Genomic DNA, 60,948 nt, shown 5'->3' with positions numbered 1-60,948 from the left:
CTTAAAACACAAACCAGCTATAAAGTGATTGCAGAGCATAGTAGTTCTTATTTAAAACTGTGCGCAATGTGTTCTATACTGGATATTTTTTAACGAAATTCATCTAATGAGATTACTTGCATTTGAATCGATAGTGCAGAAATTGTACAAAAACAGACCACAGTGGGCTACCTCTCACGACTTTGACGATAGACTCGAACACGTAACTTAGTACCCATTTACCAGGCGTCCTAAAACGTCTAGTGAGGAACATGAGTCTACCATGGATTAAAATTTGTCTTGAAACTTGAACAGAGTTCTAGAACGGTTTAAGTTCAGATCTTAAAATATCAGTGCACATCAAACAGTTGTAAAACGCGTTTCTAAGTATACGGTGTCTCACATAACACCGTGTGCGTCGGTTTTCTCCCACTTTCTTCATTCCACCATTTCATTAATTTCTCATCCTCACATTCTCCTTTAGCCTAGCCGGCATAATCGTGGGACGTAAAACTTAATTTCATTTAAATTGCTTGTGGTGAGACAACACTGTCTGGAAAGTTGGCTACACTGCATTTTATCGGAAAGTTGAGTGCAGCAGTGTGTTCGGGTGTCAGTTGTTGTGGGAAGTTCGTATTGTTGAGTTGTTACAATGTGTTGTGTGTTGAATTAGTGCTCGTGGTAACAAGGAACATTTGTGACAGAAATGGGACAGTTTGTATTAGAACAGAGAATTGATATTATGGAATTTTACATAAAAGTGTATGATGGCAATCCTTACACAATACACGATATGAAACGGAACATTATACTAGAGAAATTGACACCGCGCCTGCAGAATTATAGCGTGCTGCTGGTAACATCATCAAACGAGGTCAGTGATGTCTGGATGCCCATGGCCACCACTTGCAGCATCTCTTATAAACAGGTAACTGTTTAACGTTTCTATTATCTATTAATTGTTAGTTCATGGTTGCTGTTAAAGGATTATTTGAATCTCGTGAGTGAGTACCAGTTTTATATGGAACACCCTATAGTAACTTTCATAGTTTTTCTCGAGGAACGGTTCAACATTTTTATCCTATATTAATTTGGAATTGATATAGTTTTTCGATTTTATTTGAGGTATTGAACTTTCCACAGTGAGAGACTCATTCATCATGTCATTAATTTAGCAGCGTAGCGGAATAATACACAATGAGGAAGGCCAGAGGGGGTCCTGAAATCATGTTGAAAAAGAAAAAATAACACAAAGATGTTAAGCTAAGATATCTTTGTCTTTTAAAACATTTATTGTTATGAGATAAAGGTAGTTTCAAAAAACAAACGCCAAGCTGTTTCGTGTATTAAATTACTTTTGAAAATACATACACTTGGCATAGTGTTTTACTTTCGAGAATCATCAACTCTCATTAAAAATATAGCTCAATAGAAAATACATTGAATGCATTTGGATGTGTAGTGATTTTTTTTTTCTTTCTTTTCAAGAAAAAGTACCTTCCACGCTGAACACTTTATAAATGGAGTTGATTTACAACACAACATAAAAAAAAGACAACAAATATATAATAAACCATAAATTTATACAGTATGGCCTGAGATCAAATAAACAAATTGCACTTAACAAGAAAATTTTCAGTGTGTTCCACATTCCTTTCAGAAAAAAATATATAATAAGAAATCATTTCTGTAGATGTTGTACTTCCATTATATTATTTGTCTCATACGGCTATTAACAACTTGTATAAATGATGACGGTAATAATCAAACCGGCGCGAAGACATTGGGCCGTATTCAAAGTCATTTTTGCGTGTGATTAGCGTCATACTAAGGGCCTGACTACTGCATGAAACGTTAGTTCTTTAGTACGGCGCTAGTCATGCGTCAGAACGACTCTGAATACGACCGAAAGACTCTAACCTATATCTTGTCATTTATACTATATAATAGGAAAACAAACGACATAAATACGAACTGTACAATACCCAAAAATATCTATGAGCAAAAAAGAAATCAGGAATGTTAAAACGTAAAACAGAATATACTTGTATACACAACGTAGTGCATTTTCTGTGTATTACGTATAATGTTTTAACATTTACAAAATTGATATTATTACTTGTAAAACTGCCAAGCATACAAACTAAATTTCCTTTTATAAAGCATATTTTTGTTGACTTCAGAGTTCTACACTCGCTCGTACAATGGTTTAACACAAAATCACGTTCATTATACGAAGTTTAAATACGAATATATTTTTCCCAATGAATTATTTTTCTTTCTTTAAGTTGATATCCCACGATTATGCACCTAGGATACGCAAGACGGTTCTAATAATCAAGTCGACTTGAGACAATGGGCGTTATGCAGTCGTTTTGACTTATGATTAGCGTCACACTAAAGGTCTGACTACTGCAGGAAACGTTAGTCGAATTCTTTAGTATGGCACTAATCACGCATCAGAACGACTCTGCATAAGACCCGTGTTTTTCTCTCAGAATCAAATCCATCTAATAAAGAAACATTATATTTCTGAATTACGGAGGAAGAAATGTAAATAACGTTACGAATCTTGTACACTGATGTTCGGATAATCTTGAACACCCACTTTTTTTTTCCACACTTCGTAATGGCTGAGTACAAATTTTAAGTTTATGTTTAAAATAAACCAAGACGAGACGACATTAATTTATTCATTCCCTTTTAGGATAAAACTATCGAGATTTTCAAAGAAAAGTTAGTGACACGATTCTTTTTAAATCAATTATATTTAAAAAAAGATGATGTTTCAAGAGAAACAGTAAATATTTTGGCAAAAGGTAGTATCTATTATTTTAAATAAGAATACGTAGTAAGTAAACAGCGTTTGCACTATAATTACGAGGTCTAAATTTTAATGCCGCGGTTGATCGTCCCAACTCAGGATTTTTTTAGTTTCTCCCAGACCTGTTTTATATAATGCTGGAATGATTTTCTTAAATTGAAAAAGCCCTGTCTAACTTCCGCCCAATCATACCTGACTTGTTTTGGGTGTAAAATGGTCTGAAGAACAAGCTATCAAACCTACATCATTCAAACAAACATACATCGGTGTTTTAACATTCGTTACCACCGATTCCCGTCGAAATTACTGGGCAAGAGTCAGTCGGTTTATTAACTCCAACCATGGTAACAGTAAAGGTGTTAGTGAATAGAAAAATGAATAGAAATAGAAATTCTATAAAGTGAACTTTCACCAGTGTTATTGGCAATAATAGATCATATTTTTACTGAAGATTTGAATGTGAATAGCAGTGGGGGTTTGGGAGAGGTCTTTTTTTTTTCCCTACAAGCTCAGGAAAAAAACTTATGTACAGTTTGAACACAAGCAAAACAAATCTTTATCCTTTAAGGTCAGGACTTAATGCGTATCATTTTTTAAGGAAAAAGCAGATGGATATTCTTGTGCCTTTTGGTGACAATGACAAGAGGTTAACCTTTTGTACCAGTTCCAACAAAAGGTTATTGACTGACTTTCCACACGTGGCTCCAATGCTTTTGTGACAGTTGTACTGATAAGAAAAAGTTGGTTTAGTTTGTAATTCTACTATAGTGTTCTAATACTTGTATACAAAAATTAAATAATGTGACCCCTCTAGAACAGCCCCTTGTGAATACGAAATAAACAGAAATGAATAGGAAAGAATAGGTATGACATAAGCAGTCTACGAAGAAGAAAATTTCACATCCCACGTTTATGCCGTTTAGGCTACAGAAGAATAATATTAATGAAAATGAATGATAATGAACAAATTGGTGGAATATGAGTGAGAATGGAAACCGGAGACTCCCAAGAAAATTCACGAACATGACGCTGTCCCCTACAAACTTGCATAGCCTGAAATCGAACCAGGGAACCTTCGTATTAGAAGTGAGCACTTTACCACTGAGCCACCGTGCTTCCAAGAAGATGAAGCAACATTATTGTGACGTTGTTAAATAAAAAGTTACAAAATAATTCATGAAGTGTTTCAACTGTAATGTATAAAGCAGAAACGTTGATATTACGCAATAGCGACACATAATTAACGGAAGCTTTTGGAATGTGGGTGTAGAGGGGGAAAAAAAAGTAAACTTAGCTAAAGTTATGTGATAGAACATTATTTGAGAAACAACTGTTTTATTTGAGATGTGATACAACGTATGGTGAAAAGTGAAAAAAGAAGGAAACATGCAATTGATAGGCAATGTTAAAGAAGGTAATAACTCTTACACCAAACTGGAGAGGTAGGTTGCTTACCGTACTGCCTGATAATGAAGGGACATTGCTTGATAGGACTTTGTCATGTTGTTTGATAGTGCAATATTGACAATGATACTTTCTGCTCTACAAGAACACTTGCAAATTAATAAACCATTAGTACACACATCTAAATTTTTAGTCAAAAATTTAGATCATCTGGTACAGATTTTTGAGGCCCCAGGTTCAAAGGAATTATCTTCGAATCTACCAAGAAATGAATACTTATACGCAAACTCTTATGTATACAAAATATAAACACTACCACCTACCAAAATATTAACTATTCTTCTCAAAAATATCCAGTATATATATCAGTATATTTGGTACCTAATATATACGTATCTTCTTGCAGAAACGCACATAAAGCAACTGTTACGTATACAACTACAATTACGTCAATTTAGTCATTTCTAAAAAGTTGGTCCACAACCTACATTTCTTAACAAACAAAACGAAAAAAGCTTATTTGCTAACAACTGTCTATCAATAAAATGAAACATTATTCCCAGCCCAACAAAAACGAATTCTTTTTACGATTTTGATTTAGTATTTAAAAAAGTGCCTTTTACTGCATACCATGATAACATTGTCTGAGTGATCTGTTCGAAGACGGATTTCTAGCCCACTTACCCTAACGTAGTTAGGTGGCGCCAGTAGTTGTGCAAGAGTAGGGCGGCCAGTTTCTTTCTTGTAGCTCAAAAAGGATTATTGCAAAGTGTGGCAATTAACAACTTAAGTAGAGAAACAGGTTGAAAATTAGGATTAGAGGAACCACGTATGTAATAATGAATTAATTACCAGATAGTCACTTCCACATGTCAATTAATACATTTGGATCCGATACACGTACACTCCGATACAAAGCACTCTACTGACTCCCTACAGTGCCAAGAAGTAGTAAGATCAGAAATTTGGTGGTAGTAAAGCCAACCAATAAGTGTCAATATTTCGGTGTTCTAAATATTCAAAGTACTATTTTTTTTATTATTATTATTATTATTTTGCCTTACAGACTCACGTTTCGAAAAAAATAAAATAAAATAAATAAAACCAAGATGAAGAAAAAGAGCGTTATTGAGAAAATTACGGAATTTCTAAGCGAAAAAGCTCGTTCATAGTTAGTCAAAACAATACAATGACAAGTTCTATAGAGCAAACGTATTACTAATTACGTATTCAGAAATTCACAATAATGGTGTTGCTTTCTCCTTTAGCAAAATTATTAAAACAAGAATTTCATTTACAGCACAATCAGTTCCACAGTATTTGAGACATGACAAAATATACAGTCAGTGCTAAAAACAAAAGGAAGTGGATAAAGATTGGCCTTTTTCCGCCTATGATAGTCATAAAAAATTAAAAATTTTCATAAAAGCCAGTATATCGTATGAAGTTCAAGCATTAAACGTTACATTTATGTTAAGACGCATATGAAACATATTGTAGCAAGTTATATAAAGAACTTCGCAAACAAAAGCATGTTTGCTCATATTTTGCCAGTTTAGACTTTTTTTTTTTTTTTTTTTTTTTTTTTTTTTTTTTTTTAACTTGAAACAACAATTTTAGTATCAGGCTTCACGAACTTTTAATACTTCTTGTTTTCGTGAACACTACAGTTAATAAACTTATCAATAAGCATTTGTATAGTGTGATTCATGAAGCGCTTCATATTACAATCATTGTTGCAAGTTTGAAAAAACGTCTAAACTGGCAAAACCATTATGCATTTTTTACGGGGTTCTTTATACAATATGTTCATTTTCATCTTACATAAATGTAACCTTTAGTGCTTCAACTTCAGTCACACGATATACTGGCTTTATGAACACTTTCACTTTGTATGTCTATCAGAGGTGGACAAAACCGATCTTTACCCATCTCTTTTGGCACTTACATCCAGATATAAGACGGATAAATAACGAAGTCTCAATATAAACACAGGGTGTCTATCGGTCACGAGTCACGAAAGTCATGAAAAAGTCACGAAATCAGAAAACGGTCATGAAAGTCAAGAGAAAGTCACGAAATTTAGCTTTTGGATCAGGATTTTTTTAAAAAAATCTTTACAAATATAAGTACAGAATGAAAAATTTTGTTGTATAAAACGTCAAAATTCACCAACAACAATGTCTGTGGTCGGCTTTTGACTCTACCAAATTGCAAACAAAGCACGCTTTTATTGCGTGCATGAAAATTCGGCCTAATTCACACCCAAATTCGCTCTTGAGAACGTTACAAAACTGTTTGGTTTGGTAAAGAAAAGGTCACGAAAAACTCACGAAATTTCACTTTGGAATTTTAGTAGACACCCTGAAACAGAGCAGGTCATCCTGATGTGAAACCCTTCGAAATTCATAATCTCAGCCTTTTTTTTTTCTTTCTTTCTTTTTAACTCGGTACTGCAAGAAGACTATTAGATCCTCTATTTCTGCAGTTTTAGGATCAGAGTTCATCTATTAATTTAAATAACTCCTCGATTGCCTTATGAAGCTGTCCACTTCAGTTTCAAAGCCACAAAATATTCCCTCTTTAAAGATCTCTTCAGAAAATGACTGTACTTTTTTTTTAATTCAAGCTTTTAGTTCTAAAATAACTAAATTTAAATTTTAGCGACATCTGTTAAAGTAAGTTTGTATCATACCTCAGATTAATTTACACAGAACTAAAGAAACTAGTACGTTTGCGCCCAGTCCGTAGTTAGATCATCATCTTCAAAGTTATATTTCTCAAAGATCACTCGACCAAATTGCTTCAATACAAGCTAAATGTATTTTGAAGTAATAATATATATCAACTTTTGAATACGAATTCACTACCACACAAAAATCAGGTTTATTTTGTAATATAATTATATAAACTTATATAATTTAAAAACATGAATAAGCTTTAAAACTCTTTGCATAGACTATGTGGAATATATCCAGATAAACGTTGTGTACAAATTTGAACACTATTACGGAGTAGATTCGGAGATATGTCCTACCAAAGGTGACGTTTTTCGTCTTTCTTTTAAAAAGCTTGGCAACAATTTTCATTTTCAAAGTGAATCAAGTAAAATTAAATTTGAAAGACATGTTCAGAACAGTATCAAAAACAATATTTGAAAATTTAAGTAAAGATGAGCAGCCTTCGAGAATCTGGAAAATGAATGTACATGGGTGGGTACAAGCGTAGTATTTCTTTTCTAAGATTATATGTATCATTTTAATATATTTGTTTTTTCTTGACAACATAAAACTGAATTATTATGCTCATCAATCAATTACGTCTCCCTACACATAACACACATATGGATAAGAATCACAAGCAGGCAAAACAGAAAAAAAGCATAAAACTTTTTACACATAACGAAGAAAAGTTTCACACTAATCGTATCAGAAATATAATATATACAATCTTTGTAATTTAAATTTGACGACAAAAATTAAAGCTGGCTAAAAATCACAAAAATTAGCTCAAATTTATGCTTTTCTGATGTTCAACATTACGAATGTTCAATCTTTCTTTTCGTATCCTTAAAAAAATAAATGAAAAAAATATGAATCAAAGAGTTCAATTATAGATACCTAATCTTGTATCACAAATATACCATTAAACTTGTAACCACTCAACATCAATGAAAAAAAAATATATTTTTTGTACGTCTCACACGAGCGAAAAGTGTAATACTCTGTTATCATAAAGTGCCGAATAGTACTGACAAGGCTTCCATTGCTTCCCCCCCCCCCCCCACATTATTCCACGTTATAAATAATTATTCATCTACAATAATTGAACATAAGCAAACAATTGTCATTAAAATAGTCTATGCGTATATGTCTGCGTATGTATTTGTATGTGTATGTATGTATATATATATATATATGCGTGTGAATGTTATGTGCTTGTAACTAGATATGTTAGTGAACTGTTATTACCACATTGAGTTCTCCCCTTGATGTTCGAAACCACTATAATAAATATATATATTTTAATTATTTGTTCTTTTTCAATATACATAAATAGACGTATTTGTATATATATACCGTAGATTGAGATGAAATTACTGAGCTAATACATAGTGCACAAAGATTTAAATCCACAAAATTTCAGAAGTTATTACTATTATTATTATTATTATTACCAACCATGCACTCTGAAAAAAGTTTGATTTTTTTTTTGTAATTTCTATAACAAGATTATTATTATTATTATTATTATTATTATTATTATTATTATTGATCACCCAAAAAATACATTTTGTGCACTTCAAAACACTACACTAGGAGTTTACAAGTAACAATGACATCGGACAATACTTCATTTATAATGTATTAAAAAATTGGACTAGGTTTAGAATCTATTGTAATAACAGAAGAGAACATATTTTCGTTTAGGCTAAATATATAATATATATATATATATAATCTGTTTAGAATATTTTTATATATGACTTGTATATGTATTTGCTTCCAAAATATTACTATGCATTCGGTATCAAAGCAAGTTTGCATAATGAACAAGCCGCAGACTTCCAAAAGCCTACAAAAACTTTCACTCAAGTTGTTATGCATTTTAAATTATAATTTTATCTTTTTTTGTCAAATTCTCTAAGAGGCAAAAAAATGCTCTTAACAATTTTCCATCCAAAAACAACCCACACTTCGTTATACGCATTGCAATGACAAGTCAATACCTATTTATCACTTTTATTTTGATACAATATGTATATACTTATTTACTTATACTTAAAAGACATAACTATCAACAACACTTTACAGGAAGAATTCTTTTTTTTTAATACAATTCACTCGTAATCACAAGCACTCACACACGACTTCCTCTTTAATCTACTCGGTACCGACCAGATAATGACAGATCAGAAAAAAAAATCATTTACAACACTACTCCTTCTCCCATTTTTTTCAAAAAAAAAGTATATGCACAATTACTCATATTATATATATATGTACATATATATATTATTATTATTACCATAATTTTTCTTTTTTTTTTTTCATACATTAGATATAGTCCAGTATTTTTGCCGTGAAATGTGATATTTTATTGTTGATTCTGGATATCCATTCCATGACAAAACGGATTATAACGGAGTATGAAAAAGAACCTGTTTGGATGTCTGCACGGCCACACACAGCTGTTGTAAGACAATTCCTGATTTACGGGTTACACGGGCGGTACTAGTCGCTCAACGAAATCCTTCAAATCTCTCATTTCCTAAGAAAAACGATTAATATCATTATTGACTGGTAGATACTACAACAGGATACATATTTAATATTTAAGAAGATATAAACACCTTACATCCTAATAATGAATTATCATAAAGACTACTAGGAATTGTGGTAAATGACATATTTTGACATTTTATGGTCGTTTCTTAACTGTTGTCCACTTTTCTACCGGAAATACAAATCACATGTTCGCTATTATCGTGGAATGCACATCATTCGTGAGATATGGAATTTAGCACCCCTTACCGGAGATAATGTCATGGATCATTGTTGACCAACCAACTATTTAGCAATAAGGAAAGCACTGGGTACATCAAATATGCGTTGCTATATATCCCAAGGATGCGTCAAATATGTTCCCTTCACGCCCCAAATGCTCTTAACGGACACACGACATACTTATGTATAGACATCCAAGAAAATGCTTGTGATATCGTGCAATCAGAAGCATAGTAAGAATTGTACGGATTGAATGCTTTATCAATTACCAAGGCAGAGTTTACCTAACATTTTTCTTAACAAAGTTTTTGTTGGTATTCAATTAGCATATTTTCTCCGTAGTTTTATTTTTATGAATCGACATTTAACCTAAGTGCGATGTGGACATTCATTAATGTTCCCACCCACCTAGAGGTCAGCAAATCCCCACAATATGGTACAGTTACTAGACACCTCTAAATTGGGTTTTGCGCCATCTCCCGGGGAAAAGTTTATGGACCTTTCTCGGCTATCAATTCCAACAAGCGTCCTGGAAAATGGGTGTCGAGACACGTACGGACAGAACATGCAAAATAAGACAGAGTCCCATCTTGCATTAAGATTAGGTCATTGTAATTGTCCCACGTATATAAAATACCGTTTACATAATCTTTAAGCATAGCAAGGTACTGTTCTACATTCACTGTGTCCCGAATGATATATGAATTCACAACTTTTGTGGATATCATGCCGCACCACACTGACTTTTTTTTTTCTTTCTTCAAGTTTCAGAATTTTCCCATTCCCCCACCAAGTGTAAACATTGGCAAAATTTCGTTTGGTCAAATTTGATGCCTTATGAAATCATCACTATTCATTTCTACTATCCCCTATTTCGTCCAGCTGTACATTGTGTGGAGACAAAATAAGAAGTCCATACAGAACATTTTTGGCTCAACTGTTTCCCAGAATTTTCGGGGCTTCAAAATGTTCATTTGGTTGATGCTCACTTATAACTTTGTGGCATTATTTGATGCATTTGAAATTGGAGTGATACGTTTTTAGAATTGCGTTAAAGGTCACTTCATAATCTTTCTCATATCTATGCCCCTTTTCATTTCTGAGGTATTATATTTAGCGTGCATCCTAATTTGTCACACGCCATATTGGAAATATAGCCGTCGCGGACATACGGAGTTTACGAAACATGTGACAATATACGTGCAAACTATCAGAATTTTTAAAAATGGTCCTAGAACAAACTTACCGTAAATCGTGATTTTCGGTGGAATGACCCTAGGAAGATCCCAGTAATTGACGTGATTTTCTTATTCATGAGAGGGCAGACAGAAAGATGGTTATGGCATGCTTAGATAATACAAGAAGTAAATGGGAAGATCTAGAGGGAAAAAATGTGAAAGTAATATTACTCAATTGAAAACTCGTTAGATGTAGAGTCAACTAGGTTGATCTTTCCAATTTAAATGGAACTAGAAAACCCTGACTTTTGCCTAAATTTAAAGAATAGACGCAACCAGGGCCTCAGAAAACGAAATATAAGGCAGGGCCACATCACATCTCACATCTCACATGAGCATCAGATTACTTGCGTTTGCAAATGCATGCGACTTGACAGGAATATCATCCAAGGATGCAGCCAAAGTTGTAAGTTCTCTGATAATGTAAGTGGTGGGGTTACCAAACAAGATCTAGCGAAAGAGAATAACAGAAGTAAAGTGCAAGGTGAAGGACAGAGGTAACTTTGTATGGAAAAAAAAAAATTGTCAGCATAAAAGCTCTTTATTCCGATGGAAGAAGGGATATAATTATTAATCAAGTAAAGATTGGAAAAAAAATTCACAGGTAGACTGTAATTGAAGAACTTGTTTTCCTTGCAGAGCCATAGTCGAAATACATTAGCCACGTTACACTATCCATCGAAATCAAACCAAATATTGCACGCTATTAAAGAATTAATATGAAAATTGAAAATATAGTAGCTGTTTGCTATGATGGAACTGCGCTGATCACAGAATGAAGGAGTCATTCGGTTGATAAAGAAGGGATTGGAAAACCAGTACAGTGGTGTACGGAATGTCAAAAATATCGTGCAATCACCCTTAAGGAAACGAACTGCGAACTTCCTCGGATTAGGGCACTGCTGGGTCCGCCCGCTGTAATTGTAATCGTTCGCATGTCATATTTGTCATAAGTAACACAGGTACAAAAATCTACTAAGATTTGCCTACACACAGATAAATAATATTTTCCTAGAATATATCAATCTTGGTTTCTTTTTCGTCCGCAGGTATGCAGGATGATTCGCTAAGGTATATCCAAATTTCAGAATATGATTCTTCTAAGAACAGGGAAAAAAAAAGTATATCAAAATACACATAAACCCTCACGGTCTCGGAGATATACAGAATGTTTCAGAATATACTCACTAGACGGCAGGATGTTCATCGTGGAACACGACCAAGTTTTATGCTTGGGGACTATCTCAAAGCTCTGAACATACCTTAGCGCACCACCCTGTATATTAAGAATTTATTTCACACTTTTAGGAGAATCGGCAGGTCACCAAGTCTTAATGTCAAATCCGGGCTGTCCTGAGACTCGCTTCACATATCCTATCTGGAAGTTTGAAATAATAGCCGTGTGATGAGATCTGCATCGTTTCTGCTTAAATAAAATAACGCATTTTACCATGTGGTGTCTATAATATTTTGACGAAGAATTTCAGTTGCGGGGATGTTCCAAGCCCACAGAAATCGAATTCTTCTTCTCACTTTAGTCGACCATTTATCCCACCGAATACTCATTTTGACTTGTTAATACACATCAACGGCTGACACAAGGCACTTGGGGCATCTACACCAACTACACTCCAACCATGGAATTTTAGTACCTACAATTAAGTAATATTACGTCACACGTATAAATTATGATTTCTGACTTTTTTCCTAATCCATCCCATATTTACCATATACGAAGTTTACAGATTCATTAAAATATTAAAAATACGGTAAATTACAAAATTAATAAACATGATGACGAACTAATAAAGGTAACTTTTGCTTACTTCATCTGAGGATGTATGCATCATTCCTCTATATGTTCGGAACTCTGATTGCTTGACAAACTGTTTTAATAATGAAGCTGTCATTTGACCCCATCTGTATGGGACGATTGGATCACAATCTCCGTGGCATTGAAAGTACGGGATGTCTTTGTTGCCAACAGCAGCCTGGAAAGGAAAATATTATAGACACAGACTTTACAAACTCTACTACATTAGAATGCAATACACAAATCGTCTAGCACATCTTCCTTAACTGAACGATATGACTATCATTACAGTGCCAATGTGCTTATCCCAGTGAAAATCATTTCAAGAGCAGCTCCTGTTCTCATTTTTGGTTGCTCCAAGTAACAAAATCGATGAATTTACTGAACTCTCATTTTGACTAGTCCATAAATAAAGACACGATTTTGTGGTAAATAAAAATTCGTAATTTCGTTATAAAAATATGCGTAAAGCGGGATGAAATCGGTGAATAAAATTTCAATGTAAGAACACTCTTTTCCCTCGCAATTACAATTAGTTACCTTTTATTTCCAGACATCAAGCATTATGACATGAACTCATACAGTATTATATTAAACAATATTTGAGTTTTTAAATAAAAATACTAAGCTTCCTCATTGAATAAAAGTATCATTTAAAGAAAGAAAAGAAAAACACGCAGAGAACATTAATAGAATAAAATAACTTTATTGTTCACAGTTTACTTACGCAAATAACACGTAAGCATTGTTTCAAGGTTCTCTGGTGTTCTATTTGTTCTTTTATCGGTAAGTATGTCATTGTAAGAAGGGATAAGCCTCTCCACATCAACATTCGAAACTGATATGTACATTAGTTGGAAACACTTTCCAGCTATTTCTGAATCCTCATCTAACATTCCCCTCAACACTCCTTCCACATCATCCACTTCACCAGCAGATACCGTTTGGAGCTCATTTTGTAACCACATGTAAAATTTCAAAAAATTTATGGTGGTCTATTTTCTCAAAAATGAGAACTTTTATCACATTGCTAGTAATGGTAATGAATAAATCGTAAAAGCGTCGAAAAATTGTCATTTTTGCGTAAATTTCGTGGAATATCGAGACTTGTTGCAAATTTCGCTAATTCGACAGAATTTTGCATTTAATCGCGAGCGTTATATGGCCTAACAAATAATGAAAAATATATATATATATATATATACTTTTGGTACACAACATTTTCGTACAAAAGTGATATATTTCGCGTGTCACCAAAAAAATCATATCTCTATTCATAACTAACGTTACATAAAATTCAATACGCATGTTGGGACTTCTTTACCGATTCACCGAACTACGCACTGCTTCTTCATTAGCAACTTTTTATAAGACTTTAATAACTCCCAAGATCGAATACTGCTCTCCCATATGGGCCATGAAAGCACCTACACATCTCTCCAGACTTGATTCTTTTCTTAATTTCTTCATTGCTATAGTCCGTTTTCGTGTTCCTGCACTTCGAATATTATCTAAGAAGGAATTCTTGCGACATCTTAATATTCAGACTCCTGAAGTACGCAGAATTATCTCTGACCTGAAATATCTACATAAAATAGTTAGTGGAAACTTAAGATCGGAAATATTACTTCAGGAACTATCCTTACGTGTCCCTTCCCGCATCACCCGGAATACCCACCTATTCCATCTTGCCCGTCCTAGGTTGGCTGTTATACAGAGGTCTCTTTTTTATAGAATACCAAACTGTTATAATCAAGTAACAACTGATGTGGACATATTTTCGAGCTACCCAGTGTTTGAAAGAGCAATTAAACGAGCTTTGACGGAATAGTTTTGCTCTTACACTCTTTTTTCTATGTTGTTGTAATTGTTGTCTTGTTTTTCTTTCTTTCTTTTGTTAGCATGTCCTTGTGTAAACTGGCAAAGTTATGCTGTATCTGAGAATTTGTTCAATCAATAAACAAATAAAAATGTAAATACTGACATGTGGGCCATCTAACAATCTTCTCCCTCACATATACTGAAAAAATGCTGTTTCGGTTTATTTAGGTTCCGTAATATTTTTTGGTATATGTAAGTACAGTTCGTTTGATACAACTTTTCCTTTCTGACAGTTGCTTTCCTCTAATTTTTTCCTTTCTACTCGTAGTCATAATCAAGCAAGAACTGTTTCTATGGCAACAGCACGTTCAGCCAATGATAGGGGACTCATTTCTCTCGCTATGCAATGGTAAACATTCCACCTCTCCGCACGTTGCCAATTTGAATATAAACAAATGCAGATTGTTTTAGTCCAATATCACTTGAGTAGTGGACCTGCTGGTTACTGAGAGCATTCTTTTTAGTTCTCTTTTAGCTATCATTCAATTTTATAAAACTGAGATTTACTGGCAGTGAATAATGTCGTATCTCAATACCCGATGCGAAAGCTGACAACACAGCATTGAGCACCACGTGCGCGCAGCGAGCTGTCAGGAAGGACACGTAACGTTAGTATCAATTGCAGTATAATATAAAAAAAATAGTTGGACAACATCATGATTTACATTTTACTTAATGTTAGCTCTGAAGGTAAGAACAGGGTAGGCTCTGCAGTGATTTCTCGGGGATAAACCCATATTAGGCATATCATTTATTTCATAATACTACATTCAAGGCAACGATATTTGAAATGAAATGAAATCTTTAAGTTTAACGTCCCACGGTTATGCCAGTTAGGCTAAAGGAGACGGTGATAATGAGAAATGAGTGAAATGGTGGAATGAAGAGTGGGAGGAAACGGTAGAACCCCGAGAAAACCCATGAGCATGGTGTTTGTCCACCACAAAGTCCACACGGCGCGAGCTGGGATCGAACCAGGGACCCCAAGCACCGGAGGTGAACGCTTTACCACTGAGCCATCGCGCCCCCCTCAACGATATTTGAATCAAAGATTACTTCTTCAAATTTTGAAACTTTTTTTTCTCGAAAAACATGAACATGTAATAACTTATAACTTACAAAGAGTGAAAAAGTTATTTGACTGGACAGGGATTCGAACCCAAGATCTCCGGCATATCATGGCGATGCGTTAACTACTACGCCACCCAGTCCACTTTCCAGAACAGCCAAACACTCCCTCACTCCTGCAGGCGGTTTTCTCTACTCAGACCATATGAACTATGATACAGCCTAGCTGCTGTGCTCCAACAATCTACTGTCCATATATTAAGAACACCTTTTGACGGTTGTGATTTTATATATTAATGAAAGGGAGGAAACAACCGATTTAAACTTATTTTTACAAACCACAATCCTCTGTAGGTGCGAATTCAAAAACTTACAAAGAATAAAAACGTGATTTGACTGGTCGGGGACTCGAACCTGGGATCTCCGGCATACAGTGCCGATGCGTTAACCACTAATAAAGGTTAAATCGGTCGTTTCCTCCTTTCATTAATGCGCAAAAACTTATATTTGAACTATTTGAAGTTCATCGGTGAGAAAAACCGATAAATCCCAATCTTATCTGGCTACGCTTTCTGGCAAATATACAAGAAGAAACCTTAATGAAAGCCAAGAACAATACTTTATACTCTCCTAATCACTGCACAATTGGGCATACACAATTAATTATAATGTCACATTGAGAAGAGAGAAAACATACCATAAGTTACCAACGCAGATGACAGTGCTTCCCCAAATAGTATAGTACAATCACAGCAATTTAAACACAGTTAAGTATTTTTTATATCAACTTACATCACCCTAATTTGATACTTCACTTTGTGTGAAAACAGAATTTAGTTTACATTTGAAGGGTACGGGAAAAAAAGAAGGAATATCACAAAACTGCATATTCGAGAAAACTGCGATTTAATATTGAAAACCGCGTAAGAAGAATAGGGTTAGTTACAACTTTTGCCCCTTTTTACATCTACGTATGCATGGCATACAGTCAAATAGTACTAAGAGTCACCAACAGATAGGACAAAGCACCCGAAAAAGCACATACATGGACATTCCTTGTTTTTTCCCCTTACCCTTCATTTATATTTTCTATAGTAGTTTTAATAACAAATATATTGAAATGTTATCTATCTTCATTCAACTCCTTCGTAGCGCCAATTAAAAAAAAAAAAAAAAAACGAAAGAGAAATAAGAAAGAAAATATAAAATAATAGAGAAAGAAAACTTTGCCAAGATCAACTGACTGCTGTATACCGTATACTGTATATCGTATAATCTGGATGTTTCTATTACGTGTTATGTTTGGATTGTTAAATACAGTACCAGTATCCAAACGGAAGTATACAAGAACTTGCTTCATCAACTTACCCCGCATTCCACAGTGCATCGGAAATGAACAACTTAATATGCTGTTATGCAGCATTAACTTGTTTTACATTTCACTTTAACCTCCCTTTTAAAAAAAAAATCTCTACACAGTATTTCAAAAAGCTTATCAAGATATCACTATACGAAAATAGTTGGACAGATATATATATATATATATATATATATATATATATATATATATATATATATATCAAGAAATGAAGATCTCCAATATTTTATGTCTAACTCATAAGGTAGTTCTAAAATATTCAAGGCTTTAACGTCACAATTATAGCCATCTTCTGAATATTACTTTTTATTACGTAACTAATGCCTTACTGAACAAACAAGAAAGATCTTCATTTCTTTATACATATACAGTATATTATATCTATATCTATCTATCTACCTATATATATATATATACTGTATATGTATAAAGAAATGAAGATCTTTCTTATGTCCATAAAAACAAATCCTCGATTTTACTTGGTTATAAAATGAAAACCTTGCGGAATATTGTGTTAATTCTTTAGGTAGACGTGTAACAATCATAAAGTTTTATGTGATATGTGTTCATTACAAGCACTCAATATGTGCCCCACCTGTCACACGGCAAATATCTAGGCGATAATCGAGCTGCAGCTGGTGTGTGTTAGAATTCCACACAACGAAGAGTGTTGTGTCTGTTCAACGTGCGTTCAGGCACAAATTTGATGTGGAACCACCTTCGCACAAGTTAATTTTGAAGTGATACAATGATTTCGTCGAAGGGTGTATCTGTGACAAGCGAAAAGGGCATTCTGGCCGACCAACAGTCGACCAGCTTGATTATCGGCTAGATGTTTGCCGTTGACAGGTGGGGCACACACTTTGAGTGCCTGTAATGAACATACATCACATGAAACTTTATGAGTTGTTACACGTCTACGCAAAAAATGAACACAATACGAGGGCCACCATTTATATTTTGTCTAACAATTAAAAAAAAAACAGTAATTTGTCATTCAAAATTGATTTATTGTTTTTCGAAATATTATCCTTTATGATCAATACACTTTTGCATTCGTTCGAACCATTTGTCAAAGCTTTTTTTTTTTTTTTTTTTTAACCAAATCAGAACCGTACGGCGGATGACCCATCAATTCGATTTTTTGAGTGTTCAAATAGTAGGTTGTTAGACGAGATGTGTGAAAGCTCGCACTGTCTTGATGAAGAATGATCCGACGGCGCTTGTTTGTTTTCCGTATTTGACCGAAGACCTCCAGCAAACAAATTGTTGTGTACCATTCAGAGTTGACCATTCTACGTTTCTCTAAAGGCATATTTGCCACATGACCAGTTTTCCCGAAAAAACAGCCGAACATTTGTTTCGATGTGCTTTGAGCGCGAACAACTTATTGGATTTGGTTCATCGTGAAACACCCATACAGTCGACTGCTGTTTACATCCGGCTTATATGCATATATCCATAATTCGTCACCTTTTACAATCTTATATACGTCTTTTGAAACATCGCCATTGTATTTATTGAGCATTTGTGTGCACCAATCGACGGGAGCTTCTTCTTGAGTTTTTGTCAAATTATGTGGAATCCAACGAGAACAAACCTCCCTCACAGCTAAATGATCATGTAATATTTTATATATGCTGGTGGAACTAATGCCTAGGGTTGCCTCAATCTCACAGTATGACACATATGACACAGTATTAGGTTTTGCACAGCAACATTGTTTTCTTGAATAACAACTGATTTTGGACGACCTTCGCGAATTTCGTCAGTGAGTGAATGGCGGCCACGAGTGAAATCGTTATACCAGCGTTTCACAGTGGCAAAGGATGGAGCTTCATCGCCAAATGTGGAAGTAAGTTGATCGATGCACTCTTGTCATGATAATCCACGTCGAAAATCGTAATAAATCATCGCACGAAAATTTTCACGAGTTAATTCCATGTTTCTGTTGTCACGCAATCTTCAAGTCAACGTAAACAACACAAATAAAGCTACTGACAAAACATTCGAAGTACGTTATGGTCAACTATGTCAAACGTTTCTATGCAAACACAAAATAACGCCTAACTACAATCAGTGTTGCCAAGGCTCAAAATATAAGTAGAAGCCCCCGTGTGTGTATATATATATATATATATACTACTGTATTTCTTCTATTCAGCCACTTGCCGAAATAATCATTTATCGTCATGTTGCTTAAAATAAGCATCTCCTACCCAACAGAAACAAATGTTGTACAGCAGCGTTTCTCAAACTGCGGTCCGCGGACCATAAATGTTCCTTGAGGTATATCTTTGAGGTCCTCTTAGAATGAACATTAGTACCAAAAAAGACAAAAAAATAAAATTGAAATGAACTGCGTATCATACGCCATAGCTAAAAATCTCAAGCACGTATATATTATATAAATAATAGATTATATACGGTAAATATTATACGAATTCTAACAGCTTATGTAGATGAATTATTACAAAATATTTTGAATAGCCTTATTCAATTATTTAAAAAATTAATATGAATCTTCTATTAACATAAATATAATATGAAAGTAAATTTCAATAAATACTATTTTAAAAAAACATATGTATACTAGTATAGTGATAAATGCTCAAAACATTGAGAACAAAAATGATAAATTTGCTTTTGAAGGAGATAACAGTAGAGTGGTCAGCTGAATATTCTAACTAATGGAAAAGATCCCCCCTCTTTAAGGAAGTTCGAGAAACGCTACTGTAGAGAAAACAACATGTATTCTACGTTACTTAATAAGTTTGTGAGATCAGCACAATATTTGAAGACAACATATACTCACTCCTGGAAACTGCTTATGAAGTGGGAGCCAACAGGAAAGGGCTATGACTCCTGCCAGCTGCTTTGTAAAATTAAGGGCGGAGTACAGGGCGAGGGCGCCACCTTGAGAGAACCCTCCAAGTACAATTCGATGGGAAGGAATACCGCTTTTGATCTCCTGCTCGATCATTCCGTGGACAATGCCAGTGGCTCGCTTAATTCCTTCTTCGTCTTCGGGGCCATTCGGGTCAAGAGTTCGCAAATCAAACCTAAGCGGAACAAACAAGCAATATATTGTATGTGATCTTAATTACCTTATACATTAATTAACAGTATAAGATTAAACACTGACACTTACTATGAGGCAGTTATAATTAACAGAAATACAATTATAGTCACCTGCTAATGTGATAGAAGTAGTACACAATAACAATAAAATAGCTACATATAGAAATTACATTAAATCTGAGTTTTACGTCCCACGATTATGCCGGTTAGGCTAAAGGAGACGGTGATTATGAGAAATGAATGAAATGGTGGAATTAAGAAAGTGGGAGGAAACGGGAGATCCCCGAGAAAACCCACGAGCACGGTGTTTGTCCACCACAAAAGCTACATATAGAGACTCTAAATTAAAAATTAAACTAAACAAATTAAAGTATATTTAATATTCATCCTAATAATAAACGGCAAACAACTAAATCTATACGTCACGCTACCCCAATAATAAACACTCATGCTAATAGGTGCCCTTAGCTCCCTATTGTTTGCTATTCAATGAATTAAATCAATACAATACTGTATATAACAAAGTCCTTGAATGGAGGACATGCGTCAGCTTTTTGGAATTCGCATGGGATAATTTCCATTGATTATCTTCAAAACAGAAAAACAATCAACGGCGAGTATTATGCAAACTTATTGCAATGTTTGAGTGATGAAATTATGAAAAAAGGACAGATTTGGCAAAAAAAAAAAAAAAAAAAGTGTTATTTCATGAAGACAATGCACCAACCAGTTCACACATCCGTTATTGCGAAGGCCAAAATCAATGTTAAAGTTTGAATTGCTTCCTCATGCACCCTATTCGCCAGACGGATTATTTTATCTTTCCAAATTTGAAAAAAATGCTCGATGGTAAAAGATTCGTCAACAATGAAAAGGTAAGAGTTTGTGGTTGATGGCTACTTTGAGGAACTCGACGGTACAGGTATTGAACATCACTGGGAAAAGTGTATCGAACTAAAAGGAGACTATATTGAGAAATAAAGATAGTTTTCCCTTTTGTGTGTGTGTGTGTGTGTGTTTTCTTTGTTAGGTGGGCTACTTTTGGGGACCCTCTCGTACTTTACGGATTTTCAACAATCCAATGGGTTTACAAGTTACTTGCCATTATGAAAAATTGTGTACGTAGGTCAAACCATACGGAATAGCTGAACATGTTCAATTGTTCATGCTACCAGGATTTTCAATTCTCAACAATTATCTGCAACGTCTTAGGAAAGATAAACATAATATTGCTAATGTGCGCTTAATGGAAAATGGAAAAGCTATGCCTGAACACAAAATTAAGGGTCTTTTTTACATTCAAAAATTAAACCCTACACTCAACCTGAACAAAGGTGAAATTAATCCAATTTGGAGTGATCTTTTCCTCTCATACTGCCAGCAATTGAAAAGAAAGAAAGAAAATATTAACAGTGAATACTGAATAGTGACTAGCTTTTTAATAAGTTCTAACATTTCATTTGCCATAGGATTCTGTGACATGAAATGGTGCATTTACTTCTAAACATTTTTTTATCCTTTTTCACCTTCCGCATGTTTTTAACTTTTTAACCTTTATTCACACTTAAGAAAGCTGAAAAAAATCTGCTGATGATGAGTACAGTGATCCTCGAAAATTGTTTGGATTACAGTAGTGAGTATGAAACATTTTATTTTACTTGCTATAATAAATTCTGAATATATTTTAAGTACTTACCAAGACGGCATTCGAAAACCCGCATTTAAAGTTACAGGCATTGTTTGACTGAAACACAAAAAGAAATACAAATCATTAAAACTCAAAACTATCAACAATAAAATTACCAATAATCAACAATAAAATTATCAATAACAGACACTGATATGAAAGCTGAATTTAATATGAACAAAAATAACATCTAATGTTGATTGTCCTTGTGTCATAGAAACTGCTTAAAATTAATTGATATACAAAGTTGGTTGTGTATTAGCTACATTACACCTTTTAAGAAGATTGATTATCTCTATAATTTTTAATTTCAGAAATTACAGGATTCTCAATTTATAATCACAAGTCTCCCGTTGTCATTGGCACAAACAACATCTTTATACATACCCAACTGCTTATAGGTTGAAACGCCATCTCTGTAATAATCACGTTTCTGAAACAATATCACAAATTAAAAATAAGCACTGGCCTTGTATGCATTTTATTATTGTATCCTTGTATCCAATGCTTAATTTTAATCGATAATTATAGGTGCCTTCCATTTCAACTCAGGAAAAAAAAAAAAAAAAGTACCATCACCATCTCAGATATTGTTGAAACTTTTTAATAGCAACTAGACATGTTTTTAAGAGATCCATATTTTTTATTTTGTCGAAACAAATATTCCCGACAAGTAATGGGCCATCAAAGGCGGGGAGTACAATTTATGAATTGTAGAAGACATGGAAAATGGTCAACTTCGGAGCCCTACCATTCAGCTATGGAGACAGGTAGAGTTATAATTCTTGTGGTATGTACATAGGGATATAAATAAACTATATTTTATTATAGTTTGGTTTGCGCATGCGTTTCTTTTTGTACATAAATTAGTAAATGAACGTTAGTTTATCTGAGAAGTCGAAGTTTGCGAATTTTTTTCGAGCACTTCCGGTTCGAATTTTAAAATTCTGTTTTCACGGTTGATAAGACCTAGTTACCCGCTTTCCGAAAAAAAAAAAAAAAAAAAAAAAAAAAAAATTATCGCTTCTGTGTGCAGCTGTTCCATTGCAACAAAAATATCGAGAAATTGTCCAATTTTCAAAAATCGCCATTTTTGGACGCCATTTTCTCGAAAATACCTTTTTTTTTTTTTTAAATTCTGAAATTTTATCAGATAGTTAAACTTTACATGAATAATAAACACACCAAATACCATTCTCGACCAATGCGTCATGAACTAACTACAGCCTTTAGAAGTTAGCAAAATTTCGTTAACTTTGATGTCACAGTTGACAACACTGGAAACAATCAAAGTGCAATAATTTGATGATGTTTGTGATTCACATTCATTAAATAACGAACAAAAGTTGTTTCCTGACTGCTTTTTATTATTTTGATCAAAAATGCTCTCTGAAATAGTAAAATGAGCCTTCCCCCCCCCCCCCCTACTCATCCGTTTTCTTAAACCGAAGTAACCTGAGGTGGAAATTACGATTACGAAACACACAAATTTTAAGTTCACTTACTTAAAATGGTCTTCGGAAACAAAATTTCACTGTCCTTTTTTTTTTTCACATGAACCAATCATTTGCTTGCTTGGTGTCTTCGCTAATAGCGTGTAACCGTGCAGATGCTTCAATAGGTGTTGGTGCACTCACAACTCGTAGCACATTGCCGATAGTCACAAAATACTTATTTTCTTATGCTCTTTTGGAAACCTGTACCATGCTGAAGGTCCATGTGGAAAAATAAACAGCACTTCAACTTCACGTAATTTATGATTTATTCATATTTCTGCTACCCACCACTGGTTATCATATATACATGTAACAAAAGTTCCTTTTTGCAGACTTCCTAAAATCTACTCTTTGAATTGCAGAAGCTCGATTTTGGGGGAAGCATTAAGTTAGTTTATGGTGACCCGCTACTGACACAGAGTGTCTATCGGTCACGAAAGTCATGAAAAAGTCACGAAATCAGAAAACGGTCATGAAAGTCAAGAAATTTAACTTTTGGGTCATGATTTATTATTATTATTATTATTATTATTATTATTATTATTTGTACAAATATTATAGATTGAAAAATTTTGTTCTATAAAACGTCCCAATCCAGCACCAAAAATGTCTATGGTCGGCTTTAGACGCTACCAAATCGCAAGCAAAGCGCGCTTCTATTGCAAGCATGAAAATTCGGCCCAATCCACACCCAAATTTGCTCTAGAGAATGTTACTAAATTTATGGTTTGGAAATGAAAAGGTCACGAAAAAGTCGCGAAATTTAATTTTGGAATTTTAGTAGACACCCTGTTCCATAAAAATTTCCCCATTTTGCGAAAGCCAAAGGTGACTTCGTTGAATACCAGTTACCGGTTGCACACTTTTTCATTCTTGCATTTTTTATTTATTTATTTTTTTTCTTTCTTCGAAAATTGTCGAATTTAGTTCCAGGCAATAAAACGAGAGTAATACCCGGAGTTTGTACTTACACTATACTCACGAATTCTTCTGCAGTTTTAATAATGTGTATCCGTTTTTGCCTAAGATTAAGCCGCGTTGCCACATTCTTTACAACCCCTCGAATACCGTCGCAGAGACTCTTGCATGGCCGGTTTCACTGAAAAACCACTGCTTTATCGGACCTGTCTGCATCTCGAACATCTGAAAGCGATTATTAAAGTGAGATCCAGCACCATCAGAAATCACGGACACGGTTTGGGAAATTGTAGACACTTATTTTCACGTATTCGAACCCTTTTCTATAACTTATATTTTCGCTTTTCTTCGAGTATTTTTAGAATCTAGTCTATGGCTATGAGTACATGGGCCGAATCTTGTGTTTTGTCATCGCTTATTACAACAAAACTGTCAGTTGTTTCATAATAATATACCACTGCCGTAAAGATGGAAATTTGCTCGTTTTCCGGTGATAACTCTGAATTTCACTTTGCAGAATAACAGTCCAGTTTTCAGCGAAGTCCACATGAAGTAAAATAGAATTTGTATCTTGAAATTTTATACGATGCCTTTCGATAGCAATTAATTCTCTTTGGATCTTCTTGATGTAGTCATGAATTACAATTCTTACAGTTAAACCAGCAACGTACGATACGAAAACAGAAAGTGGCACAGTTTATATATATATATTAACGGGATCATTGTTTTCCCATATGGCATACGTAACACTTTCATCTTCATCAGGATCAATAATTAAAGATTCCACACTTATTTCATCCACTAGAGGACATGCACCACATTCTTGAAGAAGATAGCTGTCATTTTCTACGGATCATACTACTAAAGAAAATAGGTCACTCATGACAGCTACAATACAGGCTGCACCTTTGATTTGTTGTAACGCAGTAGCAGCTAACTTAAAATTTGCACGATATACACACACACCCACACACACAGTTCCCTCGTAGGTTGCGGACTGACCCACTTTGGTCGAATACTATAAAATTTAGAGTGACCCATTCTTATGCTCGGATTGTTCTGTTTAAAAAGTCCGTAAATTTCGTTGATGGAACGCGTAAGAAAACGTTTCGATTTTTAAACTTTTTGTCTATCTTCGATCACTGTAATGACACCGCACTTATAGGGACTTTGTCTGGAGCATTCCAAATCATCACTGAGGTAGTAGTTCTGGCTTTTTATAGATGATCAAAATTTATTGGATGGCCGTTTCAAGTAAACTTAAAATTTGTGTGTTTCGTAATCATAATTACCAGCTCAGATTATTTAGGTTTAAGAAAACGAATGAGTAGGGGGGGAGGCTCATTTTACTATTTCAGAGAGCATTTTTTATTAAAATAATAAACAGTCAGGAAACAATTTTGTTCGTTATTTAATGAATGTGAATCACAAACATCATCAAATTGTGGCACTTTGTTTCCAGCGTTGCCAACTGTGACATCAATTTAACGAAGCTTTGCTAACTTCTACAGGCTGTAGTTAATTCATGACGCATTGGTCGAGAATGGTATTTGGTGTGTTTATTATTCATCTAAAGTTGAACCATCTGATAAAATTTCAGAATTTTAAAAAATGGTGTTTTCGAGAAAATGGCGATTTTTGAAAATTTAACAATTTCTCGATTTTTTTTTCGACGAAACGGTTGCACACAGAAGCGATACATTTTTTTTTTCGGAAAGCAGGTAACTAGGTCTTACCAACCGTGAAAACAGAATTTTAAAATTCGAACCGAAAGTGCTCGAAAAAAATTCGCAAACTTCGACTTTTCAGATAAACTGATGTTCATTTATTAATTTATGTACAAAAAGATACGCATGCGGAAACCAAACTATAATAAAATATAGTTTATTTATATCCCTATGTACATACCACAACAAGAATTATAACTCTACCTGTTTCCATAGCTGAATGGTGGGTCTCCGAAGTTGACCATTTTCCATGTCTTCTACAATTCATAAATTGTACTCCCCGTCTTTGATGGCCCATTACTTGGCGGAAATTTTTTTTCGCCAAAACAAAAAAAAAATATGGGTCTCTTAAAAACATGTCTAGTTGCTATAAAAAAAAAGTTTCAACAATATCTGAGATGGTGATGGTGTATGCTCTGCCTGAATTGAAATGGAAGGCACCTATATGCATCCTATAGTGTCCCTTAACAAATATCATAACTTCCACTGCTTCGATACTTCCAACATCAGTATAATTAATTTGTTTCCTTCATTAACAAAACTATCAGTTTATTCATATGTACAGAAAACAAAACATGGTTCACACTGAAATTCTGATACTGATTCTCCTGCCTATCCACGACTAAGTACAGTCATGTCCAAAATGATTGTCGCATATCTATAACTGTCTTATTGTGGGAATATAATTTGATAATTATTTTGCAGGTACTTCTAATACAGTTACTATGTGTATAATCGGGAAGTGTATATTTGTTGTAAATATCACAGGAAAATAATTATAAATACGGAAATTACAGTGAGTAAACCAAAATGTTGCTAAATGGACAAGAAAGGTTTTTCTTCGTTATATTATTGTTATTTACTGCTCTTTTGACATGAAATTTATCACATACATGTCTGTCGATTATATACATACTAACATTGTAAGAAATATCGGACGAAATCGTTACCAAATTACATTTCTACAACAAAATATTTATTGGCATGCGACAATCATTTTGGACATGAGTACGTACAATGACACTGCGAATGACACTAAGTAAATACTGACTCATGACACTGCAAACATTATCATTTATGGTTACTTTTACAATTAAAAAAAAAAAAAAACGCCATTTTTAAATCGGGTTCTACTATCCCCATAGCCGTCCAACGCCATTTTTTTAAATTTGTTAACACAGTATAAGCTTAGTTTCTTATTGTAAATACTTATTATGGGTCAAACCGAAATACGATAAAATACTAATACCAAACAATAATTATTCACTAACCGAAATTGTCGTACCTCGGAATTTTGAATACACTTACAAACGTAAACAGGTAATCATATATCATAATTTGGCCTGTTTCTCTGGTTATCTACAGTCAACAAACTTTTTTTTTTTTTTTTTTTTTTTTTTTCATAGCATCGGATTTTTCGATTTATTTCTTTCAAAGCTTGAAGTTTTAATTCCGCAAGTTTCTTTACTTATGCAGATTGTTATATATATAAATTGTATAAATTGTATCCATATATCTGGGGTCTTCGCAGACACCAGTCATGATTATATTTAACTATTTCGTCTTTTGTTGTTGTTGTTGTTGGGGATGTTGAATGACATATCTTTCTACGATATTTCGACCTGACTTTTATAATTTTTCTTATCCTGCGCTATATTATTTACAAATTATATGAAGTTTTAGTAGTAAAACCGTATTTTGTCAATCTGGGTCCATGCGGATCCCAGTGATTTCCATGTTATCATATAACACAAAGAGAGACACGATGTAGATTTATGTATTATTATACATATATTGGCAGCCTACGTATTAAATTCTTCACATCCACTGACGAATTTTGACTTTTTTTCCAAATGGAACTTTCGAAATTTCATGGATGCATTTTAAAAATTAGGGATGCTAGCCTTTGTATATCACTTAGGTGTAGGGTCGGATGTGACATGCATAAAAACGAAACTTGATTCTTCTCATGTAAACACCTCCATCCGACATTTTGTCACCCATGACCTACGTAATTGCACATAAAATCACACATAGACCTTTTTTTTCTTTATTTATTTATTTCGTTTTAGTTTATGTCCGACCAAGTAAGGTAGAGACATTATAGAAGAACCTTAGAAAATAATATTTATTTTATATATTTATTTCTATTTTATTTTACTTATTTATTTAATTTTTTTATTAAGAAACGGGCAAGCACCAATTCAGGAATGTAAATCTCTCGGTATGACATGCCTGGATTCAAAACTACATGTTGTGTTGAGACACTAGAAACTATCTCTACTGGAAAAGAAATAATATATAATACTCTTCGGGAAAGTGTTTTACTCTTCCTATTTGTTGATAGCAGGTTATTTTCTTATTATATTACAATTAAGATGCCTTGTTAGGTTGTGATAAGTATTTGTAAAATATAATTAGCATCTTGCTCCTATTGAGACGTCACTTGAGAGGTGAATATCGGGATTGTTGTCGAAGAAAACAACACTTATATATAAAACGTAATGACATTTTGGGGGCACAATAACTTCGAGAAACATCTGTACTGGAAACGTCTTAGGCTGCAGTTATACTCGATTAGAATTTGTACAAAATTTTGTCACGTACGAACTCTAACGAATTAAACAAATTAATTGATGTTCAAAGTAATGGTGGGTATAAAAACCACTTTTTCGATTATTAGAAAAATAAACCGGTTTTTGGAAACTTCAGGGAACTTATTTTGAAAACCGGTTTCGGCTTTCTATTAAAAACAGATTTGGGTGAAATATCAGGTTTTTCTACAAACCGGTTTCCAGTTCTATAAAAATGTTTTTTTCCATTCTTAATTTATAGACGCGGTTAAATTACTTCCATCGCACTTCCGTGAATAAGCATCTACGAACGTTAGTTACACCAAATTTCTTACGAATTCTGATGCAGTGTAGCTGCTACCATACATGTTACTTTCACACTCTTTCTATTACTGATCTTAAATTTTCTTTAGCTTTCGATTTCGAACTTAATTTGTTTTTACAGCTATTTTTAATTTCATACCTTTTTATAAGGTTAAACATTGCCTGCTTTCGTCAACAGTAGTTTTCCTATATTAGTATATTATTATTATTAGTGTTATTATTTCTTTTATATTATTATTATTATTATTATTATTATTTTTACAGGTTGTTAGTCATTAGTAATACTAACTGCCTAACCTAACCTTCACAACCGGTTATAAATGAAGGAGCCGTAAGTCACATAGTTCCTAAGTTTACAACAAATTGTAAATTAAATAACTTGAAGAAATTTAAACAATAATAAATGCCATAGATTTTGTGTGTGTGTGTGTGTAACTTAAGTAAAACCCACCTGAAAATGTTCAGTTCCTCTGAAAACTGTTTACGTTACAGACATGTCCACAATATAAGAATATCCAACACAAAAATGTGCCCAACTCTCAGGCACTTGCAACCTTCATCTTTCTTTGAACAATACGGTCTTATACAGGATATTTCTGATATGTTTCAACATTCTTATAGATAATGCACGATGGCCTTGAAAGGTTTGTTAATATCGAAATATAGAATTCTTTTCTTTTTTTCCTTTTTTTTTCCTTTTTTTTTTTTTTTTAATGGGAAATTATTCATCGTGTTACTCGGAGGGTCTGTATGGATGCAACCATGAAAAGAACAAAAATCACGATTCCGGTCTTCATTGTTCATATCAAAGTTAAATAATGCTTAACTCTACTAAAAAATAAATCCAATAATTTATTAGTACTTACGCAGTAGGGCATATAACTTTCATGTGAGGTGGTCTTATAGCTGCCATAGCACTTGCCCAACCATGACTGAAAGCAAAGAAAAAATTAAAATACAAAACACTCAGGATATTAGCTTCTTACATCAAAGTTTTTTGTCAAAATTACTATAGGCTATATTATTTTCGTATAAAGAAAATCCACAAAATATTCAATGTAGTTCTGTTATTGTAACGTAAACTAATTTAATCTCTATGATTTACGAAACAACATCTAAATTTCATCGACGTAGAAACAAAATCCCGCTCCCAGCCCTATTGTTTCTTGATGCATTTTAGTGATGCCGTTCTTATCTGTTTGAATATGAAGTTCTGTATTGAATGAAATGAAATGAAATCTTTGAGTTTTATGTCCCACGGTTATGCCGGTTAGGCTAAAGGAGACGGTGATGATGAGTAATGAATGAAATGGTGGAATGAAGAAAGTGGGAGAACCCCGAGGAAACCACGCACACGGTGTTTGTCCACCACAAAGTTTACTTGGCGGGGGCTGGGATCTAACCCGGGACCCCAAGCACCAGAGGTGAACGCTCTACCACTGAGCCACCGCGGCCCCAAAAGTTCTGTATTGATGTTCCTTCACCTAAAATCTAAGTTCAACCGAAAATTCATTGAAGATACATTAATATAGAACTTAATGAGAAAACAAGGAAGAAGAAAATAAGTGTCAATATTGGACTTACCGCAGAAAGCTTCACAATATTGAATTACCGAACAGTTTCGACAGGATCGCCTATCTTCACCTGGTCCTAATGGATTTAATAGATGATGTTTTGATTTAACCACTGAGGAAGATAAGAGAACCTATCGAAACTTCGAGAGTACTCAACAGTTTCGATAGGATCGCCTATTTTCTTCAGCGGTTAAATCTATCACGTTCAGGTGAGATTTTGATTTAGTCGCTGGGAAAGATAGTTGATCCTTCGAAACTGTTCGGTTATTAATATCACTAAGCTTGAGGTAGTATTTAATTAAGCGTAAATTCATTTTTATAAGCACAAATATAAGCGTATATTTTTTTTAACTACAAAATAAATAACAAGGTGTTACTACCCAATTACGATCTACATCTTTCATTTTTATAAGCACAAATATAAGCGTATATTTTTTTTTAACTACAAAATAAATAACAAGGTGTTACTACCCAATTACGATCTACATCTTTCATTCCATACCATACACATTTCACATATGCATCACTTCATTTTTAAGTATAATAATAGTCAACATAGACTGCATTATTATGTAATCATTATGATATATATCGTAGGTTCCATTCATCTGCCACGCTTTATTTCACATATTGGTCCCTGCTTCTGAAAAACTAAAGAAGCCACAACTGTCTGTTCCTATTAGATATGTTTGTTTAAAAGCTCGAACGCATATATTACTACTAATTTTCGTATTTTGTATAGAAACTGTATTTCTGATGAGTTGATGTTTCACTATAAACTCTCCATTAATATTTAGTACCGGTATCAATCTCATATTCCTGCTAGCTTTATTTATTATATTACAGCACATATTCATAACAAAGCAACTAACTTTGTGCCTCTGTCTTTTTCTTTTAATTGGATATTTTTTCCTCTCTGGGAACGTCGTCTGCACCATTTTTGTTGCATTACCACATCCTTTCCTTTGCATCTCCTATTGTAGTATTTGCTATCCTATAAAGAACAATTTACCTAGAATATTCCGTGAACTCAGTTTGGGTTTTTAATATCATGTGACGTTCGTCACTATTTTTTAGCAGTTCACTCACTGTTTTCGTGAAACTATTATTATTGAATTTAACGATTTACATGGAGTTCCACCATTGTCTTTTGCTGTCACTCAATTCAATTTTTGTGGCTGTTGTAAACACTATGCAAATATTATTTTAGATTATACTACTGCGCAATTCATAACTGTATATTGATTTCATATTTTTTATCGTAGACATAATCTGCATTATTATTTTTAATAATAAGATGACTCATGAGGCATAGGATTGCCAGATCCCCGGGCAATGCCTGGGGTGTGAGTGTTTGAAACACATTCTACAGTTTACTTGGAAATAAATGTCAGCTTAAATACTGAATTAACTACGATTATCCATGTCACATATGCCTTATAATGTATGCTGTAATTAGCTGTTATTAGTTATTTACGAGGATTATATTTCTTATCGTAAAAAAAGATAAGTTATTTTCATTGTTGCGCCTGTATTATCGACTGACACTATCATTGTTTCCATTTAATGATTCGACAGTTGCAAAATTAGTTTCGATGGAAACGAATTGTGTAATGAATTTTCCGTTTTGAAATCTATAATATCAATACTTGATAAGAAGGAGGATAATAATTGCTGTAAGTGTTTTTATTCCACAATCCAGATGCACTCAACCCTGTTTAAAATAATGCAGTATACTCTGGCTATACCAGTCAGTAATGCACATACCGAACAAGTGTTTCACGCAATGAAAGCTTGCAGCCATGAATGGTCAGCTCAGGTGATAGAGACAGAATGTTAACAGAACGAGTGGTGGCCAAAATTTGAGTTCAGATTAACTTGAAAGTCATCAATCAACCAGAATATTGGAAGTACACCCAACCGCAATTTGTGAGGGTACTCATTGTAAGTATTTCATATGGATTAGCTAGGAAAGGGTGAAGATTTCAGGTCTCCTTCGAAATTAAATTATTGATAAGTTTCAGAGTAATATTAACGTGAAATATGTTTGTTGCTGGGTTCAGCAGTGCTGGGCAAAATAGGTAAGCAAACGTATTTGAAATACAAAATAGCAAACGTATTTGAAATACAAAATAGCAAACGTATTTGAAATACAAAATAGTATCACAAAATATATTTAAGATACAAAATACAAAATAGCTTTGAGAAGTGTATTTAAAATACAAAATACGTATTTCAAATACATTTGCAAAATACAAAATAGGTATCACTCATTTTATATATAGTCTGCAAAGTATTTCTATTGACTATGGTTCATATAATAGTTTAGACATCAAACACAATCGTTTTCTTTGTACTAACCAACATCAAACACTTCCATTACGCGTACATCAAACACGATTCTTTAATTTAAAGAAATCCTCATTCGGTTTCAGCAACAATTGTTTCTCGAACATTTTGTCATTTATACTCATTCTATGGGATCTCATAATGAGGCTCCCAAATGAGAAAAGTCGCTCAACATCTGCTGAACTTGACACACAAGTATTGAACTTTTTAAATAATTTAAGAACAAGAGAGTACTTCTTCACAGTGAAATATCTGAATTCTCAAGGTACTGGAGACGATGCAACTGAGACTGATGACTCCTACGATAAATATTCATGGAATATTTTGTCCATACCCTTTAACAATGCCTTCACTAGCGGATTACAGTACTTTAATGAACGTAGTTTCAGTTTTTCCAGAACTTTCTTTATGCGAATTCAGTTCTGGGATGAGCTCGCCATAAGAGAGAGTCAGATAATTGGAGTCAAATCCTTGTGCGATGGGCTCCATACAATTTAAGTATTCTAAAGATTTTGGCGCCCGGGGCGAAGTGGGATTCGGCGTCCCACTAAATTCACCTTACCGAGGTTTTCCTTTTCCTCTTTTAATTACATATAAGAGAAGGAGCTTTTGTTGTTACACCACGCCGAATTTTTATCAAGCTGCTTGGACAGACCATTGCAACAGCCAAAAGTGATCAGTATGTGTTCTTTAACAAATAAGAGCTGTTTTCAACATTTATTTTGCACTTTTTGTTAAACTTGACAAAACTACTTTTGGTTATACAAATCTACTTGGGGAACAGTTATAAAAATTTACAACTCTTACAACGTTTCATACTATCGATAAGAATTGAAATTTCAATACATTAGAAACTCGTGCAATTTTATTCTGTATGTGACCACACAAGTAACATTTTAATTTCGATTCTTTTACGGTAAAAAATATTTTGTGAAATGTACCGGAAATTTAGAATAAGAGTTCTTTGCGAATTTCTCAATGTTGAGCGATAGAGGTAAAGAATATGTTTAATGTTTGTATTTAAAATCCAAAACATAGCTTGGCCACTTACATATGTTTGAAATTATAGAAATTACTTAATTTTTTAATGAATGAAAGTTCCGAATTTAAGGTTACTTATTATTAATTTAATTAACACATTAAAAATACACTAACACCCCTATATATATATATATATATATATATATATATATATATATATATATATATATATATATATATATCAGATGGATAAAAAGTACTGGCAACCTTGCCGGCACTCGCCATCTAAGTGATGGAGAATCGCGAGGTGGCTGCACCTGCGAATTGAATGTCAGTTGAGGAACTGAGGTAAGTGGGAATGTTGTAGTGTCAGTCAGTCAACGAGGGCAGTGGCGCGGGAAATTGGTATCGCGAGTGGACGTGCTCTAAATGTTGTTCACTAAACAGGAACAGTGCTAGTAGATCAAAATTGAAAAGGCACGTGGTCGTAATCGTAATGCACGAGAATGTTATCAGGGACTACGCAAAGCCTGTGGTGATGCAGCGTTGTCATACTACAACGTGATGCGATGGGTTAAAGTGTTTCGTGAAGGCAAAGAGAACGTGGAAGACCGCCAACGTTCTGGACGCCATGCAGCAAGATGCTGTACCAGAAGGTCAGACTGTGAATGCGCCATATTACTGCAGTTTTTTGCAACACCATCTGCGTCCCGTACTTCGGAGAAAGCGTCCTGATCTTTTGGTATGGACCCCATCATTTTGCATGACAATGTACGCTGTCACACTGCCAATGTTGTGACGAATCTTTTACGTGCCTGGCAATGGGAGATTCTGTAACATCCACCGTATGTGCTGGATATGTCTCACTGCGATTACGACCTTTTTACTAATGAAGAAACCACTTCATGGACAACGATACACCAGACAAGCCATTCTCAATCGTGTAGGGCGGTCGCTGCGAGACATAACCAGAGAAGAAAGTGCTGACGGAGTACGGTGCTTTCCATATGTATTTCAGAAGGTTGTGGATATAGGGGGTGAGTACATTGAAGGCATGTAGCATGTATTTTCACTATTAATACAGCCATTTGTGAATTATCACAGTCATGCCATTACTTTTTATCCATTCCTTATATATATATATTTCCAATACTTTTCCTTTCTTTCTTGCACGTTTCGCGCCCTCTTGCTATCAGCTCCCGGGGCAACTGCCCCGCTCACCTCCCCGTAGCTACGGCTCTGGTGTTCGTCGAGAAATTCCAACTCGTTATCTTTAAAAGTGGGAATTCCTAATGCAAGGCATGCATCATTTAACTTACTTTTTTCGTTTTGAAGCTTCATTAAACTATCAAAATAAGAATTCCACCTTGCACGACAAGGTATTATGGTAGACACACCAACAATATCTTTGAAAACTTCGAATGTTTTCGGAGATTTCGACTACAAATTTCACAACAGCAGACTATTTATAATGGTGCCACCACGTAATGTTTATAACTGTTAGTTTCTAGTATACTGTGTACAGATTCGTAAACTGGTAATATTTTATTGCCAAGATCAGATCTATTTCGTATTTTGCATATTATTGAAAATAACAAAATACATTACAAAACCTATTTCAAGTACAAAATACAAAATAGTTATTAAAAAAGGTATTTAAAATAAAATACAAAGTGGTATTTGGTATTTTAAATAGGTATTTGAAATACATTCATTTGAAATAGGTCCCAGCACTGGGGTTCAGTTCTGTACGGTAGATTTACTGAGAGAAGTTTCTTTAAAACGTGTACATCACAGCAACTTGGTCTTTCTTCGCACCATCTCACGGCAAAGGATCAGTTGAAGGAGCTGGCGGGACTGTTAAAAGATCAGTTTGGAATGCTGTTCGTTCAAAAAAGTACAATGTTGAAGACGCGAATTCTTTTCCGGCATATGCCAATGAAGTAATGAGAGATGTTTGCTACATTCTGGTTACGAAGGAAGAAATTCAAGCCTGCACGCCGATACTCAACGAACACTGGAAGAATCTGCACCCAATCGAAAGTTTGAAGTCGCTCCACGTGTTCTACAACAATAACGAAAAAAACCTCCCTTACTGTAGGAAGAACTATTACTTCCCCACCCAAAACCCTTGTTGTTTCCTCTCGTTCTTCTATCAGAAACGTTTCGCCTTTAGACCTCGCAGATGTCCACTCAGATTCTAACGACAAGTCAAGCGATGAAGTTGAATCCTGTTCCATTTCTTCAGGTACTGAAATAAGTGAAGAGAATTTGCTGGCAGAGAAATTCGTGACTGAATTGCTTTGTGACAAAACTAATACAAAGAAAAAATATGTTTGCACTTGCCAGTCGGGCGTGTCTGAAACGAAAATAATGTAAGTGATACTTCTTGAACCTTTTTGGAGGATGGCATTCGAAATACACAGCTGGTAATAAAGAGTGGGTGGTTTCTTTAAATGAAATTAGAAAAATAATTTTCCCTCCGCAAATTGAAATGCAAGGCTTACACAGAGTGGTGTATACTTTTTACGGAAGTTCCTGTGTAAAATATTGTTACAAAAATAACACAGAAACCAGGGTTGGCAAAAACCATGATTTTTATTAAAAAAAAAAAAACTTTTTTTTTGGTTTAAACTTTTTTTTTTTTTTTTGTCTTGTTTTGTTTAAACCAGGTTTATTTGGTTTAAATAATTTGCTCTATATATTCATATCATATATGGACACATGCAACAGCTGGGTTATGCTGGAAGGGGTCACATAAGCTTAAAGCGGAATAAAAACTGCTTCTCGAGTTACATCCGAGAGAAATTGTCCTCCATTTGAACTCGGAACCAGGACTAATTGGCCACAAATGCGATACGTCTGCCGACTCACTCACGAAGGAATCCTGATAAAAATACGTTGTACTGATCTTTACATGCTTCTTAATATAACTGTCAAGAGTCATTTCAGAAGGACAAAAAGATAAACAGTTGCACAAGTGAAACCATTATACAGAATTACATATGGACAATTTCAAAGTACTACGGAGTACAGAAGAACTCATTTAGTTCAAGTTAGTTAACAACAACTTTTATTGGTCCAAATTAAATAAATACAACGACTTAATTTGCATATCAGTAAGAAAAGTGAATAAAGATAAGAATTATTTGAGTCCACTTAGGCTCAGACTCATTTATACATAAATAGATACCAAAGATACTTCTCATTTCACTAAATGCCTCTCGTGGGGTCTGTATGACCTCCCCCCCACACAAAAAGTACGGTATTTCGATGTATTTTATCAATAGTAAACATTGAAACGAAACAATATTTAAAATTTTTCTTTGATTGCAATTGCATAACAATAATAACAACTACAAAAAAATTCCAAAACAAACATTTATAAAGTTATAAAAAAAAGTTGCTTTTGTAGTATAATCTTTTTGAGTAATGAATGGGGAATTTAGGTCTGAATATAATACAAATAGTATACGGGAGTGAAACGTGATAACCCACAAATGTATGTTCATCAAGATTTTACAAACACACACTTTTACGAACATTTTTCGTTTTTTGGTTTAAACCAGTTTTTTTTTTTTTTTTTTTTTTTTTTTTTTTTTTTTTTTTTTTTTTTTTTTTGTAACAGCTGGTTTAAACTTTGGTTTAAACCAGCCAACCCTGACAGAAACTGCCATTTTTGTGATACCTGTGTGACACAATAACGATTTAACATTACAGTATACGACAAGTTTAATATTTAGTCATTTTTCTAGGAATAAACTGATAAACTAGTTAAATTTAAGGTGCTTAATTAGTTACTATTTAATTTTTTTTAAATAATATATAAGTCAAATTCACCGGAAAGCAGCTTCAGTTTACTGAAGAGTTGTTTTCTATATCAGATAATTTTCAACTATTTTATGTGTATTTCAAATTCGGTGTTAAAGAGTAGATTGCGTTTAAACCTCCTTTTAAACCGTTGCTCAAACTCGTAGCTAAGTATGTTTGTATTAAACAGAATTAACTTGTAAGATCTCCTCAGATGTCACACCTCTCTCATTATTATTATTTCCATTGCGTTGATACAATTAAATGAGACCATATTATAAAAATGACTTAAGCCTGTGTTTGCTTCTGACGAGTAGTACACGAGTAAAGCATTCGAAACACTAGATGGCATTCAAAATATTTGATGTAATAACTGACATACAAACAGATGAGTAATCCGTTATAAAGTACGTAACGCAAGAGCTCTGAGGCTATTTGTGTTTGTCACGAAAAGCCCAATGACCGACACATACTTCTAAAAAAAAATCCAAAACGAAAACAAAATACTTACCCTGTATCACCTAATCCATGAAGAAATATCATCTGTAAAGAAAGAAAAAAAAATTAGACTACATACCTAAATTACGAAATTTCATGTTCAACTTCACAAATTTAAATTTTGAGTGTTTAACAAAATATGGAGCTATATAAAAGACACCGAACTGATAAAGAAGATGAGTATTTTAAATGAAAATATTGAAAAGCAACAAAAACACTTAAGTAAGAAGCATACTGTTAATCCTTTCTTTCTGGCTGAATATGTACAAGTAGCATTAACGTAAAGAGTATATATGACACCGTTAGGAAAAGACAAACCACAATCTGCTAATTAACAGAGTATTTTGCAACATATGCAGTACATAAATAAATCATTTCTTCCAATGAAATGAAACTGTCAATTACAATCGGCAGCAAGTGACACACTGTTTAGCACCATAAAAGTTAGTGTTCTTTGAGTTTTTCGAAACATACGCATGAAAACGCTGTTTTGTTCAGTTATCGACGCATGAAGTATCGACTGACATACGTGGGTAGTACTAGAAGTACCCGATCCGACATATAGACGATGGTTGATGTTTGAAGAACTTTTCTATTGTCGAAAGTACCAATCTTATAAAACTTAAGTTTGAAGATCCTATGTTGTTTAGTATTTGTTTAGGAGCCATCAATAGAGAACGCTCTCATTGAATATGTACACATAATAATAATAATAATAATAATAATAATAATAATAATAATAATAATAACAATAATCGTCGTTATGTGATAGAATTCTTTCATTTCAAAGGTCCCAGTCCAACACCAAAGCCGAGCTAAATTCTACTCTGGGACAGTCTGCTCCTTCGTTGACAACAGTAAAATATTATATGGCAGTTTAAACGAGGCCGTACGAACTGCAAAGACGAACATCGCAGTGGTCGACCAAATAAGAGACCGTATCTAATATGGTGAAGAAAATCCACAAAATGGCAGGCACGAGGCTAGGATTTCGTAATGGGGGGAGGGGGTCCGTGACAAAATATTGTGGTTATCACACCAAGGCTCCATCATTCTAAACTATTTTACTGGCAACATATATTGGTTCGTTTAGCCGGTATTTCGTAATGCGGGGGGGAGGGGCGAGAAATACTGTGGTACACACCTGGGACTCAATAAATCTAAACTATTTTACTGGCAACATATACTGGTTTGTTAGGACAACAAAATGAGGATATGTTAGTAAGTATTTTAGTAACAAACTATGAAGAAACCTTGAGTAAAAGAATAAAAGAAAGTATTGAAACAAATATAGTCTTCTGAGGTTATTCGGACTCGGCTCTTTTTGTCTTCTTTCTTCTTTTTCTTATCATCGTTTAATGCCGTCAAGGATAGCAATGAAATCTCTTTCGGTGGTAAAGATATCCTATAAAATGAATTAATGTTGCTGCGAAATTGAAAATTTCTTTAACAAGGTATCCGGACTCATATAACTGGTGATTGTGGGCATTTCCTTAAGTTCTACCTGAGAGTCTATCTGATCGAACCGAGTTTATCCATCGTCATTTATAGTCCATAGGATTAGCAAGGAGATAGATGGAATTCGGAATGCTCCGTTACAATAATATCTATTTTTAACTTGATCCGTTTCCTCTACACAAAGCTCCTCATAAGAAAGAGTAACCAAACGCTTGTTGTAGCTTTTTATTTTTAACGCTGATTCTTCTTTTTCTCGTTTCTTTCTATTTCATTCTTCCTTGATTTCTTCAAATTTCTGGTTTCGAAGGGCGGGTCCGGACCCCCCGGACCCACCCCTTGGCTACGTGCCTGAAAATGGTATTGGATGACCGTAGACCGAACTAGCAGACATGATAGGTATTTCAAAGAGTGCTGTACTATCAGCAAATTGACTGAAAATTTGAACATGATAAAGCTGTGTAAGAGGTGGGTGCCATGTTTACTTACAATGGAAAAAATGTAGCGTCCTAAGGATGCTTCGATCGAATGTTTGATGATTATTTCACAGCACTAAAGCCGAGTTTTTGCGTTAATTCATAACCATGGATGAATCCATCACTTCACACTTGAGACGAAAGAACAGTCAAAACAATAGACTGAAAGGAGAGAATCGGCTCCAAAGAAGGCGAAGACAGTTGCATCAGCTGGCAAAGTAACAGCGTCAGGCTTTTGGGATGCGCGTGGGATAATTTCCATAAATTACCTTCAGAAAGGAAAACCCATCAACGGTGAGTATTATGCAAACTCATTGGAGTGTCTGAGTGATTAAATTAAAAATAAACAGCTGCATTTGGCGAAAAAAGGGAGTGTTGTTTCATAAAGGCAATACACCAGTTCATACATCTGTTATCGCGATGATCAAAACCAATGAGTTAAAAGCTCGAATTGCTTCCTCATGCACTCTATTCGCCAGATTTAGCCCCTTTGGATTATTTTCTCTTTCTAAATTTGAAAAAAAAAATAGCCCGGTGGTAAAAGATTTGGGTATTATTTAGTTTTTCTCTCCAAATCAGCTTGTAGTGTCTCTGACTCACTTGGTTGTTACGGTTCGTTCTTCGTAACTGTGATGTAGTTATGAATATAAATACAGTGTGGACGCATGGTATAAAACGTCCATAAAAACAACTTGTGCTAGGTGGTCACTAAAAAGTACAAATGCTATCTCACCGAGTCAGGCCTGCAGCGTAGCAGGGGGACCCGAGGGCAGCGAGGAAGTGCGTCCGTAAGGAACAGGCGCGTCAGTGACTATGGGTGTATGCATAAACGAGATCATTCAAAATGGTTCACAATAAGCCACAGTACCGGCTTCGAAGCCGTTAATGGATTTGGTGGAAATTCTAAATGCCATCCATGAGAATTACACATGGGTCAAAAATGACCTGATCTTAGCATCCTAAAAGTTACGCTGTATGTTTCATGTATGGATGCGGTGTCCTAAGTGATCGATCTCTTAAATCTCTTTCAAATAACTTATTTACTTAATCATGATATTATATACGAAAATACAATTGTATACACAAAACCTAATTATTGTCTCTAAAGCACTGACAAGCTCTACTCTGTCACTGTTCTGTTAAGTACTACATCAATAACCATTATACTTTAGAAATGTCGAGTTTTCCTAGATTTAAAAATAATTTAGCAAGTACCCTCTGCGACTTTCTAATAATAGGATACATACTTAAAGTCATAAACCTTAGTCCGCAGTTAACTGAGGAATATCTCCTAAAAGTCACATTTAAAAAATAACAAGGTTCTTTCGATGGAATTTCTGACTGAATTATACTATCTATATTATAATCGTTAAAACCATTCCAAATATAGCAACTGCTATTTGGTGGGATATAACGAAATTATATCATAACGTAATATATATTATTGTTTTCGTAACACTAAAAATAATTCGATGTAAATTAAGAATACTGGGTCCGATACGATAACTTTTTCTCCAGTGGGTAGCACAGTGCCTCTGTGTTCGCCTTTTGTAAGAATGGTTCCTAGTTAATCCCCGGCCAGGCGAGTCTGTGCTGGATAACATTGTGTTCCTGACTTCTTCTGTTTACTGCCATATTCTCATTTCACTCATTTTTTCATATGAATTTACTTTCGTTAACTCATCAGCCTCCTCTAACATAAAGGGCATAAATGATGGGTGTAAAGCTAGAAATTATCAGTAATATGAAAATATGTGACAATAAAATCGGAAGTAAACTTCCACGTAACCCACAAACGTACTCTATTAATGAATTATCTAATATTAAAAGTATTAGAAATTTAATTGAAAATTTAGCAGAAAATTTTATTTATTTAATATCTTCTATAACTGTACTTCAGTTACACGTATACCGTAAATCAAAGATCGCCAAGCGTAAAGCGTACAGTTTTGTTTTCAATAACCGTATTTCAATGAATTAATATATAGCTTGTATACACAATACAGTGATTATAACAATTTAATTGCACAAAAGATATGAAACAAGACTGCGTTCAGGAAAAGGTAAAATACCTGCAAAATTATATTTAAAAACCCCTGAAATTACATTAAATTCATTCGTTCATCCTACTGATGAGAACTTGCTGAACTTACCGTCGCCGTGTGTTTTGACTGTGCAGCTACTATTACAGGTGTGTTTGACATTTTAGAAGATGATGAAGGTCCTGCCGTTGTGTACAAACAAAATAAGCTTTCACAAACACTTATTTATGTATCTCGCCGGCGCAGTCAATTCACAAGCACCTCGATAAGCACCATTCACAAAACCCAAACGCGATGGAGCAAGAAGTGAGTCAGATGCAAGTCGACAGTCGACACGCGTAATGCTTGTATGAAAAATTTAAACTTCCTAAAATTTAAAAATAATTATAAAAAATACTAACAAAGAAAAGGGATGAAGACTCAGTAATACTCTACTTTATCAAATTAGTTTAAATAATGCATGAGAATAAAGAGTGCGATCGTAAATTATATAAATACAGTTACAGATTAACACGATTCCACATATTTTGGCAAATAAAATTTTCATTAAATCAAATCAATAACGAGTGGATCGTCTGCTAATTCAATATAAAATTATATTACAATTCGTTCGATTTAATGGTAATTACGTCAAGTTTAACTCCAAAATTCTTCTAAAATAAGCATTTATTCTATTTACGTATAACTTGAGATTTACAAGACAACTTATAAAATACAAAGTATACTGATAATGACTAATATATTTTCCACGTACGATTTAAAAAAAAATAACCAACGGATTTTATTATAGAATATTCAACAATAAATATGTAACATAGGGCTAAGCATCGTTGTGACAATTTAGGGATATATTCAATTTATTTCCTTAGAGAATAGAAACAGGTTGTTATTAGCTAGTAAACTTAGGTCAGAGTGCACAACCCGACAACGTGACGTCAAACTTATGTAACACATGTAATTAGAGTTGGTAAAGCACGAAAGTCTTGAATTAATGAAAATGTTCGGATATATTTAGACTCATTCTAATGCACTCTAAAAGTATACAATGCTAATTGCATATTTTACTACTAGAAAGAAGATCAAACGTTGCTTTTCGAAAATGATTAAAAACATTTTTAAAAAGACATTCCGAAAATAATCACTAGAATTTGCGTTTTCTGCTCCCACGGAGACCCAGAAAAAAATCGGATAAGAAATTTCCATGTTACTTAATATTCACTATCCGTTTCACGGATGTGATCATCCCTAACTTCAGTGAATTTTTTACTTTATGCACATGAACGTGGCATTTGATTGGTGAATGGGAGCTTAACGTATCTTTCAGAAACGATGCTATATGAGACATAGATCTACAGCTTAGGCCTGTAGCTAGGGGTGGCTAGGGGCAAGGTCGGATTTACCATTAGGTCCGGGTCTATGGGTTCAACGTTATTAGGAGGGACGTTGGGCGAAAACTTAACAACCAAAATGAAAAGAATTTTAATATGTAAATCATAATGATACTAATAAATACCTGATTAAAGTCAGAGTAAATGCCCTCCAATTAATAGTTTCTCTAAGCAGTATATTAATGATTAAAATTGAGTGGAATTTTAACCCTGTATAATTGCAATAGACTTGCGTACAGGCGTGCACGCAACGCTATTCTGCTGGTGCATGGCACCTCCGCGCAGCGCTCTTGCGTATGTGCACTTCACAATGCTTTATCACCATGTCAAAATTCGTTAAAATTTATGCAAAAATACTGAAACAAAATATGCACAAAATAAGTTTATTCTCTTATTTTCTAATGGTTCAAATTTTGTACATCGGGACGAGAGGCAGCAGACACCTTTCGGTCTAGAGGCGACAAAATTTTAAATCCACCCCTTGCTTGAAAGGTTATATCTCCTGCAAACAACTTCGTCCCCTTTCCTAAAACTTCTAGGACATTCTTTACAGGTGTCCTTACTTGTGATTAGCGTCTTACTAGGTGTTTCACTACCACATGGCCAGGCACGTAACTAGGATTTCTTAATGGGGGGTCCGTGACATGAAATACTGTGGTTACCACACTAGAGGCTCGATCATTCTGAACTATTTTATTGGTAACTCGTTTATCCAGGAGTTCGTGATGGTGAGGAGACTTGACACGAAATATTATGGCTATCACACCAAGGGCTTGATCAATCTAAACTATTTTACTGGCAACGTATATTGGTTTGTTGGGACAATAAAATGAGGATATGTTAGTACGTATTTTAATAAGAAACTATGAAAAAATATCTAGCAAAAGAATATTAAAAAGGAAAGGATTGAAAATGATTTTACAATATCTACGTTCCTTTCTCTGTTCTTTCAAATATAACAATTTTCCTTTCATTATGACCTATTACGGAAAATGCATATCCAAAAATATCTTGTAAAATATTTTACAATATCTGCGTTCCTTTCTATTGAATCAAATATTAAGTAAACTTCATTTCTACATAACCTTTTGTTTTTATTATTCCGTCAACTACTGTTTGTGCCAAATTACAAATTAAAGGAGCAGTAGAAAGTTTTCTTAAATAGCATATTTGATACTGCACAGAAGGGATGACGAAAAATTATGATAATAAAGTGTCCACACTATCATAAAACGGTACTATATGTTTTCGAAAGCTTGAAATTTCTCTGTGTAGTAGCAAAAATTCTTAGAAATCCGTAACTTTTCTACAATTTTCAAATTTCCTGACTTCTCCAGGATATCCTGCTTATTCGCCATCACATAATTCGGATAATGCGTTCCTCGTAAGGCTGGAATGAAGAGGAAACATTGAGAAGTGCATATGCCGACAAAGCTGTACTCGAGTTCGCATATCATTGGCTACTGCTTGTTAAACTTGTCATTTGGAACCGACAGTAAAGTACAGCTGAATAAATTTTTCGATCTGTCTCTAAAAACATTTACAAAAGCAACCTCCTTTTCCATCTTCGTGCCATTATATTTAATACCTCATCAAGGATGAAAGGCATTGGATAGTGTGCAGGCATCAGGTCCTTGCTGTAGCTTTTATTTTTAACGCTGATTCTTCTTTTTCTCGTTTCTTTTTGTTTTATCATTCCTTAATTTTTCATTTCCCGTTCCGAAGGAAGGTCCAGACCCTATTTTAGCTACATGCCTGGCATGGCTCAAGCGTTGGCCAGTTACTTAGTATAACGATAATCACACATGATAATGACTCTCATAAAACCCCAAGCAGAGGTGTAAAGAGGAGTTGGATCCTGGAGGTCCGGATTCCCCCACCCGAAATTCCGACTTTTCTGTAATTTTAGGAGTAATTTTACAAAATATAATTTATCCTCACATTGAATTTGGTCCCTCCTGAAATATTTTGAACCCCCAAAATGAATTCCTGCGTACGTCCCTAACAGTACAAAATGTGCTAGACATATGCCATTTAGGTGTCCCAGCTACATTTTAGGTACCCGGCACTTGGTACATATGGTATTCATGTGCTAATTATGTACTTCAGCTACCTAAAGTTTAAGGCGCTTGTTACACCTAATTGATATTTGCGATTATGTACCACAAATGTAGCATTTATATACCTGGCACAGTTTCGCATTGTGATAGTCATTTGTTTTTATGTCGTCACTTGGAGATATATCTTTCATGTTCGAGGTACTTCCTTTCAGGGGCGTCACTTAGGGGAGGCAGGGAGGGGCATTTCCTCCCCTGAGTTTGAGATGTATATAGATTTTATCAACAGAATAATAGTAAATCAGTGAAAAACGCGAAATTTTACTTATATCAAGGGGTCTTGCCCCCCCCCCCCAAGCAAAATCTGAAATGACGCTCCTGCTTCCTTTAGGTGCATACTTTTTCAGATACTTACGACTTATGACACATAATTGATATCTGCAGCGATGCATGAATGACAGTCAGCTGTTTGCATTTGATCATGCGCAGTAACATACAACGGTTTCTCGCACTTTCTGCCCCATTTTCTGTTCTTCTAGTGCACAATCGCTTAGGAAAACGAAGCAACATATGCATTAAATTTGGGAGATGAATTTAGAAGAAAGAAAGGATAGAACTGATGAATAAAAATTAAGATGAATCTTTCATACATATGTGAACAGTTAATTATTTACGTAGTTAGGGATAAAGAATTGTATTTTTTTAGATGCCAACTGTCGCCGATCATTTGAAAGTGAATATGGAAGAAGCATGAAATAAAGTAAAGAGACGCGCGTCAATTTGTTATAAAATTACATGGCGAGCGAATTTTATCTGATTCCAAACGGTTATCGTCGAATATACAGGGTTACAAGAGCACTCTGATTAGCCAAATTAAAAACACCCCAAGGATTTATCCCTCTACAAGCGACGTTTTCTTCATCGCCTCCGCGGCCAAGTGGGAAGAGCACGCGCCTAATCTGATTTTCACGAAGCTTTGCATCCCTTGTAAACAATGCAGACTGCAGTGCAGAAATGTTGCCAAGTAATTAAACAAAAAAAAAATGTTATATGCAATTTTGTGCTAAGAAATGAATAAACAAACTGAAGAGGGGGGACAATTAGATTAAAAATAAAATGGCATGGGCTTGTGATAGGAGAATCAGGAACCATTTTCTCTCGTTTGCAGTGGCGTACGCACTGCTCTCCTAAATCTTTGAACTACTATGTAAACGCAGACACGCACCAGGAGGAAGAAGGGCAGAACGTTGAATTTCTTCTACCAGTGTAAATTACAACTAAAACTTACTATCCCCACTCCTAACGTTTCCTCTAGCTGAGAATCTATCTGAAATGTTAGGATTCAGAGCCACTATTACATGATGACTTAGTGTTCCTACTAGCAGATCTATAGTTGGATGGATGGATTAAAGTTTATCGTCCCCTTCAACAATAAGGGCAGCGGTGCCTCAGTAGTAGAGCGTTCACCTCTGGCACATGCGGTTCCTGGTTTGATCCCTGCTCGCGCCAAGTAAACCTTGTGGTGGACAAACACCGTGTGCGTGGTTTCCTCTGGGTCCTTCAGTTTCCTCCTACCTTCTTTATTCCACCATTTCATTCATGTTTTCATCATCACCGTCTCCTTTAACCTAGCCTGCATATTCGTGGAACGTAAAACTCGAAAAATTTCATTTCATTAAATTTCAAAATTGAGCTCCTTGTACGTTTCCATTACAGGCGAGCGAGTGTTTGGAACAGGCAATTGTTCATTCTGCAAGAACTCGAAAGCTACTGGGTTTACTTATTTATTGAATAGAGAATTTATTTTATTTCCTTTGTTATATGTAATAAAATACCTATAAAATATATTTTGAATCCTCGTGACTTATCCTTTCATTTGATATCTAACAGAAAAGTTACGCCATATAACTAATGTCAGTCATGAGAGTATGAAGACTCTATCACATTTTATTCAACAAATGCCAAGAAACTTTTTAGATTCTACATAGGAATAAACTCAGACATATTATTTAAGTTGCACATAGTGCCTCCTCTTAATTTCACTGCAGCCAGAAAAAATAAGACTCAAAAGTTATGAACATTCCTATCCAATATTATAAAAATTCTTAAATGTTGAAGATTCCTTTCTACATTATTTCATTTCTGGCACCGAATATTCGGTTTTTGCATCTTTTAAATGGTCATTTATTCTAATCGCATTTTAAAAGGGCGATATACAAATTATAACTGAAAAAAGTAACATCATATTACTTCGTAATGAATCACTAAAACAGGTTTTATCCTCTAACTTCTCTCTATCCCCCTCACTCTCTCTCTCTATCTGTCTATCTAACTCTCTCTCTCTCTCTCTCTCTCTCTCTCTCTCTCTTTCTTTCTTTCTTTTTTAATTCACTATTTCCTCACCTCTAATGAAAGGTCAAACAAAGATCTGAAATACTATAAGAAACTTATTATCTTCAATAAGAACAGCGAGTTCACTTGATTTCTCTTTTTCATTTTCTTAGCACATTTTCATGAAATGACACAACTGTTTTACAACCACTCTTTGTGAAAAACTGAAAAATAACTATGAGTTAGCAACATTGAAAATGAGACTAATAACAATTTATTCTTCCATGAGCAAATAGTACACAACAAATGCAATGTCTTATGGTAATTAATGTATTGTTCAGGCACAGTAAGAACATTTAGGATCCGACTTGAAGTATGTATCTATATGGGATCGAAATCTTGAACCAAAATCGAATTTGTAAGAGAAAACTGTTACAACAAATGACAAAACACACGAAGTGCGCGCCATAATTTAAAGATGTCGTCCAAAGAAGCCAGTAGGTTACCTGCTGCTCCGAGTTATTCTGTTAAACATAAACAAGGCAAACCCGTAAGTGCAGAAGAAAAGCAAATACTTTATCAAACGATATCAACGTTGTTCAATTCACTTGAAAGAAATTAAGACCTATAATAGCTAATTTTCATGTTCTCATAGAATATTTATTTACTTTGTAGTACCGAAGTTAGTATTTGTACATTCGCATGCTATACAATGTAAGAAAGCATATCAATAAATTGAACTTAAGGGGAAAAGTGCCATCTGTTTTTCATGGATATGTGTAATGATTTAGGTAATAGATGAAAAAGAAATAATTTCCTATAATGATAAATATGCTTGCTGTTACATACCAGCGCCATCTCTTTATCGTTGATAATTTTACATAACTCATTGTAATTTCATCTATAATTACAGTTTGGAGAAAAATAACAATGTTCAGTTGCTCTTAAAGGAGGGGGGATTATATGGTATTGGGTATTTTGCCCTATATCACGGCAATGGTGTGAGAGTGAAACGAGTAATGCACATCGCAGTAGCAGAAATACATGCACGTGCTGCAGCAAAAATATTGCGGGAAACAGACGCAACAATTTCCTCTTTACCAATCAGCAAATAGTCGTGCGCGCAGTGATACAACATCAAGTTACGCGGTTTGTTTTTGAAGGGTGCGAAGGACTATGAAAAACGCTTTAGTAATGAGTGAGTTGGTGGTTCGCGCCACCGGCGGGTGCTTTTATTTTTTACTTTTTAAAAGTGTTTTTAGACTCACCTTAATGTAAACAAATTACTCATAAAGGTGATTTAACATATTTTGGGGGAGTAATTTTCATTTACGGTATGGGGAAGAACATACCTAGAACATACTAGGTAAGTCACCCAGGTACATGTCAGGCATGTGCCTAGGGGCGGATATAGACTGTGACTATCACTTGCCATTCATGATCCATGTGATTTCACTCTCATAGGTACATAAAGCACATAGTGGGCATATTCCCATGTAGATGGCTGCTATGTAATTGTGCTGTTAGGGGTCCCTGGCGCCAAATCTTTATATATATAAATATATGTATTAATATATGTTAAAAGCCTAAGCAGTCAAGAATGTAACATGAGCTTAAATTAGTCATCTCAAAAACTGTCTCAGTACTTCCCGGGCTTTGTTCCATAAACGGTCTCAACAAAATTAGCAAATCGCAACGCAAAAGATACAATAAGCAACTAACAGCTCTATGTCAATTATTGCAAACAAAGACGCGAATTTAGTGCTGTAATAATGCAAACTAATATGAAATGAGGTCTGCTACCTTCTGTTCTGGCTATGAGAATAATACAGATTAACATGAATCGGAACTACATGAGCTCCAACCGGGTATTTAACCCAGATGGTATTCTGTACCGAAGTCCCATATACTAAACATCGGGTCATGAAAAAGTTCTAAGTGCAATTCAGGGGCGGTTCAGTAATGCTGTTATAAAGTCACGTGCCTTCCCGAAAAAAATATTTAAATAAACATAAAAAATAAGCGCTTTTTCCTAGGTACAAATAACGACCAAATCAAATTTTATGTGGAGCCTGCAATCCCGATTGATATTCGTGAGAGATATGGCAAAATAGTAAGTCACATTACACTTTACCCTAACATCACAATTGCATAGCAAGCATATGATTAGCATGTCTCTAACTGCACAAGATGTGCTAGGGATGCGCCATTTAGGTGTTCTGCATTCATCTCCCACATTTTATTCATTTGTTGCTTCTTTTTCTAAGCGATTGTGTACTAAAAGCAACAAACGCATCAACTTTATTAGATGGCAATTGTTGCCGATCATTTGAAAGTGAATATGGAACAGCCATTAAAGTAAATAGACACTTGTCATTTTGTTATAAAAGTACATGACGAGCAGATTTTATCTGCCCCCAAACGGTTATCGTCGAATATACGCAGTTAAAGGATCACTCTGATTCGCCAAATTCAAAAGACCTCAGCGATTTACCTCTCTACAAACGACATTCTCCTCATCACCTCCGTGGCCAAGTCGGAAAAGCACGCGACTAGTAATCCAAAGGTTGGTGGTTCGCGCCCACCCTCCTCTGAGGTAGGATTTTTCACTTGTTTGAAGTGTTTCTTAGACTCACCTTAATGTAAACACATTACGCATATAGGCGATTTAACATGTTTTTGGGGTAGTAATTTTGTGATTCATTGACGCTTATGGCATGGGGAACAAACCTAGAACATACTAGGCACGTTCCCAGATACATATCAGGCATGTACCTAGGGGTGGACATAGACTTTGACTATCATTTGCCATCCATGTGATTTCTCTCTCAGAGTTACATAAGGTGCATACTGGACACATTCCCATTTACCTGAGGGAACATGAAAGGCTATGTAATTGTGCTGTTAAGAATTAGAAGAACTTGTTAAGTTAATTTGCCCCTTTCTCCTACCTAAACGAAGTTATGCCGGTTAGGCTAAAGGAGACGGTGATGATGAGAAATGAATGAAATGGTGGAATGAAGAGTGGGAGGAAACGGGAGAACCCACGAGCACGGTGTTTGTCCACCACAAAATCCACACCAGGGACCCCAAGCACCAGAGGTGAACGCTCTACCACTGAGCCACCGCGCCCCCCTTAAAAGATTAGATGAATGTGGCAGCGAACGTTGCCACTGGACGCAGTAACATTGAGCATATGGCAGCGAGCTCCTATCTCTTAACATGGGGAAGTGGATTTATTCTTACAACGCTCCTATCTTCCCGTATTGGTCCCTTACGGTTGCATTTTTTCCGCAACTGGTCAGCTTCTGTAATAGTTACGAATTCCTCCGCTTAGCAGCGCTTGACTCAGTTAATAGGGTGAGGAAAAAGAAAGAAGTTATTCACAAAACATAAACTCGCAAAGAACAAATATAAATCTGGTGGTAGCAGGGACGGATCCAGGCTGAGAGTTTGGGGGGCGGTCGTTCGAAGTCAATAGATTTTATTTAACATTTATAATACAAAGGTGAAAATTCTTGGGATAAGATTTATTTTTAAAAAAATCCTATTCTGGGGGGAAGGGGGGGTCAATCGAGTCTCCAAGAAGAAAATGTCTTACTACGGGTCTAATTCCTAGCTCTGTGTCCTTCGTGCACATTATTACGTGTTCGATTTCCGGCGGAGAGCATAAATTAATATCAAATCATTCACTTCCAATACTCATCTGTCTTCTTTAGCCTAATTTGCTGGAATGTTAAACTATTTTTTTTTCATTTTCAAAGGAAAACATCTTAGATTTCATGCTTCTTTACAGACAAAAAAAATACGTGGTTCCTGAAAATTGACTTTTTGTTCCGTATATTTATACAAAGAAATGCTAACAAAATGCATATTGTCGGAGGAGAGAGGTGTTTCTGGACCCTAAAGAAAATAAAGCGGAAAATATTTGCGGTAGCGATGCTTTCTATTCAGAGAAACTTGGCGAGCAGCATTTCAGATTTCAATAAAGTCATAGAAAATTTTGAAGCCCGAAAGATCGAAGAAAGACCTTCCATTCTAAAATAATGCATAGTTTATATAATTATTTTGTTTAACTGCGTGCATGCAATTTTCTTGCTTTTTTTTTTTTTCTTCTTTTCGGATTAACGCCATCATTCATGGCTTACAGCACATACTAAGGAGTGCGATTTAAGTTAAGGGAACTTTGAATTTTTGTAATAACTTTTTTATTTCTTGAGAAATCACAACACATTTTAATATAATAAACAAATGATATCTGAAAAAAGAAGTAGTTTACTATTTGACGCTGTAGACACCCTTGCGGCCGATTTCTCGAAGCTTGAACAGAAACTTCTGGAAAAGCGCTTGTCCACTACTTTTTGCCACTTCTTTTGATATTTCCGACCACTTTGTTTTGCATATCTTTCACATCCTTGATGAAAGTAAGCTTTTTAACCATTTCGTGTTTAACTACAGCCCAAAAATGCTCAATGTTTGTAGCGTGAGGAAGTTCTGGCGCGTTCTCGTTTTTACCGACAAACCCGATACCAGCATCAGTAAGCGCGTCTAGCACTTTTTTCATATAATGTGAGGATACTACATCGAGCCAAAACACAATGTCATGTCCGGTGAACTCTTTTTGTATCCATTGAGACAAAACCTTTTCAATGTACTCTAAATACTGGTTACCGTTGTTGTCCCACTTCGAACAAGAGAAGACGAAACTTTACCGTTCGCCGCGATCGCTTGCCAGTTCAAAAACTTTTCCGTATACCTGTCTTCAGGTTTCACGAACTTGCTAGGATTAACTTGATGTTTACCAATGTACGATACATACTTGGAAACAGGTGCGAACGCTAAGTTTTGATAATAGTAGATTTCATCATCCATGATGACAATCTTGCTCGCGAACTTCTTGTCGGAGAGTTTGCGGCAGTTGATCTTAGCGCGTTTCTTCTGTTCGTCTGAATAAAATGGTGCACTTTTACATGTTTTAACCTTAAATCCGTATTCTTTCTTGATCTTCCTTACACTGAATTCACAAATTTGATATTTTCGTCCTACAAAACGGTTTGACAAGTTAGGGTTCTTCAAGAGTTCTCGTCTAATCGAACTTTTCACTTTTTGTGTACATTTTGAAATTGAGCAACCAGATTTCTTCTTTCGTGATGCTTCACCACTCTCCACATAATTTTTCAACATTCTATGCACTGTACCATAAGGATATTCACATTTAAAATGGTTTAAAGCAGCCGTAAAATCACATGTCCACTGGTTCTCGTAGAATTGGATAAGCCTCTCGCGGACAGCCTTGCCCTGTTCGGCTGTCATTCACTTCCCGTTTATGTTTACGCGCTCACACTTAGCATACACTCGTGAGATACTATGGCAAGCAAAGGGTGAAACTTTCATTGAGATCGAACGAGTGATTTTCGTTTTATGCATGCTTTTTGCCAGTAACCTTAACTTAAATCGCACTCCTTATATATTCGATTTATCTCGTGTTCAATAACATGAATGTAGAGGTTTTGTATATAAATAGTGTATAAACGTACATTGATAGTGGTTGTTTGAAAAAAAGGAAATAGCTTATATATTAAATTAATATTAGAGAAATAATTTAATCAATAATATACAAATAGAGCTTAAAAGACTTTCCTCTTCATATTTCCTGAATATTTCTTGGATAGGACTCAAGAATGCTGGGGGAGGGGAACACTTGCGCGTACCTACATATCTTTGATATTGCAACATTGCAACCGGTGCTTGTACAGACTACGAGCCGCTACTGTTTTTTCTACGGAAATTTATGTAGCATATACATCAATAGATAGGGGAAAAGTAAATTCACTTCTCACTGAGGGGAAATTAACCGCTCACCCATGACTAAAATTCATTTTAAAGCCAAGTAGTGGAGATTCTTGAAAAGCATCAAATGAAATACCGATTACATTGCATCAAAATTGTTACGAAAGCATAGGCCTACGCCGAAATTCAATAAAGTCGTGTAAATTTTACGAGTTGTCACGAAACACACAAAAGCAGAAAATACAATTACTCTTTATTGTATCTTTTAGTTTTTATATATCTTTCAAAATTTTGGGATAGGCCCGTGCCTACCTGGCCTACTTGCTAAAGCCGCCACTGTTCAAATACCCAAGGCTGTAACTTAGATTTTTTTCCCGGGGGGCAAGCATTAATATTTGGGCTCCCTAGGAAAAGTTGTCCCTCTGCAAAATTCAAAAACAGGCCCCTTCTTTCCATCTTTCTCTTAGTCTTTGTGGGACCCGCTGGAGCCAGTAGGCCCTCCCGCGTAGCAAGGTCTGTGGGGCCGTTAGTTACGCTCCTGGGTCCGTTCCATACATTACAAATTAATTAAGGGGACAATATTGACAAATCTCAAAGCTATACTAATAAATATTATTTCTAGAGCCCCTTATAGTAGACATTTCTACTGAAATGGACCCACGACTCATTTTTGTTTTATTTACTTTTTGTGTGCTGTTTTGTTTATGTAATGTAGTAAACCCGTTTGATGCTTTATTTATAATTTTATGTTCGTATCGTATATGGAGTAAGAAAATTTTGTCTTAGAATGTCCCCCCTCGAACGGCAGGGAGCTTTCTTGGGGGAAGTTGCCCCTCCTGCCCTCCCACAAGTTACGGCCCTGCAAATACTCTACACTATTTTTTTTCTCTCTCTCTCTCTGTTGAATAGTTGCTTGTAGTGAACTATTTTTCTGCTATTGTTTTAAGTTTTTCTTTCTGACTTAACAGTCACTCTAGTTATGAAGATACCTTTGTTCGTTTTTGTGTTGATTGATTAAGTATTGTCAACCTAGCGTTATTCTTTACGGCTATAAGTAAAGCTCATATACGTTTAGGAATAATTCTAGGGATATAATGTATTGTAACGAGTGACACTCTTGCACGTATGAGAAGCTTTAAACAGCACCAGAGAAAAAAGTTTCATTCAATTTTGCTACCCGTCAAAGAGTACACATCTGCGAGAATAGACTATGATGAGTGGCACGAAGATAACTTGAAACCCCCATCTTTCCTTGCTAAGATTACCCTTGTTTGTTTCTCTTTTTCTGCAGTGGTAGAGTGTTTACCTCTGGTGCATGGGATCCCTGGTTCGATCCCAGCTAGCGTTAAGTGAACTATGGTGGACAAACACCATGTGCGTGGATTTCTCGGGTTCTCCCCTTTGCCTCCCATTTTACTCATTCCACCATTCCATTCATTTCTTATCACCATCTCCTTTAGCCTAGCCGGCATACACGTGGAACGTAAAGCTGAAAGATTTCTCTTTTTCTGCAGATGTCCACTCGATTTCCGTCACGAAGTTTCGAAGCAATCACTGCATACTTTCCTCTATTCTTATCAGATGGCTAGTAACGGTAATATTTTTTAACAAACAGCATCTGGTAGCCAAAAGACGGCTACGTTCCTCCAGAAAAAGAAGTTCGCACCCAGAGCCAGCGCTATGCAATTTGCTGCCCTCCTCTTTCTCCAGAAAGAACAAATCCTAAAAGCAACGATTTTAAGTATGCTATCCCAACATGAACAACGAAAGGGGAGGATAGTGTACTCACACTGAGAAAGGCCTAAACACTGTTTCTTTTTAAATAATAATCTATTAGCCTATGTTTGTGTAAGCAAACACACCTGTAAAGGAAAGATGATAATCCATTTTTATATATAAAATTCATTATCCAGTTTCAATCTCAATATATCATGTGCAATTCCAGTGCAATTAGTTATTTTTTCTTTATTTCATGATTTTCCTTTTACATCTGTTAAAAATTTAAAAAAAAACTTGTTTCCACCTTCAATGATAAGGAACTTATTTGTTATAAAGAAAAGACTAGTTTTCATATCAAAACTGTAATAACTAACTACAGTCGGCGAGAACTATCTTGGCAGTGACGTCAACGCTCTCAGTTGCACGGCTACCAACTTACGCTATTCACAAATAGTGCTTAGATGGCACACTGAACGCTTCGCACGTTACGTCGTAACTACAGTTTAAAATAATGCTGGTAGCGAACTAGAGAGAATTTAGATAACAATGTATTTGAATAATACTAGCACATATATATATATATATATATATATATATATATATATATATATATATATATATATATATATATATATATATATATATATATATATATATATATATATATATTGGTCTAGGAATTAATTCGTGCGGGTGGACAAGAGATGGCGCAACGAACGGAGCGTCCCACAGTTCCGTGTATCCACACATGTGTTGCAAACCCCTGTCATCGCGTATCGTTCGTAGTATAGGGCAGTGGATTAAAGCGTCAACAACACCAGTTTGTAGTTAAGTGAACATGGCGCAATTTGTGCCTGATAAAGTGTTTTTGCGGGGTGTCCTGCTGCATTACTTTAACATGCAGAAAAGTGCGACTGAAAGTCATCGTATTTTGGTGGAAGTGTATGGTGACCATGCTCTAGCTGAGCGAACGTGTCAGAAGTGGTTTGCACGGTTTAGAAGTGGTGATTTCGGCTTCGCAGACCAAGAGCGAGCTGGACAGCCAAAAAAAAATTCAAGACGAAGAATTGACAGCATTGCTCGAGCAGGATTCGTGTCAAACGCAGGAACAACTTGCAGCAGCATTAGGCGTTGATCAAACAACAGTCTCCAAACGCTTGAAAGCCATGGGAATGATTCAAAAGATGTCACATTGTGTTCCACATGAATTGAAAGACAGAGACGTTGAAAGACGAAAAACCATTTGCGAATTGCTGCTTCAACGACAGAGCAGAAAGGGGTTTCTGCATCGAATTATTACGGGTAATGAGAAGTGGATCCATTACGAGAACCCTAAACGAAAAAAGGCCTGGGTGAAACCAGGTGAACCAGGTCCATCACAACCAAAACGAGATATTCACTGTGCAAAGGTTATGCTGTGCATATGGTGGGATATGAAAGGTGTGGTGTACTATGAGCTGCTGCAACCGGGTGAAACTATGAATAGAGAACGTTATCGACGACAATTAATGCGTTTGAAGCAAGCTCTGGCCAGAACACGACCAGAATGGGAGAACAGACATGATAAACTTATTGTTCAACATGATAACGCTCGCCCACATGTTGCAAAACCGGTCAAAACCTATTTAGAAAATGTAGGATGGGAAGTTTTACCCCACCCGCCGTATTCACCAGACGTTGCTCCTTCGGACTACTACTTGTTCGATTGCATGAACAACGATTTGATTGGACAGCGGTTTACTTCTTCAGAAGATATCGAAACATGGGTCTCTGACTGGATCGCTTCCAAGGATGAGGACTTCTGTCGCCACGGAATCCGTACATTGCCTGACAGATGGGCGAAAGTGGTGGCTAGCGATGGACAATATTTTTCTTAAGGTATTTATGCATTTTGTGTTTGTACTACAGCTTCAATGTGTGCGTACCAACCGCACGAATTAATTCCTAGACCAAATATATATATATATATATATATATATATATATATATATATATATATATATATATATATATATATATATATATATATATATATGCATTGTTACGACAAAGAAATAAATAATAAGATTAGACCCTATATTTATGTCGTCAAACGACAACATCTTTCCTTTCAAAAAGCAGTTTTCTATTTCCAATTAAAAATAAATAAATAAATAAGTAAACCTAAATCCAAACTTGCGCAGTATTTGTTGTAATGCCCACTCAGAACCTTTGAAGTCAATGCTTTTCTTAAGTTCGCACAATAATTTATTTAAGGTTGCGACAATGCCTTCAGCATAGAGATTGTGAATTGTTGTACGAACTACTACTTCATCGAAAGAATCTAAATTTGTTCGTCTTTTCTGTGTATTTGGCCTTACTTTACTGGGTGTTACGACGGGTTGTCCAGACTTTACTCCTCTTTCACAATTCGCCACACGGATCTCTCATTGACACATGTTGCTCGGGAGGTTTCATGAACACTGTCAGATTTATTATTGTTTGCTGCAAGAAAAGATGTAAACATTAAAAACAATGTCTCCTGTATCACAATGCAACGGCTTACCTTTCTTTAAGGTACTATCACCCATTTTTATACTCAAAATTTCGAGAACGAGAAAAAAACAAAGGATTTACAACTTTCACCAGTCAGCACAGACTGTACAGCCCTACAAAAAGAAAACGCGCCTTTCAGTTCAGTTCATTTCATTTCGCTTTTGTTTTTTAATTTGTTTTTTTCTAGAAGTGCTGTTCTTATGCAGTGGTGTCCACCCCCCTCATGTCCATGACGCAGCCCCCCTCAATTGTTCTTCCATGCAAAAAAAAAAAAAATCTTTTCGATTAATTTTTACAGCCCCTCAAACATATTTATATAGATTTTTAACCCCCCAAATATTTCAATGACGCAGTTTGCGTCATAGTTCCCCTTTGTGGGCACCCCTGTCTTATGTCCTATTGGTAAATGTTATACTTTTCGACGCTACATTCACTAGCCCCCACGCTCTGTTTCCGCGACCAGGAAACACGTTCACATATCATCCTCTAACTCAAGGACCGTGATAGGTAAAGACATGCGGGTTTCTTTAAAATAAACTTTGGACTTCCCTTCCTATTTCGTCCACTGCATATTTGTGTCTATCTTCAATAGAACGAAAGTTTGTAGCATGTTGAAATCTGAGTGTTGTTAAAACAGAATAAACATAAATGGCTATCATTTAAAATTATTTTCCACATACTTATAATATAAAATTCAAATATAAAATAACCATATTCTTCATGAAAGTTATATAGATATAAAAGCAAAAAATGTAGCATTTATGTCTCCTCGAACTCCAGTTATTGTTATACAAAGATGACAAGTATATTTATCAAAAATGAATCTCCCATTTCGGTTCATTTCCTTTCGCTTTCCTGTTGTAGAGAACGGAGCGTGCTTTTAAGTTGGTATTTGTGTTCGCGCATTTTCTCTTTCCTGGGATTGGACGTTGAATTGAACGAAGCGTCTACTTTAACCAGTGGGATGGCATTTGAGCAAGAGCGAAGTCTACGTCACTGCCAGGATAATTCTCGGACACTGTAAATGGAACAGGTGTACGCCACTGTTCGAGAATTGAGTTCTTTTATTTCACAACCACCAAGCAATTCATGCTAGGATTTGTATGACCATTTCCTTTAACACTGTCCTTTTGACCTTAAACTAATGCGACCTAAACATGAGTTATGAATGTAGTATTCAATTTGGTCAGCTTAATAAATTTAACTATCATTATCATGAAGTATGTTTCCAATATTTAAAATATATTATTTTAAATAATATAGTTATGACAGATTTTGCCACCTAATGCAAATGCACGTGTTGCACATATGGTAGAGCCGGTCATGTTCACACCAAAACAAACTTAATTGTTGTTAGGAGATGAGTAAATTGGCTTGTTAACAGAAGAAGTATGAGGAGCAAGCCGAAAGTTTTTACATACTAAAATTGAAATAGCGCTGCCATACTGAAACGTATCAAGTTTAAAAGTGTATACCATCCCGTGGTGAAAGATGTAGCTTAACTGCAAGGCTGCAGGTTTATTTGTTTGAAAATTAGAGAGCTAGATGTATAGGTTAGTTTGAACCTGTCAGTCGGCAACAATGGAACTCGAGCGACATGATCTTTTACAATTACAATTTAACGCAAGAGCAGTGCTATGATCGTATAGAAAAGAATTTCAGGATTCCTCTTTACGAGCAACCGTTTTTAATTGGTTTGCGGAATTTAAACGCGGATGACAAAGCTTGACAAATGATCCTCAGTGATTTGTATTTCTAGTTTAAGTTATTTAAGATAGCAAAGCTGGTATGAGCCAGTTAGTTAGAGGAAATTCACTTAAACTTGAAGATTGAATCAACTGCAGCCCTGTCCATAATTAAAGATTATCTCGGCCTTTCCAAGTATAAAGATGACCGTGTGAAGTGCTGCCACTATATGCTTAAGATTTTCGCAGGGGCAAAGTATAGACGTTTATAATATCGTCACAGGTGACGAAACATTGATTTACAACTATAACCTGTGACTCCGAAACAAAACAGCAGTCGATACGTTGATGCTAATGGTCAACTAGTCCATGTTTAATTGCATGCATGGAGAGCGTGCCCGCGACCGTTCGGTCTCTTTAATGGACGAATTCCGTTAAACGAGGCACCCCGCCGGTAGTTAATGTGCTTGGACCTGAGTCTTCGTGCACGATGTGCACCGTCAAGGTTTGTCCCCTAACCCTGAAGCCTTAGCGTGTAACCCCCATTCACTGAGGGAGTGGGATACGCCCCTGCGCGGCCAGACCGAGATCCTGAGTGCCTACCAGTTAACCTACTGATGGAGGCGGTCCTGCCAACAGGTCAGGCCCTACCATATTCTGCAGGCATGGTACCCGAGCGTTATAAGGCAAGCTCACCTCCCGCACACACCGTTACCCAGGTTCCTGGGTTTAGTTTCCATATGCTACCGAATCCCACGGTATGATCACAGCCCGGCAGCGTCCAGCCCAATGCCCAAGGGGGCTAGCATCCCGGCCATGCCTACCTCTATCGTTCAACTGGCAACCACCGTGTGTAGAGGTACCAAACACACGTCGAGATGCTTCGCATCTCATCCCGGATCCAATGGTACGTGTTAAGTCACCATTTGAGTTAGGTGCCGGCCCATATCCTGCAGAGTTTCCTCCCTTCCGCGGGATCAGAGCCGTTACCCAGGTGCCTGAGATTGGTCTCCCACTTCCATTTAGCCCCCTAGCAGGCAGGAATCCGACACTCCCCTCCCGGTAGGATCGTCCAAGCAATACGGGACTACCTCTCTTTAGCGTGTTGAGGTACCACGTACACGTTGAGATACTCGGTATCTCTTCCCAGACCCAACAACACGTGTAAGTCGCCATTTGGGAGAGGGGCCGTGGCCACTGCTCTCCCCCGGCATGATGTTTTGAAGATGAAATTACACGTTCGAAAGTTATGGTAGCTCATAAGACCGGCTATGTAGCAACTGTACAGTTAGATGATCGACGTACATCTTGCCTTCCGAGTGTCTTTGAAGCTTGGAGAGCCCAGCGAAAGTCTCAACTG

General features: G+C 35.4%; 1 protein-coding gene across 1 annotated transcript; it reads right to left on the bottom strand.

Moving 5' to 3' along the window:
* Window positions 1-1,308: 1,308 nt before the first annotated feature.
* Apt1 (Acyl-protein thioesterase 1) lies at window positions 1,309-42,409 on the bottom strand. The gene is made up of 7 exons (XM_081746821.1): window positions 42,195-42,409; window positions 38,124-38,155; window positions 29,765-29,830; window positions 21,870-21,917; window positions 19,908-20,154; window positions 12,779-12,943; window positions 1,309-9,478 (listed from the first exon to the last, which is right to left on the bottom strand). The coding sequence occupies exons 1-7, from the start codon at window positions 42,243-42,245 to the stop codon at window positions 9,428-9,430; spliced, it is 660 nt and encodes a 219-aa protein (XP_081602947.1). The 5' UTR covers window positions 42,246-42,409; the 3' UTR covers window positions 1,309-9,427.
* Window positions 42,410-60,948: the final 18,539 nt, after the last annotated feature.

The sequence above is a fragment of the Thermobia domestica genome, chromosome 18 (assembly GCF_964235325.1).
Source record: "Thermobia domestica chromosome 18, izTheDome1.hap1.1, whole genome shotgun sequence".
In the NCBI taxonomy this organism is placed as follows: Eukaryota; Metazoa; Arthropoda; class Insecta; order Zygentoma; family Lepismatidae; genus Thermobia; species Thermobia domestica.
The sequence above is the reverse complement of the archived record's forward strand: the minus strand, read 5'-3'. Positions and strand labels throughout refer to the sequence as shown.

Coding starts and splice junctions, on each gene's coding strand:
- Apt1 (XM_081746821.1), bottom strand. CDS start 42,245: ATGTCAAACACACCTGTAATAGTAGCTGCACAGTCAAAACACACGGCG. Junction 38,156..42,194: donor AGTCAAAACACACGGCGACG/GTAAGTTCAGCA, acceptor CTTTCTTTACAG/ATGATATTTCTTCATGGATT. Junction 20,155..21,869: donor GGTTTTCGAATGCCGTCTTG/GTAAGTACTTAA, acceptor TGTTCCGCTTAG/GTTTGATTTGCGAACTCTTG.